Source organism: Podarcis filfolensis (genome assembly GCF_964270895.1).
Source record: "Podarcis filfolensis genome assembly, chromosome: 2".
Taxonomy (NCBI): Eukaryota; Metazoa; Chordata; class Lepidosauria; order Squamata; family Lacertidae; genus Podarcis; species Podarcis filfolensis.
Window position 1 is genome coordinate 15997132 of NC_139605.1, and position 70291 is coordinate 16067422.

Here is a 70291-nt window from a genome sequence, read left to right on the forward strand (position 1 = left end):
TGTGGTTGTAAGTTTGGGCCCCCGGTGGGGAACTGGGTGGGTGAAGGCATAGGCAAAAGCCAGGCTGCTGCGACAGGAAGACACGGGAGTGGGAAAGGGATCAAGTGAAGGAATTGTGGTTTATCTCTTAATTTGTATAAATGTAACCTTTGTATATATAACTTTAGTATTGCTGTTTTAAGTTGTCCGTTACTTTGTGGTAGCTCCACACTCTATAGCACACACACGTTCAAAGCCCATAACCACCCCCCAAAAATAATGGGAACTGTAGTTTAAGGGTACCAGGAATTGGAACTCTTCGAGGGGAAAATGGCAGTTCCTGGGATTCTCTGTGCATCAAATCTGCTTCTTGTGGATCTGCCCCTGACTCCAGGCGTGGAGGAAAACCTTTGGCCTGCCAGGTGTTGTTGAACTACAACTCCCAACAGCCCCATCAAGCAAGCAAGCACGGGCCAAGCCGTGGGTGGTGGGAACTGTAGTTCAGCGACGTCTGCGGGCCAAAATTTTCCCCGCGCCTGCTTTACTTTATGTACACCCCTTGGAGATAATTTCTCATGCAGTAAGCGGTGTAGAAATAGCCACGTATTTAGCTTCCACGCGGCCCCCCCTCTCCGAGTTTCCTTTTATCGTGCTCACCCACTTCTGGCTTTCTCCCCGCCTACTTTCGGTTTCGGGTGGCGGCTGTTTATTTTTGCACGCCTGAGCAAGAAAGAGGCAGGCGGTGCCAGCCGGGGCCGTTGCAAAAAAGCGCTGCTTCTCCCTTCTTCCTCCATGGCCTCCGCCGCCGCCGCCCGCGCCCTGCGGGAAGAGCTCTTCTGCCCGATTTGCCTGGATTACTTCGGCGACCCGGTGATCCTGAGCTGCGAGCACAACTTCTGCCGCGCCTGCATCACCACCTACTGGAGCGGCCTGGGCGGCGGCTGCTTCCCCTGCCCGCAGTGCAGGAAGAGGTCCCGCTCCGGGAAGCTCCGGCCCAACGCGCAGCTGGGCAAAGTGGCCGAGAGGGCCAAGGAGCTGGCCTCGCTCGCCGGCTCCTCTCCGGGCGCGCCTTCCCCGCCGCCGCCCGGCAGCAGCAGCCCAGGATCGGGGCCGGTGTGCCGGCAGCACCAGGAGCCGCTGAAGTTGTTCTGCCGGGCGGACGAGGCTCTCATCTGCGTGGTTTGCGACAGATCCAAGGAGCACCGATCTCACGCGGTGGTCCCCGCGGACGAGGCAGCCGAGGAGTACAAGGTAAAGGCAGCGAGAGGAGCGGCGCCTTCCCACGAAGTTCCCGTCGGAAGGAATGACGCCCCCTCCCCCGCAGTCAAGTTCATTGCCTTCAGTAGGGCTACTCGTGAGTAAGGCGAACTTTGCACGCAACCCAGAATAGTGGGAAGGATCGTAGCTTGGGGTGCGTTTGCTCCAGTGATTTCTGTTCAGGAGATACTTGCATTAAAAACAAAACATTATTTTGCTTTTGAAGGGGGGGGCGAGGTGAGAGATTTGGGGGTGCATTTTGCACGCAAAGGATTTCTTAGGAATGGCAGCATCCCTCCTTATTGCTTTATGTATTGAAACAATAAAAGAAACACACACAACACATATGCAGTGTAGCTAAAGTTACATCATATACAGTGGTACCTCGGGTTACATACGCTTCAGGTTACAGACGCTTCAGGTTACCGATTCAGCTAACCCAGAAATATTACCTCGGGTTAAGAACTTTGTTTCAGGATGAGAACAGAAATTGCACGGCAGCAGCAGGAGGCCCCATTAGCTAAAGTGGTGCTTCAGGTTAAGAACAGTTTCAGGTTAAGAACGGACCTCTGGAACGAATTAAGTTCTTAACCCGAGGTACCACTGTACTTCACACATATCAGCTTTACGTAGATATATATACCATTACATGTAATTTATAGTGTCCATATAAAGATTTATTAATTGTATGAAAAACCATGAATCCACAAAACGCCAACAGTCCAAGATCGTATTCATAAATATCCTTCCCTGTTTCTAGAGCAGCTTTTGGGGAATCTTCAGCCCTGTGAATGACCTGAACTACAACTCCCATCGCGCCTGCTCATTGGCCATGCTGGTTGGGACTGATGGGAGTTGGCACCCGACAATAAATGGAAGGCCACAAGTTCCCTGTCTGTGCTGTTATGTGCACTTGAATGTAAATATGCAGAACTATAGTTCACTGCCTACTTCCTTTCCATCGCCCAACACACTGCCTATTCTTATCCTACGCCAGAACAGAATGCATGCTAAAAGCAAGCTAAAATCTAGCCATTCATCTGTCTGGCGGGAGGAAGAGCAGAGTCCAGCTCTCATCTCGCCCCTCTAAACACCAAAGTTTTCTAGCTTTTTTAAAAAAAGATCTCTGCATGCACTGTAGCGAAATCAGACTCATTGAGGATCTGTTTGCACACCAAACAGGGGAACACGGGCTGCAAAAACTACTGTACAGTGGTACCTTGGGTTAAGTACTTAATTCGTTCCGGAGGTCCGTTCTTAACCTGAAACGGTTCTTAACCTGAAGCATCACTTTAGCTAATGGGGCCTCCCGCTGCTGCCGCGCCGCCGCTGTGCAATTTCTGTTCTCATTCTGAAGCAAAATTCTTAACCTGAAGCACTATTTCTGGGTTAGCGGAGTCTGTAACCTGAAGCGTATGTAACCTGAGGTACCACTGTACTTCTGCAAGCAGTAAGAGCTTGGTGTGCAGCAGATGTTAATGGTTTCCTGTCCGCTTCAGCTCCACGCAAGCATGCATTTGAAACCCTGTGCAGGAAAGAAGTTTCTCAGCGGTGGTTTTGTAGTAGGGAAATGGCTGGTGGGGAAAAGAGTTAAAGCATTTATTTTCCCCTCCACCTGCTTCTTCCACTCTCAGCCTCTGCCCCTCCAGTGGATCAGTGGATTTTTCAAGTTAAAACAGGCTGTTGGCTACTGTTTCTGTTTGCATATGTTTGCACTTTGTTTGCAAACATTCTGTTTGCACTTTGGTTCTTAGACACTGTTGCCTATGAACTGCAGTGGCAGGACATTTTGAGATGGAAGGCTTTTAAGCGTTCACATTTCTGGAGCCTTGCCATTGTCTGAAATGGTTTTTCAGGATCCTCCTACCAGGCGCTTGCAGGAACCTAGAACTAGAACCTTGCAGGAAAGAGTGCACACCTTGTAAGGAGGCTTGAGGTCCTACACCTCTCAGGAGTATTTGGGCATCCTAGAACTGCCTATGATCTGCTTGCAGAACGATGCAGAAACCCAGAACTGCCCACTCCCTAAGCCTTGAACATCCATCTGCTCATTGCTTTTGGCAGGCCCAGTTTCAGCACCACCTGGCCTTGTTGAAAAGCGAGAGGGACAGCAGGGAGGTCCTTGCAGTGAACCAAGGGAAGAGGCTGGAGATGCTGCTGGTAAGTTTGCCTCCTTAGGCAAAGCTGTCTTCTTCTTCTTCTTCTTACCACGACCATCTGGCTGGGTTTCCCCAGCCACTCTGGGTGGCTCTCAACAGAATATTAAAAACACAATAAAACATCAAACATTGAAAACTTCCCTAAACAGGGCTGCCTTCAGATGTCTTCTAAAAGTCAGATAGTTGTTTATTTCCTTGACATCTGATGGGAGGGCGTTCCACAGGGAGGGCGCCACTACCGAGAAGGCCCTCTGCCTGGTTCCCTGTAACTTGGCTTCTCGCAGTGAGGGAACCGCCAGAAGGGCCTCGGAGCTGAACCTCAGTGTCCGGGGTGAACGATGGGAGTGGAGATGCTCCTTCAGGTATATTTGGGGCTTGAGTGACATCACTTAGAAAAGAGGCACATTTTGTGTCAGAATGTGTGTGTCCATCCGGCAAACGCTGTCAGACCAGCTGGGGCAACAAATAGCAACAGCAGCTCTTGAAACAATGGTGCCGCAGATCAACATGTGTAAATCTGGGTGGCACACGTATGTATATAGTTAGCAATTAAGAGGCAAATGCCAGTCTAGGCTACACAGACAGAGAGCAGTTGTGCTGCTGAATCGATAGCACACAGTGCCCCAATCTGTACCTTGTAGGGGAGAGTTTCCCAAACTTGGGTCTCTGGCTGCTTTTGGACTACAATTCCCATCATCCCTGACCACTGGTCCTGTTATCTAGGGATGATGGGAGTTGTAGTCCCAAAACATCTGGAGGGCCGAGTTTGCCTATGCCTGCCTTAAAGGTAAAGGGAGCCCCGACCACTAGGTCCAGTCATGACCGACTCTGGGGTTGCGATGCTCATCTCGCTTTATTGGCCGAGGGAGCCGGCGTACAGCTTCCGGGTCATGTGGCTAGCATGACTAAGCTGCTTCTGGTGAACCAGAGCAGCGCACGGAAACACTGTTTACCTTCCCGCCAGAGCAGTACCTATTTATCTACTTGCACTTTGACGTGCTTTCGAACTGCTAGGTTGGCAGGAGCAGGGACCAAGCAACGGGAGTTCACCCCATCGCGGGGATTCGAACCGCCGACCTTCTGATCGGCAGTCCTAGGCTCTGTGGTTTAACCCACAGCGCCACCCGCGTCCCAATATGCCTGCCTTAGATGTAAGCAAAACCCCAAGCATAAGACCCAAACTAGACATGGTGGCAAATGCCTGGGGTAAGGTCGTTAGCTGACACCATGCATTCAAAGTACGTTATTCTCCCTCTCCCCCCGCCCCCCAGGATCCTGGGAATTGTAGTTTGTTAAAGGCTTGTTGGTAATCGTAGCTTTGTTATGGACGGTACCTGTGTGTTTTGTGGCTTTGTATTGTAAACCGCCTTGTGATCCCTGGATGAAGGGCAGTATAGAAATCAACAAATAAACAAAGCAATAGCTTTGTGAGGGGTAAATCACAGCGCTCAGGGTTCTTTGTGGGGAGACCATGTGTTTTAAATGTGTGTATGCAGCCAAAACGTTGCAGGCCTCCCTGCTACCTCAAATGGCGGACTGTGAAGTGCAGCCAAGATGGGGGGACTCGCTAAACTTCTCAGGGCCTGTTTGCAGAACTCCCACAGGCATCTTGTTGGCCACTTGGGGAGCAGGCTGCTGGATGAGACGGTACATCTAGGTTATTAGGACATGCAATCACATAGTATTAATGGATGTTACTGGGCAAATCATAGAGTTGAGGCTGTGCTGGGAAGCTTGCAGTAGGCCAAAGGGAGGCAATATGGTTCCCCACTTCACCCCCAATAGGAACATAGGAAGCTACAGGGTTTCAACTTGGGTTATCTCCTAGCCTTACCTGGAAATGGCGGGGATTGAACCTGGAATCTTTTGTATGCAAGCTGGATGCTGAGCGCCAGCCTTCCCCAAATGTTGTTGGACTCTGACCTCCCATCAGGTCAAGCCCAAGGAGGGGCAACTGCATGCAAACCTAAGAGAGAGCCTTGCGTCCTCACAGCGGCTGAGCAGTTGCTTGTGGGAAGCCCAGCAAGTAGGATTCAATCAAAAGGGCGCCCTCCCCTCCTGTATTTTCCAGCGACTGGTATCCAGGAGCATTGCTGAACTTACTTGACTCCGATACTCTGGTTTTGCTGCAGCAAGCAAGGAGAAAAGGTGCTTTTCGATGTTACCTGTCCTTACCCTTTTGGAATGGCACCGTTTCCCGTTCCTTCCTCCGCAGGGTCGTGCGGAAGCCGAGAGGCAGAGAACTGCCCACGTGTTCCAGCAGTTAAGGAAGACCCTGCAGGACAGGGAGAGCCATGTCCTACAGGGGCTTTCGGAAGTGGCCAGCGAGCTGGAGAGAAGGCAGCGGGAGAATGAGAGCAAGATCCTGCAGGGGGCGCCGCTTCTGCGAGGACTGATAGTTGAGCTGGAGCAAATTTGTCAGCGGCCAGATACTGAGCTCCTCAAGGTAAAAGCAGTGGTGTGGTGGTTCAGTGTCGTTTGTGTGGAGAGTGGGGTTGAAGACACATTGCTATTTTTGCAGCAGTGTTCCTGTCTCCACCGTCTTGGAGCTGCCCAGTCAGCATGAAAGGGAGAGTTTTTAAGCCACTGCATACTCCAAAGCCAAGCGCTTTGGGAACATTGAAAACAGAAGGTGCTTCTGTTTCGAGAGAATAGTGTGCGAGATCTGTTAACGTACAATGAAACCTCCCGGAAAACACAACTATAAGTTATTTTTATTTTTACTTTTTTTAAAAAAAAATATTTTGTTTTACATATTTAAATTTATAATCATACCGCAACACACCCAAAATTACAAGATTCTCTCAAATCTCTGGACTTCCCACCTACCCCTCCGTGGGTTCTGTTGTTAATCCTTTTCTACTGCATTTTTTCAATAGTCCATATTTTATATAAGTCCATTTTCTCCATAGTACTTGCAAATTACGAGTGTTATATTCATCTGTTTACAGTGGTATCCAAGATAAATTATAAATTTCCCCTATCCTTTCTTAAAGTTCTGGTCTTTTTGGTTCCTGAGCTTTCCCGTCAGTTTAGCCATTTTGGCATAGTTCAACAACTTGATTTGCCATTTTTCTCTGGTAGGGACTTTATCTTCTTTCAATCTCTGGGCTAACAACATCCGTGCAGCTGTCTTCGCATACATAAAAAGTCTTTTCTGCGCCCTTGGAATTCCAGCACCCACAATTCCTAATAGAAAAGCCTCTGGTTAGTTTTTTTATAAAAAAGTTATTTTAAACCTTTTTTTCAGTTCAATGTATATCATTTCCCAGAATACTTTTATTACCTTACATGTCCACCACATATGATACGAGGTGCCTTCTTTTTCTTTACATTTCTAACAGACATTTGTACCTTTCTTATACATTTTTGCTAACTTACTAGGAGCACAGTATAAGACTTGCTTCGGTGCAGCAGCCTCTAAACTCCCTGCAAACAGATTGGAAAGAATGCTTGGTAAACAGGTCGTCTGGAAGCACTCAAAAGCAATAGACTACAAATATACAAATTTAATAAGCCGTCCCGCCACAAAATTAGACTTCAGCGAGAGCCCAGTTCATACATTACTCCCCACCCTACCACATAGTTCTTGGAGGAATTTTGAGTTGTGAATTATGATACTGTGAAAGGGCACCCCTTAAAATTCTGCTTTCTCTCTGTTTCTTTCCCTCCTTTAGGATGCTGGGAGCCTCTTGAAGAGGTAAGCAACTGTGGTTGTAAGTGTGATTTATTCTGTCAACAACTAGCCTGAGAAGCTTGTAAGCTTGTATCTACCTTCAGTCATGCTCAAAGCAGACCCGTTGAAATTAATAGATGCTGTTAATTTAAAGATAAAGGGACCCCTGACCATTAGGTCCAGTCGTGGCCGACTCTGGGGTTGGGGCACTCATCTCGCTTTATTGGCCAAGGGAGCTGGCGTACAGCTTCTGGGTCATGTGGCCAGCTTGACTAAGCCGCTTCTGGCGAACCAGAGCAGCGCACAGAAATGCCGTTTACCTTCCCGCCGGAGCCGTACCTATTTATCTACTTGCACTTTGATGTGCTTTCGAACTGCTAGGTTGGCAGGAGCAGGGACCGAGCAACAGGAGCTCACCCCGTCGCAGGGATTCAAACCGCCGACCTTCTGATCGGCAAGTCCTAGGCTCCGTGGTTTAACCCACAGCGCCACCCACATCGTCGCTTCAGTTTCAGTGCATCTGCTCTGTAGTTGAATACAGCCCAGAGTTTCTGCCAAACAGGATTATGTGCCTAGAAGCCACCTGATTTTTCTCTCTCTTTCGCGGTAGGTGCAAAAACTGGAACTTTCCAAAATGGTCGCCAGTGTCCACCATGGAATTGGAAGAGAGAATTTCCCATCTCTCTCGGAAGAAGACTGCCCTGTGGGAGCATATGAACGAGATGAGAGGTTAGTACTTTGCACTAACTTCTTTGCGCAACAAAACGCAGGTGCACTGTGGAACTCACTGCTACAAGAGGCAGTGAAGGCCACCAACTTGGCTGGTTTATTAAAAAAACCTAGTCATTCATGGAACATCAGTGGCTATCAATTGGAACTAGCCACAATGGCTTTGTCCTACCTTTGGCTCTTCCTATGTTAATATAGTAGCATTGATGATGTTAGTTATATCCTAGACATGGTACTTCCAAGAAGGGATGGGAAGAAGGTCTCCTCCTCCCTCCCCCTTTTTTTTTACAATGGACATTGAATAAGTTCAGGTGGAGTTGGGTTTTTAGTGTAGAGTGGTCAGGAGAACGGGTATAGAGACAAAAGCATGCCAGGGATTACTATACCACTTCCATTATACAAAAATCCACTTATCCAAACATGAGGAATTAGTACCCTAAGCCTCGCTATACACACCACAGATTCAGATATCCAAACAGTTGAATCTGCATGTAGCACAGTAAACAAATAACCGGCCTTGAGCAAGCCTTAATTTTTTGTTTTGCTGGTTTGCGGCAGCAACCATGAAACCGTGGTAGAAAGGGGAGGAGGTAGATTGGACAAGTAAGATCATTTCCCCCTTCCTTGTTTGCCTTTTGCAAGGTTTCAGAGGGTTTTCCCTGTTTGTTTTGTTTTTCGTTTCGGGGTCAAAACTCCATGGCCGGGAACACATTAGAAATTTCCACGTAGGAATCCAGGGAAATTGTTGTCTCGTTAAGAAAATGTTTGCTTTTACAAGCAATTTCCTGAGAATGCAGTGTGTTTGGATAGCGAGACTTGCATTTATATGCCGTGCTTTTTTTTCTAGAAAAAGAGGTGCAGGAACTCTCACCTTTTGGGGATGAAATAAATAAAAAAATAGAAAAAATTGTCCAGTAGCACCTTAGTGACCAACTAAGTTCGTTCTGGGTATAAGCTTTCATGTGCATGCACACTTCTTCAGATACACTGAAAGAAGTCACCAGACCCTTATATATAGTGGGAGGGTGGGGTGGGGTGGACAACCCTAAGTTGTTGAGCTTTTAGAGGCACCACAGCCACTTTTAGGGGTGCCTCCGATTGAGTTCCAGCTGAAAAACAGCCCTGTTTAGATGTAAAAAAATAAATGCCTCCAGTAACCTCCTTCCAATGGAATCCAAACATAGTAAGCTCTGCACTGCTGAAATGTCTCATTGCTCAGGGAATTGGAGCGAGCGCAATAATACTAAGCTGGGCAGCCAGTTTCTCTTTTTATTAATAATCTAGAGTGGAAGATCTTATCTGTGCATGCGCTTCATATGTGATGTAGATAGAGGCACACATTCCTCTGTGTTATTACAGAGATCATCACCTTGGATCCCGATTCAGCTCATCCCAACCTGGCGATTTCAGCTGACCGGAGGACCGTGAGCCGCAGGGATGGCTTCCCATCTTACCTCGACACTTCCAGAAGATTCCACCCCTCCTTCTGTGTTCTGGGCTCTGAGGGCTTCCTGAGCGGCCGCCACAACTGGCTGGTAGATGTGAAAGGCCGCTGCGGTTGGGCCCTTGGTGTAGCTCAGGAATCTGTGGAAAGGAAGAGGCCTGTGGTACTTCAACCAGAACGTGGGATTTGGGCTGTGGAGTTGGGGCCCTACCAGCTCCTTCCTGCAACGCCAGCAAATGTGGCAGAGCCAGAGACTCTGACCCGTAGGATTCTCGTTAGCTTGGACTATGAGGCAGGGCGGGTGATGTTCTCTGACCCTTGTAGCTCAGAAACACTCTTCACCTTGAGGGGCTCCTTCACAGAGAAGCTTTACCCTTTCTTTTGGCTGTGGTCCCCTGAGGCCTCTCTCACACTGTGTCCCTGAGGCAAAGTTGAGGGGTGGAAAGGAACGGGAGATGCTGTTGCTTGATCACAGTCTTCTGCCCTGGAGTGATGTGGGGAAAAAGAAAGAACAACTTGCACTGGTTCACCCACAAAACTATTTTTGTTAACTCCCAATACACAAGGTCATTCAAACTGATTCCGGGTCTGTGAGTCCTGTTGGAGCCAAATAGAACTCAGAATCTGCCATAGTCTGTATCGGGTTGGCAAAGGATGATGGGAGTTGAAGTCCAACAGCGGGTGGTGGGCCACACCATCCCTTGATCTATAGGCAATCGTGCATTACTAAACCCGTGTTTGCTGATGAGTGCCCTGGATAGAGTGCTGCATGTCGGCTGGGGAGGTTTGGGTTCAATTCAGCACATGGTTGCAAAGTGTACCGCGTCCCCTCAAAAAGTATCACTTTGTCTCTGCCGAATCTACCTCACAGGGTTGAATAAATAGAGAATAAACATGCACATTGCCTTGAGCTCTTGAGGTCAGGCATGATGGGAGTTGTACTCCAATAACTCTGGGAGGGCACTTGCTTCAGAAGACAGATGGGATCAAAATGTAGTCATAAATGAGAAGGCCCAGCGTGAGAGGGAGGTGCCTCCATCCTGTACTTCCTAGTTTTCTCCTGCAAATATTCTGTAATGGTGTTTCCCCCCCTCAGCTGTGCAAAAAGTAATTAAATATAGTGGAGATGAGGGTTAAACATTCCTTATCAAAGTCAATTTGATAAAGGAAGACTTTGGGGTCAAATGTTTTGGCATATAAAGGAAACCACAAGTCTGGGGGTGTTGTTTGCTTCATAACGTCTAGCTCCATGCCTGGGCTAATATAACTTGAGTCTGGTGCCTTATTACATACTGCCCAGTCTCAAATCTTTCATTTTTGGGCAAGGTGATTGAGTGGTTGCTGAACAACTCCAGGCACACCTGGAAGAAGCGGACCATTTGGATCCCTTCCAGTCGGGATTCAGGCCTCGTCATGGGACTGAAACTGCCTTGGTCGCTTGATTATCTCCGGTGAGCTAGGGACAAAGGTGAGAGCTGTTTCCTAGTTCTGCTGGATCTCTCAGCGGCATTTGATACCATCGACCATAACATCCTTCTGGACCATCTAGAGGAGCTGGGGGCACTGTTATACAGTGGTTCCGCTCCTTCCTCCTGGGCCGTGTTCAGAAAGTGGGGGGGGGGATGAGTGTTCAGACCCCTGGGCTCTCACTCAGGGTTCTGTCTTCTCCCCCATGCTTTTCAACATCTACATGCAGCCGCTGGGAGAGATCATCAGTGGGTTTGGTTTGAAGATGGCAATCGTATTACATCAGTCAAAACAAAAAAAAATTTTTCCTTCCAGTAGCACCTTAAAGACCAACTAAGTTAGTTCTTGGTATGAGCTTTCGTGTGCATGCACACTTCTTCAGATACACAGCATTAAGTTCGTAATTAAGTTCATAAGTGTGCATGCACACGAAAGCTCATACCAAGAACTAACTTAGTTGGTCTTTAAGGTGCTACTGGAAGGAAAAAAATTTTTTTGTTTTGACTATGGCAGACCAACACGGCTACCTATCTGTATTACATCAGGTTAAATATACCCAACTTGCTCAACCGTTCCTCTTAAGGCTTGATTTCTGGACCCTTTATTATCTTGGTCGTCCTCCTCTGCATTCATTTCTACCCCTCCAAGAGCTACAATGCCCAATGTTTGTCTTTTAGTTAATTTATGTATCACCCTTTGTCAGAGGACCACAGGGTCATTCACAATGTAAAAACAATCCAGTTTCCTGTGAAGAAGGATTGTTTTAACCACTCTGGGAATTGTAGCTGTTGGGGTGGAATAGGAGTCTCCCCACAACTATGAAACTGCAGCTCCCATAATTATTCACATAACTATTCACATCCGAAGGCAGTCCTGTCTAGGGAAGCTTTTTAATGTGTAATATTTTATGTTTTTTACATACAGCGGTACCTCGGGTTACAAACACTTCGGGTTACGGACTCTGCTAACTCAGAAGTAGTACTTTGGGTTAAGAACTTTACCTCAGGATGAGAACAGAAATTGCGCGGCGGCGGCAGCGGGAGGCCCCATTAGCTTAAGTGGTACCTCAGGTTAAGAATGGTTTCAGGTTAAGAACGGACCTCCAGAACGAATTAAGTTCGTAACCAGAGGTACCACTTTATGTTGAAAGCCACACAGAGTGGCTGGCGCCACCCAGTCAGATGGTTGGGGTACAAATAATAAAGGTATTGTTATTATTATTGGTACCATTGTCCTTTAAATGTGAGGTGTGAATGTGGCCTAAATTCCTGAGTGCTGTGAGTTCTTCATTAAGCCTTCGTGGGCAGCACGTGGTTGGCCTGACTGAATTACTGACAGCCCTGCCTCCTGTAGAGGTGGTTTGGGGCCTGCTTAAAGGGACAGTCACAATAAAAACTATTCTCTTCAGAGTCAGTAATCAGGAGGATGCAGCATTGTCCTGAAGAGAGATTCTGAATCCCATAAGGTCAAAGGCACTGTTTCTTCATTGTTGCCTTATACGCACCCAACCCAGTCTCAATTCTTTTATTTGCCATCTTGCGTAGGCCTCCCACTGCAAGGGGATGTGTTGACTTACGAATCAAACGCAGCGACGGCAATGACTCATGCGCAGCTTCGGTGAGCAGCAAATGGTCCCAGATAGGCTGTTAGTGGCACAGGAGATGGGTTTCCATGCTCACTGATTGTCCATTATGGGCCAGGTAATGGCTTTTCAGAGATTGCACCTAAAGAAGCGTGCTTTGGAGGTTGCTTGGTGCAGTTCAGGACACGGCGCCTGTGACTCTAATAACTGTAGTCAAGAGAAGGAATGGATCCCGCAACAAAACGTTGCAGCAGCGTGGCAGGCTCCCCTGTTAAGGATTCCAGTCGCACTGTGCCTCTGAATATCAGTTGGTGGGGGAAGGACAGCAAGGGAAATGCCACTGTGCTCCAATCCTGTCCACCAACCTACAGAGTACCCTGGACAGTTCAGTCAAAGGCAACTATGGGGCTTCGGCGCTCTTCTCGCTTTCAGGCCAAGGGAGCTGGCGTTTGTCCACAGCTTTCCGGGACGTGGCCAGCATGACTAAACTGCTTCTGGTGCAACAGGACACCGTGATGGAAGCCAGAGCACACGGAAACACCATTTACCTTCCTGCCACAGCAGTACCTATTTATCTACTTGCACTGGCGTGCTTTCGAACTGCTAGGTTGGCAGGAGCTGGGACAGAGCAACGGGAGCTCACCCCGTCAAGGGGATTTGAACTGCCGAACTTCCTATCTGCAAGCCCAAGAGGCTCAGTGGTTTAGAGTCTACAGCGCCACCCACTTCATAGATAGCTGGTTGGCCACTTTGCAAGACTACTTGACTAGACAAGCCTTTGGGTTGATCCAGCAGGGATCTTCTTGCTTTCTTAGTCCCCATTACCAATATTCTTTCACCCCAGGAGTCGGTCAGTATCTCATAGCCACTGAACACATTCCTTCATTGGGTTGCATACAATTCTCCCACCAAAGAGGCCGTCTGTATTTTTCAAACCATGTGATTACCCCAACTTTGCTCATATTCCACGTGGGTTGGTGCCTTTTGGCAACGACACTCAGAGCCCAGAAATAAGAAAAAGGGAGTTTCTGACAAATGTAGCTTCTTCTATCTTAGTGCTCCCATGGGAGAAGTCGCTACTCCAGATCTGCCTTTGATGTATTAAAAGATGTCTTTGAAGAGCATTTGGTAATTTTACAAGCTGTATCAAAAATAATGTGAGATCTGGTACCACTATCTTGAAAGTTGCAATAGGTTGATTTAGAACTTCATTATGAGATCTGTCTCTGCTTTACCCTCTTCATTTCTCTGCATCTTCTGGGAGACCAAGGGAGAGTGGAGCTGGTTGAAGCAGGAGGGGGAGACACTCTTCTTCTTCAGCAGCCCGATCTCTGCCTCTTGTCCCCCGCTCTGCTTCTGCCTCTGATTCTAGACTGCTGTCTGCCAAAGCCTCTTCCTGCTCACTAAACCCTGTTGCCTCTTCAGCTTCTGACATCACCTCCTCCCAGTCTGCTCCCTCTTCTGCCTCTGACCACTCATGGTCATCCCATCACCAGTTCCCTGGCTCTGAGCCTTCTTCCTCTGGGGGTTCCCTTGGGGGTTCCCTAGCTGGTGCGTCCCACCACTCCTGCATTAAGGTTACCAGATTGTTTTCAACGAATCCTGGGACACTTTTCAACTTCAATGGACATTTGGTAACCTTATCCTACATCCAACCAGTCCACCATGACAGTTACTTGTCTGGAGGTGGGAAGGATCCTGGTAGTAGGTGATTCAATTACGTAGTTGGATGTGTGAAGGACATACAGAGCACAGAATATACAAATGTAAGATATTTTTTTTTAAAAAAAAAACCCCAGTATATCTGAGTTGTTCATGGGTGCTTCAAAGCATGGCGATACCTATGGATTTAAGGAAGTCCCTTCAGCTCTCATGGTCTCTTATTCCTTTGCCCCTAGAGTATTCAGATAACGCTCCAGTTTTCTCTCCCATTTCCTAGAAAGGTTTTCTAGTGAGAGGAGATGCAATAAAAAGAAAAACTGGAGAAATCTGGTTTGGAAATGCTCTGACCCAACTGGAAGAAAGGATTTAGCCCCAGATGAAAGGCTGTTTTATTACGCTTTACTGTCTATAATTTTCTCGCTGCCCAACGCCACCGGATGAGCTCCCTTATCACTAGGCAGAAGCACCTCCATTTTAATGGAAACACTCCTTGGTGTCACTGGATACCAGGCGACCTCCTTCCCATAAAACCATCCCGTTTGTCTTGTTCCCATAAAACCATGCGATCGCTGGCACTCCTGCCTCGGGCAGCCGGTGAAGTCGCTAAGGAGCAGCTACAATGGAGCCGGTTCTCTCTGCCCCCTGGAAGATTATCTTCCCAGCAATCCTGTGCCTTGCAGAAACCGGTAAGACCTTCTGGATTTGCAGCCAAATCTGGTGCATATTTACTTGGAAGCAACTCCTGCTGTGGTCAATAGATCTTGCTCCCATGTAAGTGTGCTTAGGATTTCAGCCTGTGTGGGGGGGGGGGCAGAGGCCAGAATTTTTGACACACAAGCTGCAGACAGTGTAGTGTAGTGATTACAGTGATGGACCAGGACTTGAAAATCCAACCCCCTACTAAGTCTGGAAGCTCTCTGGGTGACCTTGGGCCAGTCACCAACTCTCAGGCTAACCAACTGCATGGGGTTGTTATGAGGCTAATACGGAAGGGAGAGTGATCTATGCCACCTTGGAGCAAATGTGGAGTGTCAATGCAATAATAAGCAAATGAAAGCCGTCCCTCCCACTGGGCAATGTGGAGCAGGCTGTCTCATGCAGCAGATTTGGGGGGCCTTCTCCTGTTGAGTTGGATGGCTCAGTTGGTTAGAGCATGGTGCTGATAATGCCAAGCTTGCAGGTTCAATCCCCATAAGGGACCCAAACTTGGGTCTCCAGCTGTTTTTGGACTAGAGCTCCCACCGTCCGAAGCTAGCAGGACGATTGGTCAGGGATGATGGGAATTGTAGCCCAGACCAGCTGGAAACTCAAGTTTGGGAAACATTGAGCTAGTTGAACCTCGGGGTCCCTTCCAACAAGGTTGTCTTATATCGTCAGACCACCGCTTCGTTTGTCTAGCTCAGTATTGTTTACAAAGAGTGGCAGCAGCTCTTCCCAAGGCTAGCCGTACCTGGAGATATTGGGGATTGAACCAGCATGTGCTCTACCACTGAGCCATGCCACCCCCTCCCTTCAGTATCCAGCTGGGAGCCAGTATGGTGTGGTTAAGAGTGGTGGACTCGTAATCTGGTGAACCGGGTTCGCTTCCCCGCTCCTCCACCTGCAGCTGCTGGGTGACCTTGGGCCAGTCACACTTCTTTGAAGTTTCTCAGCCCCACTCACCTCACAGAGTGTTTGTTGTGGGGGAGGAAGGGAAAGGAGAATGTTAGCCGCTTTGAGACTCCTTAGGGTAGTGATAAAGTGGGATATCAAATTCAGACTCCTCCTCTTCTTCTTGCATGAAAGAACTATGAAGGTGGTAGAGAGAATTCCGGTGCAGGAATTTATATATTTCTTATTTTCAGCACCCACAGGTCCCATTATCACCGAAGGAACCACTGCAGAAATGAAGATATCACTCAGCATAAGTGGCGATACCGTCACTACGGTACACTGCGCTTTGCCATTTGCAACAGCTGTGGATGTTGCCTTAATGGCAGCCCACATCTCTCAAGGATGTACAGTCATATTGACTCTAAATGTCACAGCTCATGGGGAAAACACAGTTGTTACTGCTGGAGGAAGTACCACCACCACCGCCAGAGGAATTACTAGAGCCACCACTGGAGAAGTCGGCAACAGTGCAGTCGGCGGTGAACTTGAAGGCCCCATTTTGGGATGTGCTGCCCACACAACCACCCCTGACGTCTCCTCTATGGCTTTGGAAGGTTCCTCTGAAAGCACCTCTCCCAGCGTCAACAGCGCTGCTTCTACAACCCCCCCATCTGCTCCCTATGCAACTTCTCTGGGTCCTGAGAGTGTTGCTACAGCAACCCAAACTGGAGCTGGGTTGGATGTTCCAGGAAGTGACATCAGCTTCTTGGGGGAAGGCTCCCCTGGCCAGGAAGATTTTGCCTCGACAGAAAACCCTGAGGATCTGACCTTCCCTTCGATAGAGAATTTTACTGGCACCGTTGCTGTGAAAACTAACACCCCACAGCAGGAAGAGACCACCATCCCACCTGTAAATGCCTCTCCCACTCTTAGAAAGCCCACGGTCCATGCAGAAGGTAATAAGCAACCAATCTATAGCCCCGCTGAGTTGGCTTCTTCAGGGTAGAACTGCATGTTACTTTAGGGCACTGGGCATAGTTAAATGGCACAATACAGTGGTACCTCGGGTTAAGTACTTAATTCATTTCGGAGGTCCGTTCTTAACCTGAAACTGTTCTTAACCTGAAGCACCACTTTAGATAATGGGCCTTCTGCCGCCGCGCCACCAGAGCACGATTTCTGTTCTCATCCTGAAGCAAAGTTCTTAACCCAAGGTACTATTTCTGGGTTAGCGGAGTCTGTAACCTGAAGCGTATGTAACCTGAAGCGTATGTAACAAGGTACCACTGTATCTGCTTTCAGTTCAGTGGTCAATTCAATTCATCATGCTTTCGATTCAGGGCTGGGAGAAACCCCTGCCTGAACTTCCTTCTGGTCAGTGCAGGCATTGCTGGGCTAAGGTGGGCCATTGATCTGATCCAGTATAAGGTAGTTCCTAGGTTCCTGCTTCTGCAAAGTAGTTATTTGCTTTGGTAAACCCAGAGCAGACTCTCCAAGTGTCCCTATTTTCCAGGGACAGTCCTGGATTTACAGAAACCGTCTCAGTTTCTGATTTGACCTCAGAATGACCCACTTTTCCTTAGGATGTCCCTATTTTCATCGGAGAAATGTTGGAGGGTACGGAGTTACTTGACCCCTGAGTCAAGGAGATAGTAGGCAGCCCTGTATAGGGAAGTTTTTTAAAAATGTTTTATTATGAGTTTATGTATGTTGCAAGCTGCCCAGAGTAGCTGGGGCAACCCACCCAGACAGATGGGTGGGTATTATTATTATTATTATTATTATTATTATTATTATTATTATTTTATTTTAAATAGGGCATCGCTTTATTCATCAGAGGAATATTGGAGGGTATGCAAATAGGGGACACTTCGTGGGGGAAAACTGGTGGGTGGAAGGAAGGGGTGCCTAACCCTTCTTCTGTCTGCTGATTCTCCCAGACCTAAGGACATTCCTCCCCACCCCACACTTTGGAATGCAAACATGGGGTTTGGAACCCCACGTTAGCCTTGTAGTGGCTGGGGCTGGTTGGAATCAGTAGGATGCTAGGCAGGGAGACTACCAGCAGGTGGAGCCAGAGTCAACGACAGGCATAACCAACAAATTCTAGCCTTCTCTGCCACCGTCCTCCCCGCTGAGTTCTACAAGGGCAACAGTGAGACGGAGGAGAGGAGGTAGGGAAACTGACAGGCAGTAAAGCAGCCCCTTTGAACATGTAATGTGTAAGAAGGCAGGCAGGTTGGGGGAAATGAGGTTGGTGACTTCATTCAGTCTTAATGGAGGGCCGTGGGTTTGAGCCTCGTGTTGGGCAAAAGATTCCTGCATTGCAAGGGGTCTAGCCCTACAATTCTATGATCCTACAACCGAGCTGGGATGCGGGTGGTGCTGTGGGTTAAACCACAGAGCCTAGGACTTGCCGATCAGAAGGTCGGCAGTTCGAATCCCCGCGATGGGGTGAGCTCTCGTTGCTCAGTCCCTGCTCCTGCCAACCTAGCATTTGAAAGCATGTCAAAGTGCAAGTAGATAAATAGGTACCGCTCCAGCGGGAAGGTAAACAGTGTTTCCATGCGCTGCTCTGGTTCACCAGAAACGGCTTAGTCATGCTGGCCACATGACCCGGAAGCTGTACGCCGGCTCCCTCGGCCAATAAAGCGAGATGAGCATCGCAACCCCAGAGTCGGTCACGACTGGACCTAGTGGTCAGGGGTCCCTTTACCTTTTTACAACCGAGCTATGACCCAGTAATGGTGGAGGGGATGACAAGGAAGCAGGAGTAGCAGCAGCAGCTGGGTTCTCGAAACAGGATTTATAAGACGGTTCAACATTCTCACTTATTGTTTCTGGGCCTTTCCAGAAATCCCTACTTTCAAGCAAAATTCTGAGCTGGAGAACCCCCAACCCCCCAAGCTGCCATGTGTTTGGAATGTGGATCACCCATAAGAGGTTGTTGATGAGTAAATTGAGTAAATTGTCATCAGTTTAGTTCATATATCTTAATCCTGTCATTTTGTAGAGAACACCACATGCGCTCCCAACTGTGGTGCTTTCCCAGGATGGGCCACCGTCCTCCTATGCCTGACGATGTCATTCTTCATTTTCATGCTGGTTGGCTTCCTGTTTTTGGTAAGTTATTATTATTATTATTATTAAGAATTGGTCAGCTCTGGGTCCAACGCCTGTGAAACCTCACCAGAGCAGAGAAATAGCGTTTACAGCTGCCTGGAAGTCAGGAGGACCCTGAAGGTCTCTGAAAAAGGCAGGGCACTTGGGTGCAGTAGAGTAGAAAGCTAGTCTGGAACTTTGTTCCCGGTGCCTGTTTCCCCTTGTTACAAAATGCTTTTTCCTCCTCCACAAGTATGCCCAGGCCCATTCATTTGGCACAGGACACAACTGTCCCAAACGTGAGCCCTGGAGGAAACACTAAGCCATCACGCTGATGGGAGTGATCCTACTTAAGAGAGGGGATGCTTAAGAAATTTATTTAATTGGTTGTTGAACTCAACACTGGGAGCATTACAAGTGGGCTGCACTGTGATCCATTTGAAAGTGTGACTCCCTGCTAAGTCCATGAACGTAAATTGTCCTGTTATGTATATGAGATCAATTTCATTTTGTGAGATATCTTGGGAGGACTTTGTTCAGAAAGACAGCATAGGAGCTATTTAAATCAGAGTGGAGAACCCTTTTCAGCCAAAATGCCACATTCAAGGCCTTGTATGCTACTTGTGGGAGGAGCCAGATGCAAAAGTGGGTGGAGCAATGGATTTTACCTTTCTCCTATGCATGGCTAGAATGTAGTATTCATACCGTTGGACCATCCCGATTTAAGTGGGACATCAGAAGCCACCTCGGCTTCTGATTGGATCCTGCAATGTCCTGTTTTTGGTCTGGCGCTCCGCCGCAAGTCAGCTGGCTCCCACAAGAGCTTGGGACCAAAAAACAAAAAAAAAACAAGCTTCCCAGTTTGGATCACCCAGATGTTGGAGGGTATGTGTATTCAGCACAAAGCCAGAGGTTTCTGAGCAGTGAGGGGTGTAGCCTGGGGAGAGACCTGAGGGCCAGATAGAGAGACACAGACAGCTGCATTTGGCCCCTGTGCCTGAGGTTCCCCACCCCTACTTTAAATAAATAAATAAAATATAATAAGTTTGCAAATCTTTCCTCTCCTCTGAGGAGCTCAAGGAAGCCTACATGGTTCTTCTCCTCCCCTTGTTTTTTCCTCACCACAACCTGTGTAGAAGATGAAAAGAGGGTGATTGGCCCCATGAGTTTAATAGGTGAGCAGGGATTTGAATCTAGATCTCCCCGGTTCTAGTTAGTCCAACCACCACATCACATAGAATCATGGCATCTTAGAGTCCAGATATTTCCATTTGTATCCTGCTGCCTAGAGACCACAGCACACAAACTGCTGCTTCGCAGCCCTCACCCTTCTTCTTCTTTAATAATAATAATAATAATAATAATAATAATAATAATAATAACAACTTATTATTTATACCCCGCCCATCTGGCTGGGTTTCCCCAGCCACTCTGGTTGGCTTTCAACAGAATATTAAAATACAATAGTCTATTAAACATTAAAAGCTTCCCTAAACAGTGTTGCCTTCAGAAGTCTTCAAAAAGTCTAGTAGTTGTTTTTTTCTTTGACATCTGGTGGGAGGGCATTCCACAGGATGGGTGCCACTACCGAGAAGGCCCTCTGCCTGGTTCCCCACACTGCGGGTGTCTGGCCGGGCGCGGAGCGCTCTGCTTCAGGGCGCCCTGCGTGCCAGGCGGCAGGCTGCTATCCGCAGCGCGGGGAGGCCTGCAGGAACTCCCGCAGGGCTCCCCACACTGCGGGTGTCTGGCCGGGCGCGGAGTGCTCTGCTTCAGGGCGCCCTGCGTGCCAAGCAGCAGGCTGCTATCCGCAGCGTGGGGAGGCCTGCAGGAACTCCCGCAGGGCTCTCCGTGCTGCGGATGTCTGCCTGGCGCGAGGGGCGCTCTGCTTGAGGGCGCCTTGCGCGCCGGGCGGCAGGCTGCTTTCCGCAGCCTAGGGAGCCCTGCGGGAACTCCCACGGGCTCCCCAGGCTTGCTGATAGCTTCCTGAAGCCTGGAGAGCGAGAGGGGAGCCTGTATTCGCCCCATAGGACGCACACAGATTTCACCTTCATTTTGGGAGGGGGAAAAGTGCGTCCTATAGGGCGAAAAATACGGTAGGTTTCTGGGTGGGAGTTGATCACGGTGAGGGTTTGCCAAGCGTGCCTTCCTTTTAGCGCATTTCTCCCTTGCATCCTGAGTTTGAGCGTCTTCAAAACCCATAATAAGAATAAAAAAATCCTTCCAGTAGCACCTTAGAGACCAACTAAGTTTGTTATTGGTATGAGCTTTCTTGTGCATGCACACGAAAGCTCATACCCATAACAAACATAGTTGGTCTCTAAGATGCTACTGGAAGGAATTTTTTTTTTATTTTGTTTCGACTACGGCAGACCAACACTGCTACCTACCTGTATTCAAAACCCATGACACCTTTGGTGGAAGCTGTTCTCTAATTGGAGCACTTGCAGGCCAGTGTTAACCATTTGTTAGTGTTTACACTACATTTTAAAGATTTGCCTTGAGAGATTCTTTGAACCTCTTTTGTTGACCACCAGCAATACGCTTACCATTTTTCAATTTGGATAGAGTGGTTGCTTTGGAAGATGATAATCAGGCATCCCCACAACACCCACCCTGGCCCTGACCTAACAGTTATAGCCATGGGCAAGAAGGCTAGAGGAAAAGACCTGGAATGTGAAGATGCTCTTATGTTTAAGGACAAAGAGGGAACTTAGACTGGATCCAGATGTGCAGCAGAGTCAGAGTTGGAAGGGTGTTCAAAGGTCATTGAGTCTTTCGATGAAAGAAACCTAGTAATGACTACAGTAGAATGTGATAAATGTTGAGGTAACCGGACGCACTGCGTCATTTCAGACTGGAGGTGATGGCAGATGATCTTTCCAAATGCTCCTTTGTGTTAAAGAAACAAAACAAAACCCATCCATAGAAAACCAGCTGAGCAGGCTAAGGGCTGGTCTGGAACCTTTCTCCCTGGTGTTTTTAATTTTCTGTTTGCACAGCGTTTTGCTTTGTTGTTTTAATCGGAGAGCACACGCCGTCTGCCCTGCAACCCTCAGGAATGACTCGCTCTGCTTTATTCCTAACCTCATTGTTCAAATCAGGCCTTGAATTAGTAGCACAGTTCAGTAATTGTAGGCTCTGAACTTAATGCTCTTCCAGGAGGGTGGCTGTTCTGGTGGTAAACTGTATTACTTCAAATGGACTTATGGGCGCCCTCTCTCTTAAGACGGATACATTCCAACATTTCCCAATGAAAATAGGGACGTCCTAAAGAAAAGTGGGGGACGCGGGTGGCGCTGTGGGTTAAACCACAGAGCCTAGGACTTGCCGATCAGAAGGTTGGCGGTTCGAATCCCCGCGACGGGGTGAGCTCCCGTTGCTCGGTCGCTGCTCCTGCCAACCTAACAGTTCGAAAGCACGTCAAAGTGCAAGTAGATAAATAGGTACCGCTCTGGCAGGAAGGTAAACGGCGTTTCCGTGCGCTGCTCTGGTTCACCAGAAGCGGCTTCGTCATGCTGGCCACATGACCTGGAAGCTGTACGCTGGCTCCCTCGGCCAATAAAGCGAGATGAGCGCCGCAACCCCAGAGTCGGCCACGACTGGACCTAATGGTCAGGGGTCCTTTTACCTTTACCTTTAAAGAAAAGTGAGATATTCTGGGATCAAATCAGAAACCAGGACAGCATTACTTCAGAATGTGCATTACTTCTTCACTTACTTCACTTCACTTCACTTCACTTACTTTACTTCACTTCACTTCACTTCACTTACTTCAGAAGGGGTGAAATCCTGCTCATTCTGCTGAATAGGATGGCCCTAGAAATCTGCCCTCCAAGCTTTACCCTAATGGCACCACTGGCCTTAACTACAGTGAGCTAAGTCAGAGATTTAGGAAGCTGTGGCCCTCCAGTTGTTGTTGTTGTTGTTGTTGTTGTTGTTGTTGTTGTTGTTGTTGTTCCACCAGCCCCAGACTTGTGTGGCCAATGCTCAGGGATGATGGTAGGGTTGTAGTCTGAAAGCCTGCCTCCTTCCTGACAGACCCTCACATGTGTTGAGATTATCAGTGGGGACCTTTGTGGCAGTTCCACCTCCCTCAGAAGTTTGGGGTGGGGGCCTTCTCTGTGGTAGCTCCTCAGTTGTGAAATTCACTCCCCACAGAAGTGTGCCTGGGCTCCTCACAATATGGCTTTCGGCGAATGCTGAAGACACACCTTTTTACCTTGGCCTTTGACACCTGAGATGTGTGTTTTCAGCGCCCTCTCTGTTCCTTCAGCTATAATTTGTTTTAACTGTTTTTAATTCTGAATTTTTAATTGTTTTTACCTGCCCTGGGACTTGGGCAAGCAATAAATTTAATAACTCATAATAATAATAGGCCAACAACATCTGGGAGGGCCACTTGCACCCCATCCTTAAGCTAAGTGATGGTAAAAAAGGTAAGGAAATATTGAGGTGAAGTGGCAGCTGAACAGTCAGGAGACCGTAGAGTCGCAATGACCTGGACTTCGACCTTGGGTGCGCCTCACTGAATATTTTGGAAGCACAGAGTGCCATTACCTATGAATCACAGCACCTCCTTATCAAGTCATACAACATACATACATATATATATATTCCTTCTTTTCCTCCTAGTTTCCATACTGGACAAAGGTTGCACACCCCACCGCTGTGCCGTGCAGCTCAGCCCATCGAATGTCAACTTAGCAGTTTCCCAGAAAGAGAGAAAGAGAGAGGGAGACTTCGCTGAAATGTCAAAATGAGTCGGCTGTGTAGCTGCTTTTCTAGATGACGGGGTTTTTCTTTCTTTCTGTTTTGCGGCTTCGATATGTTTGCTTTTGAAATAAAAATCCCAGACAGTGGACAGTTTTCACCCACTTGAATTTTGACTAGCATATGTAATCAGCAGCCTTCTCTTGACAGTCCCAGAACCTGTTTCCAGGGACAGGACCCAGTCTTGGAAACATGTGAATTTATAGGGAAAGGAGAGGGTTTCTGTAATTGGTCACTGGGCCTGAGTTTCTCCAATCCTTTCATATGTGGTGGTCGACAAAAGAATGGAAAAATTCCCATTAACTTCCTGATTGGCTCCCTTCTCTATGGCCAATGTTCAATAAAAAGTCAAAAAGAGAGCCTTTATTGTTGTTCTACGTACAGTGGTACCTTGGGTTACATATGCTTCAGGTTACAGACTCCGCTAACCCAGAAATAGTACCTCAGGTTAAGAACTTTGCTTCAGGATGAGAAAGAAATCGTGCTCCGGCAGCGCGGCGACAGCAGGAGGCCCCATTAGCTTCAGGTTAAGAACAGTTTCAGGTTAAGAACAGACCTCCGGAACGAATTAAATTCTTAACCCAAGGTACCACTGTACTGTTTACCTAGTTGATCCTTGGTCACACACATTGATATTTAGGGTTATTTCTTTCATTCCTGTTCATGGTGAATGATCATGTTCTTTTTAAGGGGCAGTAGCAGCAGATGAATTGTTTTCTCCTTACAGAGCTTGAAGTGTTGTTGTTGGGGGTTTTTTGGGGGGGAAACGTACCTGTTGAACTCCTGTATGTTATGAAGTTGTTAAAGTTACAGGAGCTTTGCCAGAAAAGGGGAGGCAATTCTCATGATTCATATTTTGTTTATGTTACTGAAGACTGGATGAATTAGTACCAATGAGCTGTAGTTCCTGGAGCTTGGGGGAGGAAATTTTGTATTTCTTGATTCTTTCTGTTAAATGCCTTTTGTGGGATTGGTTTGTATTAATGAAGATGTTGTGACTTGCTAACCACTTGTTCTTGTTGTTCATGTTTGTTCATGTGCCAGCTTTTTTTTTTTTAACCTAACATCTGCATGGGCTTTCTCCCATGTAAATGTAAGCAGGATTGCATCTGAAATTACCGTATTTTTCTGTGTATAAGATGAATTTTTTTCTTAGTTTTTATACATGGGGGTCGTCTCATGTAGTGGTACCTCGGATTACAGATGCTTCAGGTTACATACGCTTCAGGTTACAGACTCCGTTAATCCAGAAATAGTACCTTGGATTAAGAACTTTGCTTCAGGGTGAGAACACAAATCGTGCAGCGGCGGCGCAGCGGCAGCAGCAGGAGGCCCCATTAACTAAAGTTCAGGTTAAGAACAGTTTCAGGTTAAGAACAGACCTCCAGAACAAATTAAGTTCTTAACCCGAGGTACAACTGTAAATGGTTTTCGGCAGGGCGATCAACAACTTTTCTTAATAAATTCTTAATAATTTTGGGTTCGAAAAAATAGGGGTCATCTTATACATGGGGGCGTCTTATACACAGGAAAATACGGTACTTCCATGGTGTGGAGTCCAAAGTACAGATGGATCCTGACCTCCTAGTTGAAGTTGGGTACTCTAGACAGTGGCTACATTCACATGACACTTTATTCCATTTTCATTGAGTTTCCCTGTTGATTTCCACATTATACTTGAGCTTTCACATGATGTAAAGGCCACTTCCTGAACTATATAGGAATATATACATATGCATTGTGACTTGTCATTATTTTTATTGACTACAGTTTAGTAATTCTTTATTGTAATTGTTAAGTGTAGACTGCTTAATTGTTTTTTGCTGATATTTAATTCTGCTGTTTGCTGTTATATTCTAAAGGATTATTGAATATTGCTCTATTTGATATAAGTTTTTTTATTTTATTTTAAAGTTATCATGACTTCTTTTTGTATCGGATCAGATTGTGGTTACGTGTGTGATCTTTGCTGCCTATTTTGTCGTTCCTTCAGCCTGCGAACTGCCTTGTGCATTGTAATATGCAAATTAAAAGTGAAATGAAAAAATAGAGACTTGCACTATTTTTTTTGGCAACATCTGTTTAATTATAAATATACAAGTTGAGCAGAACGGCGGCAGGCAGGTGGGCAGTGATACATCTTAGGACAGCATCAGTTCTCTCCCTACAGCAGCTGCTCACCTTTTCAAAGCTTCCACTGGCAAAACCAGCCAACCAGATTTTCCTCTCTTTTCCTGGCTATTTTGAGAGGGCAAACTGTTTCTATCCTGCCACAGAGACAGAGAAATCGCTAAGTTCAGCCATACCCATGGTGGCTGGTAATTGTGATCACATACTCACCAGCTCCAATACTTTGGCCACATCATGAGAAGAGACGACTCCCTGGAAGACCCTGATGTTGGGAAAGATGGTGGGCACAAGGAGAAGGGGTTTCCCAGTAGTGATGTATGGAAGTGAAAGCTGGACCATAAAGAAGGCTGATCGCCAAAGAATTGATGCTTTTGAATTATGGTGCTGGAGGAGACTCTTGAAAGTCCCATGGACTGCAAGAAGATCAAATCTATCCATTCTGAAGGAAATCAGCCCCGAGTGCTCTCTGGAAGGACAGATCCTGAAGCTGAGGCTCCAATACTTTGGCCACCTCATGAGAAGAGAAGACTCCCTGGAAAAGACCCTGATGCTGGGAAAGATTGAGGGCACAAGGAGAAGGGGATGACAGAGGATGAGATGGTTGGACAGTGTTCTTGAGGCTACCAGCATGAGTTTGACCAAACTGCGGGAGGCAGTGGAAGACAGGAGTGCCTGGCGTGCTCTGGTCCATGGGGTCACGAAGAGTCAGACACGACTAAACCACTAAACAACAACAACTCACCAGCACAGGTCTGAGGGCTGGAGAAGCTACAAAGCCATTCAAGGCCAGCAGGCAATTGATCATGTGAAACAAAACCTCAGAAAAATGGTCACGGTATTGGCCTAAATATAAGTCTCACTTTTCCCCAAATTCCGGCCGTGAAAAGTTAAAGTGCGGCTTATATTTGCGACCTTGCAGAATGCAGCCAGGAGCGCGGGGCAAACAGCGCCAGGAGCACGGCAAAGCGGCCACCCGCCTTGCGCGTAGTCCTCCATCCTCTCCCCCAAGGCCGGGAAGGGGGAGAGCGAGGAAGGGGAAAGGCTACTGGCAATGCAGCACAACTCCCCCCCCCCCCCCGCCCCCAGTGTGCAGCCAGAAGCAGTGAGGAATGGAGCGGCTTATATTCAGGTGTTTTTCTTTTTATCTCTCCCCCCCCACTCCCATTTTAAAGGTGCGGCTTATATTTGGGTGCGGCTTATATTCGGGCTAATATGGTACTTCTTTGCTAGAGGACAGAAAAGCAATATGACTTCCACATTTGGAATTGGGCATTGAGAATCTGAAGTCATTTCACTTAGGTGCTCATCCGGACTTCCTTTCACAACGCGTTTTACAGGTCCTTGTCTGAGCAGTTTCCAATACAGCGGCGAGATTGCTCTATACTGGTTTATAGATGATAGAATGGTTGGATCTTAAGGAATGAATATCTTATGTAGCTGCAGGACAGAGAACCAGAAGCTCTTTATTTTTCTTCTTCTTCTTTAGTTTTTCCCTTTTTTCTCACCATATCTTTATTTAGGCTTCTCCTTTCCTTGTCTTTTCTTCCTTCTGACTTTGTTCTTTTATAGAGTTTTATCTCAATATATTATAAAAACATGCTTTGCAATGGGTATGTATTTTTGTATATCTTGGAATATGTATCAATAAATAAATTATTATTTTTTTAATTATTTATTTTGATTAGACATTCATACAGACATTCATACACATACGCATACAATCATAATAACAACAAAAAAGAAAAAAGGATAAGAAGGAAAACAAAAGAAAAGTTAAGGTAAGAAAGAAGTACATGAAATAGGTGGATAATAATACACCTTTGTGACTTCCCTCCACCAGTGCTCATCATTTTTTCATTCAAGTTCTTATTTACATTGCAAATCATGTATCATTACATTATTTCTTTTAGCATACTATATTATATTATATTATATTATATTATATTATATTATATTATATTATATTATTATTATTATATTATCAAGACAACTTTATGAGCTTAGTCTAAACATATCAGTATGTTATCTTTAGAGCTGTGTTTGCTCTATATAAATTAAAAGAAAGAAAGAAAGCGGTGGGATTAAAAAAACACACGCTTGGGACAGACCTGGAAAGCGCAGATCTGTGTCTGAAAGAGTGGTGCCAAAGGAAGTCTGGATGAGCTGTTAAGACGTGTTATATTTTCTGCTCCTTCTGCTGGGCAATGGTTAAGGGTTTTGTTTTGTTTTTTAAAGCATCGATATAACAGCGCTGAACTATAAGCGTACCAAACATGCGGGCAGCTTGGGGGAGCAGAAGGTAAAACAGCTACGAATCCAACAAAATGCACCTGCCAGCATACTTCCCTAGAAAAGGCCGTTTGAACACCTCACAGGTGTGCGTTTCTCTTAGCCTGTAGTTTGGCAACCGCACTAAATGCCGTCTGTCTTTGGAGTGGGGTAACTGGCAAATGGCAACATGGATACATTGCTGATCACGGATGCCTCAGATACCGCTGGGTTGCTGCTGCTTCGCAAGAGGAGGAAAGACAAGTTGGTAGGGAGTTTGGCGCGGTGCAAACATATTGTTAGGTGTGCTGGGCTGGCTCTGCCGGTGCATCTGCACTGTACTGTACTGACCTCCCTGGCACCAGGAAGCAATCGCGACTCGGCTGCCTGGAGTCAGATGAGCACCACTGTACCATGCTCTACTGTAGGGTTACCAGACCATCCCCGGTTCCCGGGGACAGTCCCTGGATTTGCAAATCTGTCCCCGGACAAATTCCACCCCCGGAATGTCCCCAGATTTGCAAATCTGTCCCCGGGAAATGTGGCAGTGGCAGCCTCAGCAGCCCAGAGCCAGCCTGGTAGCGCAGTTGGCTCTGGCTGGCTTCAGGAGCTGCTCGCTGCCACCGCCACTGTCGAAGGGGAACCAGGGATGTCTGGCGGTACAGATGTCCTTCCCTCTTTGTTTTGACAGGTCAAGGGAGGCTCGGGAGTCATGGGCAGGCGGCGCACCATTGCCCAGTTTTAAAAAAACTGTGCATTTATGTTTCACAGGGTGCGAAAGAAGGGCTTTGCACCTTTATACAATATGCATGCTTGGGCCCAGGGTCTTTTGCCTCACTATCCCCACTACTGACTTCCTGTTCCTTCTCAGCTTAAAAAAAAGTGTCCCCGGATTCATTGGGAAAAAATCTGGTAACCATACTCTACTGTTCACTATTTTAGCAGGCTCGCGGCAACAGGAATATACACTACATGGGACAGCCAATATTCGGCAGCAACCTCACTGGAAAGAGTTAGTTTTGTATGCCCTTTCAATTAGATATGAAGCTCCTCCTAACTTTATTTGCAGGTTTGCAAGGTTTGGTCTGTCTGTTTCTGGAACAACATCGGACAGAAAGTGAAAAGCAGTGGGAATGAATTCATTTTCCATGCTGGAACCTTGATGCAGTCCATAACCATAAGGGATTCTATCGTTAACACCACGGTGGTCAGATTACTACAGTAAGGAAGTTGACACAATCGGTCTCCTTAACCTGGTGACATCAGGTTTTTCGTCGTGGGTTCGAGCCCCACGCTAGGCAAAAAATTCCTGCATTGCTGGGGATGGACTAGATGACATGAGGTCCCTTTGAACTCTGATTCTACGATTCTATAAAACCAGTGGGAAGTTATAGCCAGACAGCCCTCCTATTTTGAAACCTGATGGCTTTGCGCTACTGTTATAAAAGCAACACTGATTAATAAATGAATCCACTTGCGCAGAACTAGATAGTGCCATTTGTGATCAAAACCTTCTCTAGGATCCATTGATTTTCCTTAAGAGGGCTGCCTTTACATGCATGGCTCCCCCCTATCCCCCGTTTCCCTCTCCAATATCTGCCACAACCACCCATTCTCGGGCTGCCTATCAGCACCAGAACCTCAAAATTTTGATAATACTCTTATTTCAAAATGGGTTCAGGGGAACATGTTCAATTACAATGTTGAGTAGGTGACCAGGATGAAGAACGTTGTATAGTAGATGACCTAGGAGAGAGAGAGAGAGAGAGAATGAATGAATGAATCACTGATATATGTTCAGGGCAATAATAACATGCAAACCAAAGAAAAGGACCCTCAAGTCCTGGCTCAAAAAAACCACCCTCTTTCTGATTTTGGGGAAAATGCACTAAAACATCTGGCATGCATAGCTCTCCTCTTTGAATCCCTCATTGTCCCTCCCTTTAAAAATCTTTAATATAGAAAACCTCCATATATTGTCTCTTTAAAATCCTTCTACTTGCTTTTTAAAGTTCATGCAGTTTTCTCTAGAAGTGTCAGTTTTCTTTCTCCCCCCCCCACCCCAGCTAATTAGGGTTTTGTTTTTCTTAAAGTGGGGGAAAAATCACCACTGTTTTGGTCCTTTTCTAAAGCGAAAAATATCCATAAATTTAAATTTGTCGTGCTTTTTCATCTTGGAAGTAGGCAGAATCCATTATTCCCAGGCTTAGAAAACATGTAAGACTTTTTAAAATAACAAGACAATTGCCACCGCCACCCTCACCCTGCCCATTTCCTCTAATCTAAAATATTATTATTAAAATTAAACAAACAAACAAACAAACAAACAAACACCCTCTTTCTGTTTTAACACCTACACACCCAATAAGGGTATATCTGACAATGTCCATGGGTGTGTGTGTGAAGTGCCTGTCTTCCTTACCATGCAAAATCCAACAGCCAATACCAGGATGACCAGCATGCCGATGAGCAGCGTGGGCCAATATGGCAGAAGGGTCACTGCAGGAGGCAAGGAGAGAAAGAATTAGCTGCTTTAATCTCATCTGGCTTGCTGCTGCTTCACTTGGAGCTTATGCTTGCCCTTTGTGGTCAGTGGAAATTGTTTTCAGTGCCTTGGTACAATCTTGGATCGCATGAGTCAATGAGATTCTGGTCATGTGCAGAGTGCTTTTCAGTCACCCTGTGGTCTTGGTGGACCACAAACTTAACATGAGTCAACAGTGTGATGCAGCAGCAAAAAAAGAGCTTATGCTATTCTAGGCTGCATCAACAGAAGTCTGGTGTAGAGATCAAGGAAGTCATAGTACCACTCTATTCTGCCTTGGTCAGACCACACCTGAACTACTGTGTCCAGTTCTGGGCACCACAATTTAAGAAGGATGTTGACAAGCTGGAACGTGTGCTGAGGAGGGCAACAGAGATGATCAAGGGTCTGGAAACTAAGCCTTACGGGGAACGCTTGAAGGAGCTGAGTATGTTTAGCCTGGAAAAAAGGAGACTGAGAGGAGATAGGATAGCCATCTTCAAATATCTCAAGGGCTGTCACATGGAAGATGGAGCTGTTACGATATAGAAGCAATGCAGCTGCAAACTGCTAGCTTGAAAAGTAAACATGATGGGAATGTTGGGACTGCCCGTGGGAAACAGAGGGACAGTCAATTCACAGTGCGAAGCACCGGAATTAGCTCAGAGTGTAATATGAGCTCTTCCGTTTGTTCCTGTCCAGGAAGTGCAGGAAGTGTTTGTCACTACACTGCTGGAGATTGAAGAGAGCAGTCATGTTTTTTGTAACGCTGCAAAGACAGAAATAAAGGCATGTAAATACGTTTCTGTCTATGTCTTTCCCCTGCCAGGGGGGCAGGAAAGAGGGGGTGTGTTCTTCTCACGTTTGAGAAGAATCGCAGATCGAGACCTAGCCTGCGTTTGCTGGGGAATGCAGCCAGGGAGGTCAACAGGGAATCAAGCCGGGTGCCTGGGATTGTTGCCAGTTTCTCCTGATATGGGCTTGAATTCCCGACAGGAGCAAGCTTGTTTTCTCCTGTTCTGGAGGATAGGACTGGAACCAATGGCTTCAAGTTACAAGAAAGGAGATTTTGACTAAACTTTCGAAAAAACTTTCTGATAGTAAGAGCTGTTAGGCAGTGGAACAGACTCCCACGAGAGGTGGTGACTTCTCCTTCCTTGGAGGTTTTTAAGCAGAGTTTGGCTGGCCATCTGTCATGGATGCTTTAGTTGAGATTCCTGAATTGCAGGGAGTTGGACTAGATGACCCTTGGGATCCCTTCCAAGATTCTATGATTCTATGCAGAAGTCAGTCATAGGGGTGGGTTGGGTAAGTCATTTCTACCAGGGCTGTCGCACTATGCTGGAAGTTCCCATTGCTGGACAGTTGCTAGCCTAACCCTTTGCCTAGGGTTAGATGGAATCCAGCAACGTAAAGGTAAAGGTAAAGGGACCCCTGACTGTTAGGTCCAGTCGTGGCCGACTCTGGGGTTGTGGCGCTCATCTCGCTTTATTGGCCGAGGGAGCCGGCGTACAGCTTCTGGGTCATGTGGCCAGCATGACTAAGCCGCTTCTGGTGAACCAGAGGAGCGCACGGAAACGCTGTTTACCTTCCCACCAGAGCGGTACCTATTTATCTACTTGCACTTTGACGTGCTTTCAAACTGCTAGGTTGGCAGGAGCAGGGACCGAGCAACGGGAGCTCACCCCATCGTGGGGATTCGAACCGCCGACCTTCTGATTGACAAGCCCTGTGGATTAGACCACACTGGCTTACCTGGCTTGATAATGCTGGATTTTCCTTGGGAAAAGGGGGTGACCACTCTGGGGGCAACCACAGGAGCCTTTTTGCAGGAAGGGGCAGCAATGGGAGCGTTCTCTGTAGGTGCAGCAGAAGGGCTCCCTTTAGAGTCCATGGCAGCATCTTCAGAGACAGCGGGTGGAATCTCACCAAGAGCGGTGGAAGGGAATGCTCCAGAGGTGGCAGTGGTGGGGGCCTTCCCATGGACCGCGGGCAATATTTTCCTGTGAATAACTGTGGTGCTTTCACATATGGCCGTGGGGGTCTCCCTTTGGGTGGCTTCAGTGGCATTTCCAGGTTTGGCAACTCCTCTTGGGGTGTCAGTAAGAGACACTTCCAGGGCAGCCAAGTTGTGTCCATGAGTTTCTGCAGCGGTGTCAACACTTTCTCCAGACGTGGCAGCATCAGGCACCTCTCCCAAACTAATAGCTAGAGTCACACCTGGATCCATGGATCTAGTGGTGGGATCCGTGGTCTTTCCAGTTATAGCAATATTAGTCTCTCCGATGTTGGCATTGAGGACCAACCCTGGGGCAGCTGAGGGGTCCCCAGAGACAGTCACACTGTTCTGTTCTGTGGACATAGGGCTCTCCGAACTCTTGTCCATGGTCTTTCCAGATATGACTGTGATTGTTTCTGCTGGAGGGATGGTGGAAGACCCTTCTGGGACCGTTGTAATGCCTGAAGGTGTGCTAGTATCAGATTCTCTCAGTTTGAGAGTGGGTCTTTTTCTGTAATTGCTATCCTGGGCCCCTTCGATGGTAGCAGACTCTCTAGTGTGGGTGTCATTGGACTTGTCAATGAGATCATCTAGAGTAGCACTGTTGCTTCCAGAGACAGGAATGCTGACTTCAGCCATTGAGTTTTCAGGTGCATTTCTGATATTTTCAGGGGTGTTTGGGCGTCCTGAAGCACTGGTAGCATTGTCTTGAAATACTAAAGCCTCTCTAGGAGAGGTGGTAGCTCTGGAACTGGGTATCTTACCATAGTCATCAATGGTGGTGACTTTCCCAGAAGGAAGTGTCTCATCAGGTCTATCACTGTCACAAGGTGTGGAGTCAATAATCCCAGGGAAAGAGGCACTGCTGATGGTAGTGGTATACGCTGCTTCTGAACTGGAGTGTTTTTCCAATACACTGTTAGCGCCAGATGTGGAGGACTTTCCAGTGTTGAATGTGGCTGCCCTAGTACTGGTATCTTCAGAAACACTAGTACTGGTATCTTCAGAAACACTGGTGTCACCAGGGACAAGACTCTCCTCAGGAGGAGGAGGAGCTTTAGAAGTATGAGCCTCAGCTGTTCCAAGAGTGGTCCCAATAGTTGAGCTCTCTTTCCCAGTGCCTCCAGAGGAGGGGACAGATATTACCCTGGGGAAAATATGGGCATCGTCTCTTGGGTTGGTGGAAGTCCTGGCGATGGAATCTGCTGAAGAGATGGTACTCAAGCTTAGGTCTGTAGATTTCCCTAGAGATGTAGTCTCACTATGGGAAAGGATGGTTCCACTGCCTAGGGTGATGGCAGCAGCAGTAGGGAACAATATGGGATCTTCTGTAAGTGTAGTTTCAAGAGTGGTGTTGGTGTCTTCTCTACAAGTAAGGTTCATTTCAGAGACTGGACACACCTCAGTGAAAGGTGTCTCTTCAAGGGAACTGCTTGCCCCCGAGGTGTCTTTCTGTGTCTCAGTGTCTTCAAGAATAGCTGCCATACTGATCTGCCCGGAAGTAACTGGCCCTTCAGAGGTGGCGAAGCTTTCAGAGAAAGAACTATTACCTCCAGTGGTAGAGGTAGAGTTTCCACTAGAGGCTTTGTTGGCAACATTTGCACTACTATCAGGAATTTTATCAGTTGCCATTTCACCTGTATGAATGACAAATTTGGAGAAATCTCTGCCAAAGGGGGCCAAATTAGTCATAGGCATAGATACAGTGTCAGATGTTGGTGTCTTCCCATAGTGGCTTCTAGGGTTAGGGCTAGAAGCTTCATACTTGGTGTTGGTGTTTTCAAGAATAGGTCTGGAGACCTTTGTAAATGCACCTCTTTTTTCTGGGCTGCCTCTGATAGTGCTGGCGACCTTTCCAGAAGCAGTCTCAGTGGTGGGGTGAATGTCTCCAATTGCAGTGGCTGTTGGAGCAATGGTGTCAGAAGTGTTGTATCCAGGGGCAGCATCTTCATTGGCAATGATATCCTCAGAGAGTGTGGCAGTGGTGATTGTGTCTTGGCTACCAGAGAGGCCTGTGGTACTATCTCCAGAAGAAAGGACAATGACATCTGATGTGGTAGGGTTACGCTCAGGGACAGGGGTAGCAATAGCCCCTCTATATTCATTGGCATTTGCCCATCCAGGAACTGTGGTAGCTTCAGGGGCAACAGTGATGATGCTCAGGTCTTCAGAAGTGGTAATGCTAGGAGTGGCTTTAGGGGTAGAAGTGTCTTCAGTGGCAACAGGCAGGTCAGTTCCATCAACCAATTGGGTGGGAAGGATGGAATTGTCCAAGGCAATGCATGTCTCAGGTATCTTAGAAGTATCTCCTGGTATGGAAATAGTGTCCAGGCTTGAACTGAATACTGCTCCTGGGTGGCCAGTGGTGTCACCATAAAGGGTGCTGTCCGGAGTGCTGAATGCCTCTGTAGGAGGGAAGCTGTGTGGATGAGCACTGGCTTCTCTTAGAGGTGTGGTCACATTGATTGCATTACCCAAGGAAGGTGTCTTCCCTGTGGGAACTATTTCTTCAAGGGTCAAATTGGTTCTGTCCCCTGGATTAGAAGCATCATCATCTGCATCTCTAGGGCTGACTGTTATATTGGCAGCATTTTCAGGATTATTGATGATGGTGACATTACCGGTGACTGTGCCTTGTGGGACAGTAGTTATGGTGGCATCTCCAGTGACAGTTTGTGTGGTGGTGGTGACATTTTCTCCTGTAGCAAAGGAGCATATCTCCGGGACAACAGTGGGAGCCTCAGTGGTTGTGGTCTGATCCTGGATCCTGGCACTTACAATGGTGGCTGGGACATCCCTAGAAGTTGGAATTCCATCACAGCTAGTAGTGATCTTGAACACAGAAGTAGCATTATCAGGAGTAGAAACAGTATCACTCAAGGTATTGCTGGCACTAGTGCTTACATTTGTTGTAACTATAGTCCTGCAATCAGAAAGGTGACTGCTGAGATCATCTTTTGGAATAATCTTAGCTAGATCAGAGGTTTCTTCAAGAATGTCAGTGTCTGTGGAAGACCTTGTCCCCCGAGTAAGGACATCACAATGGATTCTGATGTCTCTGAGAGAAGTAGTAGCAGCAGTATCCTCTGAGGTAACTATTTCTCCCAGTTTTGGGGTATCCTGAAGGATGTTAGTAGAAATAGTGGTAATATCTTCAGGGAAAGCCTGGGTGGCCATGACAGTATCTCTAAGGGAAGTAACTGTGGATGTGGCTCCCATGGTAGTGGTGGTGATAGCATCTCCCCCAAGGATGGTGTTTTGAGAAACATCTTCTGAGACATTGGTAGCAGTAGGTTCCTTGAATTTGGTGGAAGGAATGAAGTTGGTGCCTGCAGACGTTGCCGTGGTGTTGTTGTCTTCATTAGCAAATACAGAAAAAACACTGGTAGCAGCGGTGTATCTGGCATCTTCAAAAGCAGTAGTGACTTCAGATATTTTAAAAGTCCTGCTAGTTACACTGGGGCCTGGTCTCCCTTTCTTTGTTCCTACCAACATGGGAGTATCAATCCATATCTTGTTGTCTCCAGAGGAGCCAGCAGCATTTTCTGTTAGGTTCCTCTCACTTTGTGTGGTGGCTTCAGCAATGACACGTCCACTGCTGGTTGTTTTCCTACAGGATGCCTGCTCAAGGGCGAGGAGCATCTCATTGTGCACAGAGTTAACTGTCCCTGCAAGGTGTGCACCCTCTGGAATTTTGGTGGTGCAACTGAAGGCAGGGGTGCTATCTTCTGAACTTGTGTTAGCCTCTTGAATACTAGTTCCAGCTGAGAATGATAAACTAGGGGTAGGCATATGCCCCCTGATTGTGGTAGTCTCACTGTACACAGAATCAACTCTGTCTCCATAGCACATCTCCTCTGGAGTGTCAATGGAGGTGTCTCTGCTCTTAGTTGTGTTGATTAGCAAAGAGCCAGGTGTGTCCTTGGTGGCAGTGTCTTCTGCAGCATCATTTTCTATTTCTGTTGAAAGCAAAGAAATGTTCGTAGCAGACCCGGGGTTTGGTGTGGCAACCTCAGGAACAGCCATGGTGGCATCTGAAGGGGCTTTGCTGTTACCAGCAATAGTACTGGCATTCAGATTTCTGTCCTGTGCTGCACTGTGGGTAGAAGTGGAGACATCTCCAGAAACAACGTCAATAGTATTTTTTCCAGTGGAGGGAGTAGCATCTGCAGAGGTGATAGAGGTGTCCTCAGAAGCAGTAGAGGTGGTCACAGTGGCACTGACATTCTCTAAATGAATTGTAGCTGCCTCTCTAGATGCCATAGAAGTCCTTGGGACAGTGACTTCTTCAGGAGTTGCAACACCGGTGCTCTGAAGAGCAGGAGCACACCGGTCACCCAGTGTGGTGGTTGTGTCTCTAGTAGTAGCCTCTCTGGCAGGTTCACTCCTAGAAATATTTGTAGGAATAATAACACCAGTGCTGGCAGTTTTCTCACGGGGAGTGATGATGTTACCAGGAGCTATAGTGGTTTTGTCAGCTATAGTTTCTGAGGGTTTCCCAAGTTCTGTTTCAGTGGTGTCCTGAGAGAAAGTGGTGATTGTAACAGATCCAGGAACATACAATGTGGTATCTTGGGATGCAGCAAAGGTTTCACTGGAGACAGTGGTGATAACACCATCATGAAGAAAACAGTTTTCATCTGTGCACATGGTGGCGGTGTCATTCCCAGGGGTGGCATTGTCACCAAGACAGTCACTACTGGCCTTGTTCGTGTTTTTGTCAGAGGTGGTGCTAACTGCATCTCCAGAGACAATGATGGATCCCTGGTTCATGGTGACCATGTTCCCAACCATGTTTGTGTGTGTGTTTCCTGGAGTTGCTGTCATTTTAGTACCAGCAGGAATGGGAGTGCTTTCAACGAAAGGAGCAATTGCAGTGGTATCTCTACATGTCTTTTTAAGAGAGGTGTCGAGGTTCTCTCTGGAACTGATGTTGGCACCCTTCAAAGAGGAAGTTAAGAGTTCGGTTTGGTTGGCATTTTCTGGAGCAGCTGCAACGCTGTCTTCCCTGATTGTGTTATCTCCACAATCTCTGATATCAATATATCCAGCAGCATTAGCATTCTCATGGGCATGAATTGAGCTAGGTTTAACGGTTGAATTTTCAGACTCGGTGCTAGCTTCCTCTCTAGGAATTGGTGTCTTCCTTACATCTCCAGAAGACGGCACAGTGGCAATTTCTTCAGAAGGGTTGGCTATGGTGATGGTCTCTACTACAATAGTGGCTGGTATGTTTCCGTGGATTGTGGCCATGTTTTTAAACATACCAGTTGTAGTGTCTATGATGCCAACAACATTGGTCACGTTTCCAGGGAGAATGAAAAAAGGCTCATTAATGGTGGCAGTGTCTAAACAAGTGGTTGTGATGCTCCCAAGGGACGTGTCATTCTCACTAGGAATGGTGACAGAGTTTCCAGAGCCTGTTGTGACAGTCCCTAAAGGGACAGGGGTGGATATATTGCCAGAAGTGTTAAGACTGCCATCTGTGGAGGCTTTGTGGGTTTCTCTGGATGTTGTAGCAGTACTAGAGGAAACGTTGGCTTCTCTAGACACAGGTCCTGTTTTGTTTCCATTGGTAGGACTACCTCCAGGACCAGCAGTTGTGTTGTTGCCATCAAGAGCGAGGCTGATGTTTGTAGAGACAACAGCTGAAGGTGGTTGGGAGGTAGCTGAAAACGCTGTAGTGACAACTGAATTCTCCGCACTGAAAAGGTTGGTAGTGCCGCCCCCTGAGAAGACAGTGGCGTTTTCAGGGCTAGAGCAGGACGTTTCTTTAAAAGTGGCGGCTGAAATCTCTCCAGGGTCAGAAACAGGGTTAGCACCACTGGTTAACTCATCACAGAAACTGGTGACGTCTCCCACTTTAGTGGTACAGTCCTCAGGGCTTGAGGTTACTTGAGTGCTATTGGTATCCATAGTGGCACCAAAGACAGTGGCAGCAATTGCAGTGTCTCCAGTATTGAAGACCTCTCCAAAGAATGAGCTATCAATAGCCTTTTCTCCAGAAGTGATGCTATTGCTATCTCCAGGACCAGGAACTGACTTCCTGTTGCAAATATTTCCTAGCGCAATTGTCGGAGAGCAGCTGATTCCAGGAGTGACAGCGACAGCAGTGTCCCTGTTGCTTTCATCCATAGCCATATTTCTGGGAGCTTTGTAGAAATTGTCACCCGTGGTGGAGATCTTTCCAAGAACTGTGCTGGTCTCCTCAGTTGCAGATGCCTTATTTTCAGCACAGCTTGCCTTGATAACACATCCTTTGCTCAAGGCATCTTCAGAAGCTGTGGAATTAGCATTTCCTGGGGCACCTTTGGACTTGAAAGAGGACTCCCGGCGTGAGACTTCTCCAGGTGTATCTCTAGAAGATGACTTGCTACGAGCTGCTTTCGCGATGCTGATGTGGCTTTTTCCCGAAGTGTCTCTCCCCCTACAGCCGACAGTAGCAGTATCATTCTCAAGGGCTGGGCTGATGTGCTTTTGATGTCTGGTGTTTGGGCTAGGGCGAGATGTGGTGAAGCTTTTGGATGTTATGGCAAATGTGCCTTCAGAGGTAACAATGTCTTCATCAATGGGAGCTGTGTTCTGAAGCGTAGGTGTGTTTCTGGGGGTTGTAGTTGTGTTGGTCACAGAATGCATGTCCGCACTGTTGGTCTGCTGGTCATCAACTGTGTTGCAATTTTGGTTGCTGCCTACCCAAATGTTGGCAATTCCTCCTTTTTCTACTGGCTCCATTTTCTAATCTTCAACCATGTTCAGCAATAATGAAACCTGTGATGGTGCAGCAAATGATAACAACAATACAAGAAAAGCAAACTCAACACCGCACATTATTATTCTATTGTCAGAACAGCAGCTTCCTATGGCCTTTTTCTTTTCTTTTTTTCGTATATATAGTGGTACCTCGGGTTAAGAACTTAATTCATTCTGGAGGTCCGTTCTTAACCTGAAACTGTTCTTAACCTGAGGTACCACTTTAGCTAATGGGGCCTCCCGCTGCTGCCGCTGCACCACCGCTGTGCGATTTCTGTTCTCATCCTGAAGCAAAGTTCTTAACCCGAGGTACTATTTCTGGGTTAGCGGAGTCTGTAACCTGAAGCGTCTGTAACCCGAGGTACCACTGTAATTTTTAATTAAATTTTCATTTTACCATTTAAAATACTCATTTTACATCCTCAAGATATCAATGACTTCTCTTCTTCTCTTTCCATGGTTCATTTTACATATCATAAATCATAAATCCCTGCATATTTTACAAAAACTATACCATTCAGTTTTCCATTATTGCATCCATCAAAACTTGTTTACACTGTTGAATTTATCTTAATGCTGCCAGCATTTTCAGCTGTACACAATTATTTCCCATAAATTCAATAAAAAAATTCCAATCTTCTTTAAACGTATGTTCTTCTTGTTCGCTTATTCTATATGTTAAAGTCTGTGAGCTGCGCATATTCTGTCAAAAAGCTGCCATTCTTCTTTAGTTGGGACCTCGCTCATTTTCCATTTTTGGCCTAACAAAACAAAGCCTTTTTCTTTTGATCAGTTGTTAACCTTCAGTTGGTCCCATAAAGTAATTCCATTTACCCTCTAATTTCACACCAGTGGTGTTCAAGATAAACCACACTGAAAACTGTAACACCCCTCACTGCATCTGTCTTTTAGAAGCCTGGATGTGATGGGTTTCCCCTGAGACTGATTTTGTAGAAACGCCACAGCAGCTGGAAGCCTGTATACAAACAGTCCAGTACAACACATCGTTCCTGGGGGGGTGTTGGGTTGTGCGCACTTTGGGTGGTACAACCCAGTGCACAGAGCAATCTCTGATATTGCACTATTTGTCTATAGACTTCCTGTTGCTGTGGAGTTTCAACAAAAGCATGTGTTGTTGTTGTTTTTTTTTATAATATTTTTATTTTTCCATATAAACACAATACAACAAACATAAACATACAAAAACAAAAACAAAACAAAAAACATGTATCATTTCATATCCTAATTTCATATCTTCCCCGACTTCCTCATGCCTCCCCTTTCTGTATTCCAAATTCTTATCGATTGTTCAGCAAATCTTCCCTTATTTTAATTTAAATTTAGACTATTCTTCTTTATTCTCCTTGTCTTAACCATTACTAATAGTAACCATTTACTTTCCAGTCCAACATCATTCTAACTTTCATTAACTTTGTAATATTTCTTTAAATAGTCCTTGAATTTTTTCCATTCTTCTTGCGCTGCTTCTCTTCCCTGGTTTCGGATTCTGCTCGTCATTTCTGCCAAGCCCATATAGTCTATCACCTTCATCTGCCATTCTTCCAGTGTGGGTAGTTCTTGCGTCTTCCAGTACTTCGCAATGAGTATTCTAGCTGCTGTTGTAGCATACATAAAGAAAGTTATATCCGTCTTTAACACCCCTTGGCCGACAATACCCAAGAGAAAGGCCTCTGGTTTCTTGGGGAAAGTATATTTAAATACCTTTTTAAGTTCATTATAGATCATTTCCCAGAATGCCTTAATCTTCGGGCAAGTCCACCAAAGATGAAAAAATGTACCTTCAGTTTCTTTACATTTCCAACATTTATTGTCAGGCAAATGGTAAATCTTTGCAAGCTTGACTGGGGTTATGTACCACCTATATATCATTTTCATAATGTTTTCTCTTAAGGCATTACATGCCGTAAATTTCATCCCGGTGGTCCACAACTTTTCCCAATCAGCAAACAAAATATTATGACCAATGTCCTGAGCCCATTTAATCATGACCGATTTAACCGTTTCATCTTGTGTATTCCATTTCAGCAGCAAATTGTACATTTTGGACAAATTCTTAGTACTGGGTTCTAACAGTTCTGTCTCCAATTTTGATTTTTCCACCTGGAAGCCAATTTTACTGTCCAGTTTAAACGCTTCATTTATTTGATGATAGTGCAACCAGTCTCTCACCTTCCCTTTTAATTTCTCAAAACTCTGCAATTTCAATTTGTCCCCTTCCTTTTCCAAAATTTCCAGTATCTTGGCCACTTGGACTCCATATTTAACTTTTTAACTGCCTTAGCTTCCATTAGCGACAGCCACCTTGGAGTTTTATTTTCCAGCAAGTCTTTATATCTGACCCAGACATTTAATAGTGCTTTTCTGACAATATGATTTTTGAAACTTTTATGTGCTTTAACCTTGTCATACCACAAATATGCATGCCACCCAAAAATGTTATTAAAACCCTCCAAATCCAAAATGTCTGTGTTTTCAAGAAGTAGCCATTCTTTCAGCCAGCAGAAAGCTGCCGCTTCATAGTAAAGTTTAAAGTCTGGCAGGGCAAACCCCCCTCTTTCCTTTGAATCCGTTAATATCTTAAATTTAATTCTGGGCTTTTTGCCCTGCCAGACAAATTTAGATATGTCTTTTTGCCACCTCTTGAAACAATCCATTTTATCAATTATTTGCAATGCTTGGAACAAAAACAACATTCTTGGCAATACATTCATTTTTATAGCTGCAATACGGCCTAACAAGGAAAGCTTTAAGTTGGACCAAATCTCCAAATCTTTTTTCACTTCTCTCCAAGTTTTTTCATAATTATCTTTAAACAAATTCACATTTTTAGCTGTCATATTTATACCCAAATATTTCACTTTTTTAACCACAGTTAACCCTGTCTCGTTCTGAAACCTTTCCTTTTCTATCTGTGTCAAATTTTTCTCCAAAACCTTTGTCTTAGACTTATTCAATTTAAATCCTGCCATTTGACCAAACTTTTGAATTATTTCCAAAACTCTTTTCGTGCTAGCTTCTGGCTCTTGTAATGTAAGTACTAAGTCATCTGCAAATGCTCTCAGTTTATATTGTTTAGCTCCGACCTGAATCCCTTTAACCAACTGGTCCCTCCTAATCATATTAAGCAAAACCTCCAGGACCGATATAAAAAGTAGTGGGGAGATAGGGCACCCCTGACGTGTCCCTTTTTCAATCTTGAACTCTTCTGTAACCACATTATTTACAATTAGTTTGGCTTTCTGTTCAGAGTATATTGCACCTATACCATTCTCAAACCCTTGGCCTACCCCCATCCCCCGGAGGTTCTTCAACATAAAACTCCAAGAAATGTTGTCAAAGGCTTTCTCGGCATCCACAAATATCAAAACAGCTTTAGTGTTTATGTTCACTTCCAGCTTTTCCAAAATGTCAATTATATTCCTTACATTGTTCGACAAATGCCTTTTTGGGAGAAAGCCCGCTTGGTCCCCGTGAATCTCCTCCATCAAAACTCTTTTCAGTCTCTTTGCTAAAATGTCAGCAAAGATTTTGTAATCCACATTCAATAACGAGATGGGTCGGTAGTTTTTAAGTTGAGTCTTTTCAGTCTCTGTCTTTGGTATAAGTGTAATGTAGGCCTCTCTCCACGTATCGGGTGCCCTTTTCCCCTCCATAATCTCATTGCAGACTTCCTTCAGAGGTTGTATCAACCCTTCCTTCAAAACTTTGTAATATTTGGAAGTCAGTCCATCCGGTCCGGGGGATTTGCCCAGCGTCATGCCTTGAATGGCATCTTCTATTTCTTGTGCTGATATCTCCTGGTTCAATATTGTCTTACTTTCTTGCGAAACCTTTTTCAGCCCATTTTCCTCGAGGAACTGTTGTATGTCCATTTCTTTCTGCGGCCCTTGTGTGTAAAGTTGTCTAAAGTAGTTCTGAAAACAATTCCTAATTTCCGCTGGGTTGCTTATGTTTTTTCCTTCCACTTCTATATTTGTTACCGTGTTGAGTTTTTGTCTCTTCTTTATTTGCCAAGCCAGTAACTTGCCACATTTATCAGCAGATTCAAAGGTCTTTTGTCTCATTTGTTTAATTTTCCACTCTAATTCTTGATTCATCAGTTCCATATATTGTGTTTGATGGAATTTGATTTCTCTTAAAATCTCTTGGGATTTTGGCTTCGATCTTAATTGTTTTTCCCCTTCTTTTATCTTTTCCAAAATTCTCTCCTTTTTCTCATTTTGCTTTCTCTTCTTTAAAGTATTTTGCTGAATCAAAAACCCTCTCATCACGGCTTTGCTTGCGTCCCATACTATTCTTTTTTCTACTTCAGACCTTAAGTTGATTTCAAAATAGTCTTTCAAGGTTTTTTGGGCCTTCTTGCAGATCTCCTCATCTCTGAATAAGGTGTCATTCATTCTCCATCTGAAGGAACCAGTTGTTGTTTGCCTCATCACCATCTTTACAGCATTATGGTCGGAGAAAGTTTTTGGGCAGATTTCTACTTTTTTTATGTTCGGAGCCATACTGCTAGTCACCCAGATTTGGTCAATCCTTGTCCATGTCATTTTGGCTTCAGAAAAGAAGGTTCCCTCTCTTTCTAATGGGTGTTTTGTTCTCCAAATATCAATCAAGTCCATGTTGTCAGTCATTTCAAAAAAAGTCTTTGGTAGTCTTCCATCTTTTGTTATTACCTGTCTTTGTGCCTTGTCCATATTTGTTGAAACTACTCCATTCATATCTCCCATCAAAATTAAGTTGTAATCCATATGGTCCATCAAGATTTCATGCAACTTCTTAAAAAATTCAGCTTTCCCTTCGTTTGGTGCATAGATTCCCACTATCAAATACTTCTCTCCTTGAGATTGAATTTCAATTGCCAAATATCTTCCTTGATCATCTTTAAAGATTTGTTTCGGTTGCAATTTTTCTTTTGCATAGATCACCACTCCTCTCTTTTTTACTCTGTCTGAAGATATAAATTCCTGTCCCAGTCTTTTATTTATTAGTAATTTTCTGTGTGCTCTTGTCACGTGGGTCTCTTGTAGGCAAATCAAGTCCAATTGGTCTTTCTTTAAGGCATGAAATATACTTTTTCTCTTCCTGGGAATGTTTAAGCCGTTACAATTCCAGGTTAGAAGTTGCAGAGCCATGATGGGATTATTTACTCCTTCCTCCTACAGCTCCCTGTTTTTGTTCCTCGTCCGTCGGTGGTGCCGTGTTCGTGTCCAGTGATGGATGCCCCTGTCCTGGAAATGTCTCTTTCTGTAGGTCTTCTTCGTGCTCTCCCAAGAACTTGTCTTTATCACTTACAGTCTTTATTCTTCTCTTCTTTCCCTTATATTTAAAAGACAAGCCTTGGGGAAATTCCCACCTGAATGGTATGTAGTTCTTCTTCAGCAGTGTCACCAGGTCCTTATAATGTCCTCTTGCGTCCAAGATACTCTTAGGGATGTCTTTAAAAATCTCAATAAAAAAGTCTTCAATTCGAAGGGCTGTTTGGTAGTGCAGGTTCAGTATTTTATCTCGCTCCTCCTTTGATCTTAAAGTAATAAGACAATCTCTGGGTCGATTCTTCTTCTGTCTTATTCCCAATCTAAATGCACTTTCTATCTTAAAGTCCTCTTTCTTCAACTCCTGCTTCCAAAAATCAGAAAATTCTTTTGTCAAATAATCCACCAAGTTGTCTCCTTCCTTTTCCGGCACAAGTCTGATCCTTAGGTTCCTCTCCTTGCGTTGCATATCCTGCATAGAGAGTGCCAGTTCATATTCGTCCAATTTCTTGTAAACTGGTGGAAATTTTTCCTCCGCAGCAGTTGCAATTTCCTTAGCTTCCTCAGCTATCTTTCGTGTTATAGATGAATCTTCCAATAATTTCCCAATTGCTTCTGCATTTGAGTTCACTTTATTCCCTAGGTCAGTTATACTTTTAGTATTTAGGTCAATTTTCCCAGAGATTTCTTCAATTTTTTTATTTGTTTCAGCAACTTGTACTTTAGTTTCAGCAACTTGCAATTTAGTCTCCGCACCTTGCTTTTTTAGTTCCTCCAAAGAGTCATTTATCTTCTCCAATACCTTGGCAAATGATTCTTCTGTAGACATTGCTTTCACTTTTGGCTTTGCAGCCACTATAGTTCCAGAGGCTCCTGTTACAGAAGCCCTTCTTTGCATGAAAGGGTCAATTTTGTATTGTCTGCCAGATCTCAAGGTTGTTTCTTGTAAATCCCCTTTCTCTTTACCATCTGCCATAACAAAGTCTTTTAGTCAAGGTCATTCCCAGACTTTGGAGCTCACAAACAAAAGTTCTCAAATTTTAAACTCCACTTGTTGCTGAAACAATTTGTAGGTCCTCTAGAGGGCGTAGAGTCAGTTCTATGCTTCTCAAAATAATCCCACACTCTTCAAAAAAAAAGGAATAAAAGTTTCCTAGTCCCTTTCAATTTTTCTTTTCTCTTTCAAGGGGATCCCAATCAATAGTGTCCTGTAAGTAACTTTGTAATACCACAGAAACAGTGTTTCAAATTGGAAGTAACCAAAGTCAATTTAAGATACTTTTTAGCTTCTTATAGCAACAGTCCTTAGCCGGTTCCTTTTCTCCGGCAGTCCGATCCCAGGTTAAAAAGCAGCGGTACTTAATCCAATTCTTTTAAATTGGCAGGGAAACACTTTTAAAATCTTCTTCCCCCCCCTCCTGCCTTCGGGGGGGGAGTTCTTTGCTTTGGTGGTGGATTTCTTAAATCCCGCAAGTTTCCTTTCAAGCAGTTACAGCTAGAGTGCCTTTCGCTTTGATCTTGCTACAGAACGGAAAGCAGACTTCCTTTTTAGTGCTTATCCGTCTCGGTGCCCAATTTCTTTATTTTAGAGTCCAATTTATACTTTAGCAGTCAATCCTACTCACGGATAGTTGTTCTTTTAATCCAATTTCACGGGAAGAAGTCAGCGCTCTCCGCTAATGGCGACGCGGCTTCGCTTCGCAGGCTGGGTGAAGACGACTCTCAGCACCGCTCCAAGACCCCTCCGCTGCTCCGGAGCCTTTAAAAAGGCTATTTCGCAGCGTCGGGGGGGCGCAAAGGTGCCCGCCGAGTCTCCAGTTCACAGGCAACGCGCCTGTGATTTTTAAGGGTCCCCGCTTCGCCGTAGCTGACAGGACCCGAACCCGCGAAGCAGATCTCTCCCGGAGCTCCGGTTGAGATCCGCCATTAAGCGCCGGCGCTAACCGGAAGTCAACAAAAGCATGTGTTGTTGTTGTTGTTGTTTTATTATATTGCACTTTTCAAAATATTTTTTTTTTCAAATAAATGAATTATTAATTATTATTATTTTTTGATATTTTGTTTATTTATACTTTTCAAGTTTATACATCTCACTAGTTTTAGACATTTCACTAATTTTAACACTCATTTTGACATTTCAAAACTTGACTTCCACCCCCTTCTTTTTGGGGTTCCTTAAATTTATTTTTTAATAGCTTCTGCATATCCAAATTAATTTGCTCATTTATCCGTCCTCTTTAAATGTATATTCTTATAAAACTGCAGGGTGTTACAATAATCCTGCCAATGATTTTATCAACAAAAGCAGTCTTGGGGAACACACACACACACACACACACACACACACACACCCTGATCAGTGAGAGCTGTTACAGTTTAACACAAGAGCATAAGGAAAACTCTGCTGGGTCAGAATAAGGGCCTGCCTAGTCTAATAACTTGTTCCCCACAGTGGCTAACCAGATAGGAAATCCAGAAGAGGAAGAGGAAGAGGAGGAGGAGGAGAAGGAGGAGGAGGGGAGGAGGAGGAGTTTGGATTTGATATCCCGCTTTATCACTACCCTAAGGAGTCTCAAAGCGGCTAACATTCTCCTTTCCCTTCCTCCCCCACAACAAACACTCTGTGAGGTGAGTGATGCTGAGAGACTTCAGAGAAGTGTGACTGGCCCAAGGTCACCCAGCAGCTGCATGTGGAGGAGCGGGGAAGCGAACCCGGTTCACCAGATTACAAGTCCACTGCTCTTAACCACTACACCACACTGGCTGTAAGCAAGACATGGGGGCAATTGATGCCTATCTATGGTCCGTCTCCATGGTGATGCTCTCTGCCTGAATGCCAGTTGCAGGAAACTTCAGGAGGGGAACCTGGTGCTCAGTTCCTCCTTGTGGGTTTCCCTCAGGCATCTGTGAAAACTGAATGCTGGACTAGATAGGATCCAGCAGGGCTCTTGTTATGTTCAGTCACTGGTATTGATGAACAGTGCTGGATTTATGTATAAGCTAAACAAGCTGTAGCTTAGGGCCCCACTCTCTTGGGGGCCCCAAAAAACATAAAGGGGGAAAAACTGGATGTACATTTCCAAAATAAGTTAGAGTTTAAGAATTATTTCACTATACTGTAATATACTTCTTCCTAATTGTATTTCACTATTAATATACTTCTTAATTGTACTTCAGTTCAACAATTACTTTAATAAAACACATATTTTGTTACGTGCAAATGGCTTTAGATACCTATTGGGTCCATAGATTACCATATAGCATAAAGTGGTAGAGCGAAAAATACGGTACAGTGGTACCTCAGGTTAAGAACTTAATTCATTCCGGAGGTCCGTTCTTAACCTGAAACTGTTCTTAACCTGAGGTACCACTTTAGCTAATGGGGCCTCCCGCTGCTGCCGTGTGATTTCTGTTCTCATCCTGAAGCAAAGTTCTTAACCCAAGGTACTATTTCTGGGTTAGAGGAGTCTGTAACCTGAAGCATCTGTAACCTGAAGTGTCTGTAATCTGAAGCGTCTGTAACCCAAGGTACCACTGTATATTCAACACACAAAAACAGTGACAATTCATTGTTGACAAAGGACAGCTGGGCATATAAAGGGCCCCATTACCTTCAGTAGCTTAGGGCCTCATCAAACCTAAATCCGGCCCTATCAGTGAATGAAATCTTTATTGCTGTAAGCCATCACAATTGGTCACAATGCGTAGAATACAAATACCAATTGATTTAAAACTGAACAACATCAGCAAAGCAAACATACAAAAATGCAAAAATCACGCAGTGAGGGAACCGACCGAAGGCCCTCAGCACTGAACCTCAGTGTCTGGGCAGAACGATGGGGGTGGAGACGCTCCTTCAGGTATACTGGAGCCAGGTATAAGCCATCACGATGGCTAGTAGCCACTGATTTCTTTACCACCCTGAATTCCTCCGATATTTTTTTATAAAGCAGCATAAGCTCCTGTCTATTGCCACAGCTTGGAGTAGCAAATTCCCATAGTATAACTATGAACAGAGACGTCTTTCCCATAGGGATTAGTGGTGCGTTGCGCCAGGGCGCCAGCCTCTCAGGGGCGTCCCAGCAAGTGGGGGAGCTGCGCGGCTTTGCCGGCCACTTCCCCCTTCCCTGCACGCCCCCCTAGCTGCGCCCCGCCAACCATATGGCTGTCCCACAGCAGCATGGGGGAGAGTTGCGGGTGGGGGCATGGCTGGCAGTGTGCAGCTTCGCCCTCCAACTATCCATGGTAATTTGGGGGGTGCTGGGCGGATATTTGCACCCTGGTGCTGCATCTGCTAAAGGCGGCCCTGACTGCGAACTTTAAGGGCAGGGGGAGAACAAGACGATTCCTATCCTTTCAGCTTCCTTGGGACTCAATTGCACTGGGAAATGAGAATCTATTTGAAATATTTATGCACTTATACATATATATAAGGTGCCGTAGTCATAACGAAGGAGAGCGAAAAGGTAATGAGGCATAGGGAAAAGTAAGCAAATTGGATATTATTTATAGACATGCGAATCTGGAAAATCGTATTTTACTGGTGAGCATTTGAGAACTACATGGTGAACAGATAGATGCTGGATTTTAAAGTATAATGACAGCAGGACAGCGGGTCAGTATGTGTGATAAAATGGGGGGGAGCCTATTGCAATGAGAAATGTAATAGAGAAAAGAAATCAAAGGTGTTTGAACATCCAGGTGAAATTGTGTCACAATGGAAAGATTTATAAAACAAAAACAAAATAAAATTCATGCATGGATAGGGATAAGATGGCAATGATTATTTCCCCCCAGCCAGGGATTATAAGCAGCTTAATACAGAACTGGTCAAAGAGCAGCCATATAATAGTCAAAACTCATCGCTGTACAAGACACAGGGTAGATGGATGGAGAGATAGAAAGACACACATACCTTCCATTTTCCTGGTGGCATTCAGTCTGAAAGCAGGAGCAGAAATAGGGCAGTCTCTGCAGTGTGTCCCCTAGATATCTGTAAGATACAGCCTTATTTGTCTTTAAATAGAAGCTACTCATTAAGGAGATGATAAACCAATTATCAAGCACCCTGAATTTTGTCTCAATGACATTCCTCTCACCCACCAAGCATGGCAAATGGCAAAGGATTGTTGTTTTACAACAAAGGCAACACCACTAAACTTTTTAGATCCAGAGTTCTTAAGCTTTATTCTAACAACCTTACATAAATCATGAAAATGACTGCTTGAGCCAGTGTTTCCCAAACTTGGGTCACCAGCTGTTTTCGGACTACAACTCCCATCACCTCTAGCTAGCAAGGCCAGTGGTCAGGGATGATGGGAATTGTAGTCCGCAAACAGCTGGAGAACTAAGTTTGGGAAACACTGGCTTTAAGCTTTTACAGGCAGTAGTTTATTCTCACATTCTAAGTTCTGCAATGAAGTGAGCTTAAGAGCCTATGAAGAGCCTTGCTGGGTCTGGCTGAAGCTTCATCTGGTGTGTCATCTTGATCTCCTGGTGACCAACCAGATGACTATGAGATTTCCCCAAGGAGGACTTGAGGACAACAACAATCTCTCCCCACTTCTAATTTTAAGCAACTGGTATTCAGAGGCATCTAGTGGCATTTGCATGGACAGGCGGAGTCCCCCAACCCTGGGCAGCCCCCATGTGGAATAACGACTCAAGACAAAGACAACGTGCTATGGGATTAAAACTGGCCACAACTTTATTATGTTTCAGATGTGAGTAGACCTTGGCTCAGGCATTGGGCGTTTATCCCTCCCGGTCCCCTGCCGGGGATCTGGGGAACATCAGGGTTATCCAGTGTTGGGGGGGGGATGGGCTGGCTCTGGAGAACATATGTGTGGCGATCACACAGGGCCCCCGGACGTTTGACGGTCTATTGACCCTGTGCCACCACTGTGGTTGCTTTCTTCGCTGCCACCACCCCGCTTTTCACGGGGACACACGGAGTCCAGACAGTAGTTAACATAAACAACTAATCAAGTTTATTTTTAAGTGCAGGAATAAGCATATGGTTTCTGTTTATTTTTCTCTTGTCAGTTTCTTAAATCTTAGTTCCTACAACTTCAAACTGAATTATTCCCAACTATCTATCTAACTCCCTAACAATTACTCTCACTCTCTCACAATATAACTCAACCAACCCACTGCCTATTCCACCCTCTTCCTTCTCCAACATCCAAGCCTCAACTCCCAACTGACAAACCTCAACCGTCAACCCCCAGACCTCAACTGACTTTTCAAAAACTCCCACTCTATCTTTTACTCCCCCCTTGCATTCTCACTGGCCAATCACATCACACCAATTTTAACCCTTTCCTTGACCCATCCTAGGAGGCAAACACCACAATATGTTCAAGCAGTGAGAGCCCGCCCCCGTTACACCGCCTTCGCAGGGGAGAGCAATGATAATCTCTAGGCGTACGGCCAAAGCCTCCCCTCAATCAACCCCTTTAATGGGGAACCCTGGTATCGCCGCCGCAAAGAGGAGGGGGCGTGGGTCACTGCTGCACGCCCCCCCTTAGGGAAGATAGACTAAAGGATTCCACCCAAGGCCTGATACTGCCAAAGTTGTGACGTTTTGCTACAGGAAAGGCAAACCTGCCAATGCAGGAGAATTCCTTTCCGGCCCTTCAACAGCAACCTTGACGTAGCAGCGCCCGTGTACCTGTGGAGAAAAGGTTAACCTGCAAAAGAAGTCTTAACTGAGAGTGGGTAGGGTGGGAGAAGCTCTGGAGCCAACTGACGATTCTCAGGTACAATCCTCCCCCTATTGTGTGGGCAGGTGGTTCCTCCCCCTACCTGGCCTCATCACCTTGGCAACACCTCCCCAGGTGCGACTGGGCAACTGGCTGAGGTAGGCGGAGACCTCCAGGTATCCCACCTGGGGAAGGCGAAGCCAAGCCTGTGCTAATGGTGTTGCATAGAGTCCAGGGGGCTGCGCGTGACCACGCAAAGAGCGCCTCCAGTTTAATGTGGGGAGCAGTCATTGTCTCCTTTTCAAGGAATCCACATGGAACTGCACTAAACTGTTGCAGGATAATGGACCAGTCTAACCAACATACTTTGAAAGGACGCAGACCATCAGGAAACACCCTAAGGATGCAAAATATATATCAGCATATCTAGGGGAGTGACACACAGCCACCCCACGTGGCCTTGACTGCTCCATTATTGTAATCCCAACCTAATAAAAATAATATTATTAATAATAATTTATTACTTATACCCCACCCATCTGGCCAGGACTCCCCAGCCACTCTGGGCAGCTTCCAACAGGATATTAAAAACACAATAAAACATCTCCTAGCAGTTCGAAAACACGCCAGTGCAAGTAGATAAATAGGTACCGCTGCAGCGGGAAGGTAAACGGCATTTCGTTGTGTTCTGGCTTCCATCATGGTGTCCCGTTGCGCCCGAAGTGGTTTAGTCCTGCTGGCCACATGACCCGGAAAGCTGTCTGTGGACAAACGCCAGCTCCCTTGGCCTGAAAGTGAGATGAGCGCCACAACCCCATAGTTGCCTTTGGCTGGACACAACCGTCCAGGAGTCCTTTACCTTTTACCTTTATTCTAATGTTTTGTTCCATTTCATTTTCTTTTACTTTATTTCTGTGCCGCTTTTCACTCACACAAGTTCACAAAGCGGCTTACAAATGATAAATAACAATAACACAACAGAACGTCACAATCACAACATAAACCATATTAAAAAATTAACAAATTGCCAATCAAACAATTGTTCTCTTTCAAGCTGCTTTTGATTAGCAAATCCAGTGCTCTGTATTGGTTTCAACGGCTGCTGTGTCAATGTTTAAGTACAGACCGTGATTTGCAATGAATTTTATGGGATTTTATTTTTGTTTTAGTGTGATGCGAGCTCCCTCAGGAGGGTTAGCTCTGAAAGGCAGTGTTCCGATATTGATATGAAATAAATGGAAAGGGACGCTCCAACTTCTCACTTCAAAATTTCTGGCTCCCTTGGCTTTAACAACCCACTTTTCCTTCAGAGAAAGGACAAACTCTGTATCTGGAGCAACTTGGCACAAAGCAGGAACATTGTGTCAGTTTATTTAACCTGCACACTTTATTTTGAGCCTTTTCTCAGTGTGAGAATTTTTCCGTTCCAATTTAATTTGTCCCAGAAGTGGGGCTGGGAGCTCCTGGAATAATTTCCCTGCAGGGAGGGGGGAGAAACAGAGGGATCTTCCTGGCGGCCAGCTTATGCAGCGATTGCCCTGATTCGCTGATGCAGAGGTTAGAATATATCCCGGTTGTTATTGATTAATAACCCTCGTACCTACAGGACCGCCTCTCCTGGTATGCCCCACTGAGAAACTTACGGTCTTCAAATAAAAACATCTTGAAGGTCCCAGGCCACAGAGAAGTTAGGCTGGCCTCAACTAGAGCCAGGGCTTTTTCGGCTGTGGCTCCGATCTGGTGGAACACTCTGACACAATTGACCAGGGCCCTGCGGGACTTGACATCTTTCCGCAGGGATGCAAGACAGAGCTGTTCCACCAGGCCTTTGGCCAGGGCACAGCCTGACTCCCTCCCTCGGCAATCTTCGCGGAGCTCTGGCCCAATGGTTGCCAGTGGCTTGAATTAATTAATTTTATAATGAATGATTTTAGAGTGTTGTTTATGCTGTACTTTTGTACTGTTTTATTGTTGTTAGCCGCCCTGAGCCCGGCTTCGGCTGGGGAGGGCGGGATATAAATAAAATTTATTATTATTATTATTATTATTATTATTATTATTATTATTAATCATTCTGATTTGCTTGTTGCAGGCTTACACATCTTGCCATTAGCCATTCATTCACCCCACATTCATATGCATTTGCTTTCTGATTCGCAAAATCTCTGATTCTTCATTGCACTAAAGACCGAGTCCTTTAATTGTGCAACCTTGACCGAGTGGTGCAAATAAGGGGCGCATCCCATTCCGTCTGCCAGACGCTCAGGAGTGCTGACTGAACTCCAAAACACATTGCTCTGGAGGTGGGGAGCCCAGGATCTGTTGGATCCTGAGCTGGTCTTACTGCTGTCCCGTAACAGCACTGTGCTTGGCTGTTGCACCAGCTCCAGGCTGGCACTGTCCCATTTACTTGGTCAAGAATTACTTGGCCAAGAAACAGCTGCAGAGGCGATATGCTGAACAACTACTTTGTTGTTGGCATCTGTCAGTCTCAGTAGACAAGGGAAGAGTACACGTTTGGGGTTAAAGTCCAATTACCGGAGAATTACAGCACCTACTGAGGCTGCAGAGACTGATATTGGTGGGACATGTTTTGTGGGGCAGAGGAAAGTGTCTGGTTTTCGTTTTCTAAAATATTTTTGTGTATACTATTCCATTACAATTTTTCGCATTTCAGTCAACATAACCATGCATTCATAATCATCAACTTCTCTTTCCCCCACTTCCATGGTTCCATTTATTTATCCATTGTTGTTGTTTAGTCGTTTAGTCGTGTCCGACTCTTCGTGACCCCATGGACCAGAGCACGCCAGGCACTCCTGTCTTCCACTGCCTCCCGCAGTTTGGTCAAACTCATGCTTTGAGAAGACTGTCCAACCATCTCGTCCTCTGTCGTCCCCTTCTCCTTGTGCCCTCCATCTTTCCCAACATTAGGGACTTTTCCAGGGAGTCTTCTCTTCTCATGAGGTGGCCAAAGTATTGGAGCCTCAGCTTCAGGATCTGTTCTTCCAGTGAGCACTCAGGGCTGATTTCCTTCAGAATGGATAGCCTTGATCTTCTTGCAGTCCATGGGACTCTCAAGAGTCTCCTCCAGCACCATAATTACAACTGCATATTCTAATTACTCCATACATTTTATTTTTCTCCTTAATCACTATATCTTCAATACTTGAAACTGCTAGGATTTACTCCCACCCCACTAATGTTTATTTAACATAATTCTTATTTAACATAATTCTTCAGATATTCCTGATTTCTCGCTAGAGGTGCACCGTGGTGTTCCTTCTCTCTGAGTTCCTCCCAGCAATCATTTCTCTTCCTCTTGTCACTGCTGTGGATATATGACCTGACTGTCTGTCTCCAATTATTTATTGAATAAAGCAACAGCTGCCTAGCTTGTGTTGGCATGTCTTGCTCATGCTGCAGCAAACTAACCTCACAGGCTCCAGCTATGCGGCCAATATTCTCTGGCTAGAGGTCACATCTACAACAGGTACAATGATCTTACTGCCTCCACACCTTCTGCCCCGCAATCATACATGGTAGTAGGCCAGATTCTGCACTGCATCTCCAGGTTGTGGTGGTAGGGATGGGGACTTTGTATTACTGCCATAATCTGCTGCAGCAAACCCAAAAAGGAGTCAAATTCATTTTGGCACAAGCCAGGGGCAGCTGCGGACTACAACTTTCATCATCCCTTACCACTGACAAAAGTGAGCACCAAGGGCACTTGTAGTCCAATAACATCTGAAGAGGACCACATTTTGCTCTTCTTCACATGAGCTTTCGTGGTCCAGTGTGCTCTCCATCAGATGGATCTCTGCAAATGTGTTCATCTTTAAGATGCCACAAGACTTTTCACTGTAGTATTTTAAAGTTTTTATTTTAGGAGACAGGGGTGGAATCTACACACATATTGAAAACGCTGTGAAAAGTCCTTTTTAAAAAAACGTTTTGAAAAATACACTGAATTTTGCATAGCTCAGTTTTGCTATCTAGTGTCACATTTACATATTGCACTTTACAACACATTTAAAACATTTTATTTGCAGGTGTATAGCTGAGTCCAGGGTGAGCAAATAGGAGAAAGACAAGGAGAAGGAGGAAAGGAAAACACACACACACACATGGAGAGAGAGAGAGATCTGTATATAGTTTTCGTTAAAAGTGGGTCACATGCTAAAGGCTGGGAGATAAAGGTGAACCTGAGGTCTGGCAAGGCCAAAATAGAGTATCCTAGCTCCACATCCCCTTAGGTAACCACTGCAAACACTTATTCATTCACGCCTAATGAGTTTGTTTCTGAATAGCCATTGGCACCTTGTAAAACACCAATGTCGAGTTTCAGTTTGAAGGAGGAACCACCGAGTCTAATGTCTTAATTAGCAGTTTAAATAATTATGGCATTTGTTGAGGCAGGTGTTGCCTGCCTGCCTTGGCTTGAACACTCTCTAATTGAAGCAGAGCTGAGACAGGTATGTGTGCCTCTTGGAGAACTTTATAGCACAGGGGCAGTGCAATGCTATTGCTCATAAGGATTTGTTCCAGCTGACGTGTATTATATATAGCCTTAACTATCCTTGTAATCTGTGTATTTGGTTTAAACTGTAAGCCAGAGCCCAGGCTGAAGCAGGGTGAGTTAGTTATGCTGGCGTAGCTCTCCAGAACTGGCCCTCCAGATGTTTGGGACTGCAATTCATGAAGCCATTTTGACTCTCAAATATCCCTCTGCAGTAAGGGGGTAACTTCTGATTACTTTGCAATTCCACCACATGATGGTAAACACTTTTAGTTCCCGAATCCAGTTCATAGGCTCACCCTATTCATACGCAAATGCACCCTTAAGACAGGAGTTGCAAGCAAAGTCAGTGGGAAGGCTTTCCCCTTACTGCAGAGGGACTACAATTCCCATCATCCCTGACCACTGGTACTGTTAGCTAGGGATGGTGGGAATTGTAGTCCCAAACATCTGGAGGTCTGGAGTTTGCCTATGCCTGTCCTAACTCATGCATCCCAGGGGATTTTGAGTTAAGATTGCATCTTATGACACACAAAGGGAAGAATCCGAGAACAAAGATTAATATTACTACTATTGCTACTACTTGTTTGTTTCCTACATTTCATCAGAACAATGATAACTAGTTGTAGGGAGTTCAGATTTCATTCTGCCTTGGTCATACCACCTCTGGAATACTGTGTCCATTTTAAGAAGGATGTTGACAAGCTGGAACATGTGCAGAGGAGGGCAACTAGGATGATGATGAAGAAGAAGAGTTTGGGTTTGATATCCCGCTTTATCACTACCCTAAGGAGTCTCAAAGTGGCTAACAATCTCCTTTCCCTTCCTCCCCCACAACACTCTGTGAGGTGAGTGGGGCTGAGAGACTTCAGAGTGACTAGCCCAAGGTCACCCAGCAGCTGCATGTGGAGGAGTGGGGAATCGAACCCGGTTCACCAGATCTTAACCACTACACCACACTGGCTCAAGGGTGTGGAAGCTAAGCCTTATGAGGAACTGTTGAAGGAGCTGGGTATGTTTAGCCTGGAAAAGAGGAGGCTGAGAGGAGATAGGATAGTCACCTTCAAATATCTCAAGGGTTGTCCCATGGAAGAGGCAACAAGCTTGTTTTCTCCTGCTCTGGAGGGTAAGACTCGAACCAATGGCTTCAAGTTACAAGAAAATAGATCCCGACTAAACATCAGGGAGAACTTTCTGACAGCGCTGTTAGGCTGTGGAACAGACTCCCATGAGAGGTGGTGGACTCTCCTTCCTTGGAGGTTTTTAAGCAGAGGCTGGATGGCCACCTGCCATGGATGCTTTAGCTGAGATTCCTGAATTGCAGGGGGCTGGACAAGATGACCCTCAGGGTCCCTTCCAACTTTACAATTCTGTGATTGTAATGTGCCCTGCATCAGTCTTTCAGCCTCTTTGTTTCCATCAACCTTCCCACTGACCAATGAGCAGTTCTGATGTCACAATCTCTGCATTTGCATATGGGAAGGAGGGGCAGCTCGCAGATGCGTATTATGAAGTGCTGCATATTATGACTCTTCAGGGGTAGCATTGCTACATCACAAGAGGGGGGATATTTCCCTCACCCAGCCAGCCAATCAAATAGCCAGCCCTTCACTTGAATACAAGCCACCCAAGGTGAGGACAGCACAGAGGTCTTTCTCCCTAAAAACTGAGCGTGAGAACAGGAGAATTGGAGGCAAATGGCTGCTGTACAGGGTGAGAAGAAGGCGGCCCAGCCTCAGAAGAAGCAGAAGTTGGCGTCTAAGAAGATCCATCCCAAACAGAAGAAGCTGCAGCTCAAGCAAGAGAAGCAGAAGCAGAAGAAAGTGGGAGCGAGGCTGGCGCACAAAGGGAAGGGCCCAGGACCTTCCTCTAAGATGGCCCAGCAGCTTCAGCAAAAAAAGGCACCTTTGGCAACGAAGGGCGAAGGGAAAGCAGCCCCCTCTGACAGGAACGCTGGCAGCCATGTGCTCAACCAAGACAAGGGTGTCAAGCTGGGGAGAAACATCTGCGCCTTCAGCTGCAAGGACCTTCTGTACGAAGTGAACGAGCTCATGCGCAAGGAGCTGACGAGGCGCATGTTTGCCAACAAGCGCCGTGTCTCTCATTAACGAAACAGTGGCTCCCTTACTCCCCTGGCTGGCCCAAGTCATCTCTGCAGGGGAGGAGGAAGAGAAGAGGCCAGCTTAAAAAGCAAAAGCAAAAAAAAAGCAAAACAAAAACAAAAACAGCAGCTTTCTTGTGAAAAAAGACCTGGCTTTCTCAACTAAGGCAGCACCAAAGAGCCCTAATTCTCTCTAAAGTAATGACTGTATGCCTCACCTGTGTTCCACATCGCCACGGTGACCTTCCCAACTGTATGAGAAGAACCAAATATTTGCTGAGAATGAGCCTTGAGGAGGAAACTCGGCTAACACAAAAAGCCTCTCCTTTCGTTAAAAAGAAAGAGATCCGCTTGCTTTGAAGACCGTTGGATTTCCCACATTGCATATGCAAGATTTTTTTTTCTTTCAGGGAAAGAAAAAGCAGCTAGCTAATAGCATAATAATAAAACGGGATTTTAAAATTATTTTTCTGTGCATCTGTTATTTGCCCTGGGAGGAAAGCTGCTACACTGGGGGTGGGAAGCAGCTGCTTCCCATCCCCAGTTTGGGGCAGGATTGTGTTCATGAGGACCACAGCAAGAGGGTCAGGGTTATGTTCCCTGCCCCATGATGTGGTCCTCATCTGGACTGGGAAGCCCCTCTGGCTGTTGTTTAAAACATATGCTAAGGGAAAATTTAATCAAGATGTTTTATAGATGGTACTTAACACCTGCCAGGGATGCAGGGGGCGCTGTGGTCTAAACCATAGAGCCTAGGGCTTGCTGACCAGAAGGTTGGCGGTTCGAATCCCCACGACGGACTGAGCTCCCATTGCTCAGTCCCTGCTCTTGCCAACCTAGCAGTTTGAAAGCACGTCAAAGTGCAAGTAGATAATAGGTACGGCTCCAGCTGGAAGGTAAATGGCGTTTCCGTGTGCTGCTCTGGTTCGCCAGAAACGGCTTAGTCCTGCTGGCCACATGACCCGGAAGCTGTACACAGGCTCCCTCAGCCAGTAAAGTGAGATGAGCACCACAACCCCAGAGTCATCCGCAACTGGACCTAATGGTCAGGGGTCCCTTTACCTTTAACACCTGCCAAAATAGCTGAAATGTATAAAACAAAAGCAAACCTATGTTGGAGGTGCGGTAAAGCAGAAGGGACACTTATACATATCTGGTGGACCTGTGAAAAAATCAAAAGCTTCTGGGATATAGTATATGATGAACTTAAAAAAGACCCCCAACTCCCATTGGCCCCAGCCAGCACAACCAATGGTCAGGCACTCACGGGCTCAAAAGCCCTTCATTGAGAGAGTCCACCAATTGGATTCCACCCTGTTTTAAAATTTATCTCTACACTGTTTATAGACTGCCCTATAATAATAATAAAGTCCCAAGAGCTTTCTATGGACTACTGGCAGAATTTCCCTACCTCCAAGTACTATCAAAAACAAGGGAGAGGGGGCTGGAACACTGGACTCCTGAAATCAGTGGGATGAAGAGAGCCGCAGAGATGAAGGTTTAAGGGATGAAGACCAAGAGGGAAATGCCAACAGAGAGAGAAGGGGTTGATTTAGGACACGGGCTAGGCATTCCAAAACATTGGGCCAGATGAGCTGGTTGGTTTGGAATACTTGGGTTTGTACCTTAATAATTTCAGAATATGAAATTATATGTTGCCCAAAAGGGAGCCCTGCTGCTGAAAGATTATTAACTGTCTGATTGTGGAATTGTTCCAGACTAAGACACTCACGGTTAAGGTATTTTTTGTTAATGATTCATGGTCTATGTTGTGTTTTATCAGCCCAAAAATACTAGGAAAGGCTTTAGAAGGTGGCTGGGCCATTTTTGTTGCACCTCCTTTGGCTCGACACAAGCCCACTGAATGCTTGATATTTCCTATGGAAGTACAGGTAAACTGTAATTAGAACGTGGAGGTTTGATGTGAGTAATAATCTGCAAACAGGCAAGATTGTCCTTCCCTTTTCTGTCAGTCAGGTAAGAAGGTTTGCGTGGACGGGAGGGGTTTCACAGTCTCAGTGTGGTTACAAGAGCTCAACTGAGGTTAGAGCTGCCGCAATAGGTGGAAGTAACTCACTTGGGGATGCTATGTGCAAAATTCCAAAACAGTGTTCCCTTAAAAAAAAAAAATGCACTGCTCCTGACTCAGAAATATAGCAGGCGAAATTCTTTATTTATTTCATAAAATTTCTTCACCACTTGTTTGTAAAAATACAAAACAAAACAAAACCTCAAAGTGGCTCACAGAAAATTAAAACAAGAAAACCTACCCCCCCCCAAAAAAATAGGTTAAAACAAACACAAAGTTAAAATATTAAAAAGGGTTAAAATTCACATCAATCATCCCAGCAAGCTTTACTGTTTTTTTTAAAGACAGCAACTCTATTTCGAACGAGGCTGAAGAATAAGTTCCTTTGATTTATAATCCAAGACATGTGGTTGTTGTTGTTGTTGTTTAGTTGTTTAGTCGTGTCCGACTCTTCGTGATCCCATGGACCAGAGCACGCCAGGCACTCCTGTCTTCCACTGCCTCCCGCAGTTTGGTCAAACTCATGCTGGTAGCTTCAAGAACACTGTCCAACCACCTCATCCTCTGTCGTCCCCTTCTCCTTGTGCCCTCCATCTTTCCCAACATCAGGGTCTTTTCCAGGGAGTCTTCTCTTCTCATGAGGTGGCTAAGTATTGGAGCCTCAACTTCAGGATCTGTTCTTCCAGTGAGCACTCAGGGCTGATTTCCTTCAGAATGGATAGCCTTGATCTTCTTGCAGTCCATGGGACTCTCAAGAGTCTCCTCCAGCACCATAATTCAAAAGCATCAATTCTTTGGCGATCAGCCTTCTTGATGGTCCAGCTCTCACTTCCATACATCACTACTGGGAAAACCAGGATTAAGGGGGTTTTCTCAGGATGGTGAAGCATGTGTCTCACTGGTATAATGCTGATCACAGTCACCCTTCTTCTTGGGGGGCACAAAAATGGGGGATCAAAGAGGCTCAGTTGGGGGGAAGTGAAAAATGTCTCCATTTTCACCTGGGGATATGTTGGAGGGCTGAATCATCATCACCATCATCATCATCATCATAGCAACTCTAGTTGCAAGCTTTCAACAACAATAAAATAACGAAAGGCCCAAGCCAGTCAAGCATTGGTATAGTACCCACGCATGAAGATTTCCACAGAGATGAAGCAAAGCCTGTTTTTCTCTCCCCATATCACACGAATGCAGAGGCGGTCCTTCAGGAGAGGCAAAGCCCATGTTCACCTCCCATATCTCCAACCTGCCCTCCATCTCTGTGTCATGCCAGGTGGGGCACCTTCCATGCCAAGATGTGGTGCCTACATTGGACTGCGTTTTTAGTTTGCATTGATTTCTTAAAAAGCTATACACTGAGGCTCAGCTGAGGCCTCGCTGGAGATGGAGTTCCCTGCCCAGGTTGTTCTCGTCATTCTCAGAGGAACAGGTAACAAGGTAGTGGTGAGTTATTATAAAGACAGTGACTATATACAGAAAAATAATAACAGGACACCTCAGGAACATGATTTGTCATCTGCAGAAACACCCATGGCTGAGTTCAGCTTGGGCTCCCTTCCAGCACATCAATTAATCACATGGATACAAACATTAATTTTTTTGTCTTGGTATAATTAAAAGCATGGGGTTTATGCTGTTCAGCGATTGCATGATCCTAGGCAACATTTCTTTAAAAAAATCTGTCCCATCCCTACTTCTCCACTGCCTTGAAGAAATTCTTATCTGACACAAACAAATAACTGGGTTTATGATCACACTCCACACCCTTTTATGTTTTTTTGTATTTTTAAAAAATTTGTTACATTTGGTGACACAAAAGATACACACACACATCTTATCTTCCTGAACGCGAAATATGACAACTGTCATGTTTTGGAACATTTCTGCCTATGTAGAGGTGTTGCCGAATTAGGGGAGAGCTCTCGCTGTTGCGATAGCATATATAAAGGAGTTAGCAAGAGTTATGGGAGAGAAGCCAGGAATACACTACAGCATCTAAGATTTACTTCTGCGCACCGTTGTACTCCCATGGAAGAGAAAAGGATGAATCCCAAGGACGTGAAAAGGATCCTCTTTACATCTGTGGTCCTGCTTCTGTGTACAGCAGCAGGTGAGGTTCTTCACGTGTCATTTGGTGCGGCCATTTTGAAATGGGATCTTGTCGGTATTTGAGGGACCATCTTGTTGTTCCATTCTGATTTAGTTTGACAAAGCAGGGTTCCGTTTTCTTTTTTAAAAAGGTCCACGAAGGGACTACATGTTCTGAAGGAAACTTGTGAGCTTAGGAGCTACGTTGATTGTCTGGTATTGCTAAATTGGCGGTGGGTAAGGGAGGCAGCGGCATTTGCAGGAGAGAAGAAAAGAAGAAGAAACTCAAAGTGCTTGAAATGAGGTTTACTCCAGATTCTGGGATAAATCTTATTTCAAGCACCCTTGTTGCCTACAGAACAGTTCCCAAAGCAGTGGTCTTTTCAATAGATTGCATCTCCCAACTCTCTTTGTGACTCAGGGTTGCTGTGAGGAGAAGAAGCTGCCTCATGGCACCACAGTAGATTTTGCTTGGGTGTGGGCAAATTAATCACCAATTTATGTCCACTCTGAATGAAGCATGTTAACAATTTACTGCCACCACTGAAATTTCAAAAAGTTCTGGAAAACAAGCGAGGTCCCAACTAAAGAAGAATGGCAACTTAAGTTGACAGAATATGCACAACTGACAGAGTTAACATATGGAATAAGAGAACAAAAAGAACATATGTTTAAAGAAGATTGGAAAAAGTTTGTTGAAGATATGGGAAATAATTGTATACAGCTGAAACGGCTGGCAGCATTAAGATAAATTCAACAGTGTAAACAAGTTTTGATGAATGCAATAATGGAATATAGAATGGTATAGTTTTTGTAAAATATGCAGGGATTTATGATATGTAAAATGAACCATGGAAAGAGAAGAAGGGAAGTCATTGATATCTTAAGGATGTATAATGAGTATTTTAAATGGTAAAACAGAGAATTTAATAAAAATTATATATAATGAATTTTCAAAAAGTTCTAAATGAAAAATTGTGGAGACAACAACAAAAGTTTTGTCAAGTTTAAATGTGCTCATTTTTCCTCATCAGCAGTGCAATTTCATTGTTAGTGTAATGTTCTTGGACTGGAGAGATGCAAGATCAAATCACCCCTCATTCTAACCTATGTGATTGATTAAGCAAAGACAAGAGGTTGTATTCAGTGAAATCCTATGGAGAAAGTCTGTCAGTACAAGCCCTTCTACTTGCACCACGGACGGTTCTCCCCTCTCCTCACCCCTGCCCACACCCTAAATCTGTTGCAGAGGCTTTGTCAACACTCTGGAGCAGATTTACAGAGGGTGATGGACACTTGCAGGAAGAATAAAGGGGGGGGGGACTTCTGTTGTGCAATTGGAAATCCTTGTGCTGATGGAAACCCTTTCAGGTGTGCAAAAGCAACAAGTTGGTAGACTTGTCAGTTCGCCCATAATCTGTTAAACTTGGACCCACCGTCTGTGCTGCTGATGCTAAACTACACTTAAATCAGTGTGGAGTAAAAAAAAAAAAAAAAAAGGTAAAGCGCCCCTGAACGGTTAAGTCCAGTCAAAGGCGACTATGGGGTTGCAGCGCTCATCTCGCTTTCAGGCTGAGGGAGCTGGCATTTGTCCACAGACAGCTTTCTGAGTCATGTGGCCAGCATGACTAAACTGCTTCTGGCACAATGGAACACCGTGACGGAAGTCAGAGCGCATGGAAATGCCATTTACCTTCCCGCCACAGTGGTACCTACTTATCTACTTGCACTGGTGTGCTTTCGAACTGCTAAGTTGGCAGGAGCTGGGACAGAGCATAAAGAAATTATTTTAGAATGTTGTATCATTTTACTGCTGGGGAGGGCGGGATATAAATAAAATTTTATTATTATTATTCATCTCAGGGATTTGAACTGCCAACCTTCTGATCAGCAAGTCCAAGAGGCTAAGTGGTTTAGACCACAGCTCCAGCAGAGTTTCCAGCAGAATATCAGAGCTTTCCTGTTCTCCAGTAGTCAGCCTGAAATATACTCAGAGTCGCAAAGTGATTTCATGCTCTTTATTCAGCTCATAGTGGTGAGGAGGAATGAATGAATGTCCCCTCAAAGTATCTGCTTTATATACATTATTTACACAATGGGCTGCACATGATTGGCTAATTCCGGAATTCTACTGTAAGCCAATCAGGTTGTGGATTCACTTCTATCTGGAGCTGGATTGGGTGGTTCCTGCCAACCAATCATACTGCTGCCTTGTTCTAGGACCAATCAGACTGCTGCATTCTGAATCCTATTGTTCTAGGACTAATCAGACTGCTGCCTTTTGGATCCTATTGTTCTAGGACCAATCAGACAGCTGCAGTTTGGATCCTATTCAACTCAGTACATAACACAGCCTTTTCCAGAGTCCCTGATTAAGAAAACTCCTTTCCCACGCAGTTCAGTTTAGAGTGTAAAGTGTCTATTGTCTCACGGCACAAGACAAGCATAAGCGTAAGCTTTAAGAGATTCTGGTGCATTGTGAACTAATCTACTATAATAGAAGTCTTTCTGGTCTTAGAAGCAAAGCTTGTAAAGATACAAGTATACAGAGAGCCACCAGCATTTTACAGTGCTAGCTAGCTCTCCATGCTATATTGAACCATACGGCACACAACCTTCAGCTTCTCTGCTGATACTTTGCACTAAGCAAAAAAAAACAACCACACCCTTCTCAGCGAATACCTCACACTCCAGCCAATGCTGCTGAATGCACATTCCTTAGAGAAAGGGAAGGCGAGTGAAACATGCTCCAGGTATTTAGCCTTGGACTGTTTCTAAGCCACCCATTGCAGCTGGCACGCTAACTCTAAACAGAATCCAGACGTTGGGGGCAGGCTACTCAAGACATGGCCCCAGTGCTTGGTGCAATTTTACCCATATTTTCCAAATTGCACCAACACAAGTGAAGGCTGAAATTGGAGAGGGGGGTGGATATGTGCGTGTTGGCCTTGTGCTCACTGCCTCCACATGCACCAGGCAGGAGCTCTCCCTACCTAACCTTCTGTCACTGAGCAGATAGAGCTGAAGGGTTGGTTTTTTGGGGGGCACATTGGCTTGCATGTGTTTAGAAGCCTCCCCATGACTGGGGATCCTGTATCCTCGTGGTTCTCCATTCCAAGTGCATTCAGCTGCACACTCTAGAAGCCCCCTCAGACCTTCCCTCTCAACTCTGAAAACTGGGACTGGAGCCAGAACATGGGGCAGACCCATCCCTGCCTCTCTGACCCCTGAGTTTCAGTCCTCACAGGGTATCTCTGAATGCTTGAAGAGGGCTATAACCCAAGCAAACTGAGTTATTTTGGATCACTCACTATTTCTAATCCTGTTGCACTGAAGAGGGGTTTGTTTTAGGGGTTGTTTTTAAAAGTCTGGAACGGACTAATCCATTTTTGCATTCCTTTCAATGGGAAAGCGCATCTTGGTTTTGGAACGCTTTGGTTTTGGAACAGACTTCCGGAACGGATTACGTTTGAGAACCAAGGTACCACTGTATCTGCAAACTAAAGTAAAAACATAACGCCTCCCCAATGCAAATGCTTGACTTTTCTATCTCCTCTGCCTGCTGTCATTTGCTTCCAGATTCTCAAAACCGTCACACAACCACAAATCCCAACAACAGCACTTCTCCTGAAATTGTTGAGCTTCCAACATCCACAGCCGCTCCTGCAGCTTCCACGACTCTTCAGCCCATCCGTAAAACTACACCCTACGCAACGAATGGCTTCCCCATCACCTCAGCAGCTGTGCTGAATGCCACAGAAAGTGTCTCCAATACTACTCATGCACTCCTTACGTACCCCTCAGCCAATACCACTGGTAAGTCGCCAGACTAGAGAGAGTCAGAAACATTGTAAAATCATGCAGGGCTTTGACAGGAGTGGTGCAAAGAACTCCCTCATTGCCCTTAAAGGGGTTGTTTTTCTTTCAAATGGTTAATATGGTAGTCGTGCCATGAAATCCGAAATGTAGCTATCTAATTTGAATGGTCCGATGGATTTATCCTGCCCACTCACTCCCTGCCTGCACTCACTCGCTGGATCATCACCTTGTCGTGGTGAGTGGGCTTGAATGTTCCTATGATCCTTGTGAGTGAAGCCGTCAGGAGTCTGCGCCACTGCCTCCATGATAATAGGCAAAATCTCAAGGATGAAATCAGAGTGAAAATGACCTTCTAAAATTCTTCATGCGATTTGCAGGCAGAGAAATGGAGAGGGGGCACAATGTGTAATCTTGGTGTGGGTGGGGAGCCAAGATCACTCATATATTTTTGTCCATGAGGATGCTTTCAATATGGTCAATTATTATGTTTAGCTTACACACCTGCTTACTGTTTCTTTTGTCACTGGAGAAGCATCTGATTTCTGTGAAAGTTCTTTTAAACTGTTTTTAATATTGTGTTTTATCTGACCTAACCTGCCTTGGGATTTTAGGCAGGGTAAATAATAATAATAATAATAATAATAATAATAATAATAATAATAATAATAACGTCACACTCACACTTTAAGAGCACTGAGTGGTTCTGCGGAAGCGTAAGATAAACATAGTTCCCCCCAATAAAATAAAATAAATCAATATTAATAACTAACTGCAGTTATACTTTTGCATTTGGCCACCTTGGTTTCCCATGGAAAGCAAAGATAGGATACAGATTTTAGAAACAAACGCAAGAGCAAATGATTAAATCTGAGGTGGAGAACCTTTGGCCTGTTATTGGACTACCACTCCCAGTGTCCCTGAACATTGGCCCAGCCAGCTGGGGCTGATGGGAGATGGAGTCTGGCAACATGGAGAAGGCCAAAGATTTCCCTATCCCCGGAATAAACGTCATGTTTCATTGCATCCCTTATTCTCCACAGATACTACACCATCAGAGCCTGCATGTTTGCAGGGCTGGGCCATCTTCCTCATCTGTTTAGGCACCATAGTGACCGTGTTCCTGATGACTGGTATCCCACTGATGGTAAGTGATACTACGCACACACTACTACCAATCTTTTTTTCTTTTCTTTTTGTATAATAATTTTTATTAATTTTTAATTACAATAATCCAAAAGAGCCACATTATCACAATACCAAATTACAATACAATTAAAAAAGCCAATTATTCAAATACCAAATTAAACAATTTTGGATGACTTCCCATGTGCTGGATTTCAAGGTGCAAAGCCCTTATTTCTTTCTGCTTCCATAATCTTGATTATTCCAGTTACAACAGTTCTGATCTTGATCCTTTATTTAACGGCCACTTGTTTCATAACTTTCATTCGTAACTGCATATTTAATGAATTTTATTTATGCAAGAGGAACGTCTGTCCTGTAAATTTCTGCGTGAGGTGTTTATTTCCCCTTTGTTTCTTCATTCTTCCTGTTTTAATCCAACATATACAGCTCTCTGCTTCCACCTTTTTCTGCTCTGAAGGGCTGTGTTTTTCACTGTGTCACCTGCCATCTTGTTTGTCAGAGTCAAACAAAAGGTCTGGTGTCCTGCCATAGCTCCGGGCAGATCTCCAGCTCATCTTTCTTGTCCAACACTCATCGAAACACACTACCAATCCTGACTCACTGTTGCAGGACAAGAGGAAGTGCTGCTAACACTGGGATGGGGAATCTGTGGCTTTGTAATGTTGTTTGGGTTCCAGCCCCCATCATCCCTAGCAAACATGGCCTCTGGCCGGGGATGATGGGAGTTGTGGTCCACAAACATTAAGAAGGACACAGCCTCCCCACCCATGTGCTACCATATCAGTGCTAATAGCTTCTCCCCATGATTTTGCTTTCCAGCTCTACTGCTTCTTTCAGGGCCGACGCATGCAGCAGCCCCAGCAGTGTTCCCGATATAACCGCAAAATCTACGTGGTTCCTGAGGAACAAACGCACCAGGTAGAATGAGAAGAAACAAACAAAGACAATCGGAAACCCAGGACCAAGATTTGTGGATTCTGTCCCCAGTTCTGCCACTGATATCTCTGCATTCCCAGGAGGACATTGTTTCGAATGTGTTATTTGCAATGTGGCAACAACAGAGATTGAGGCTCACTGTTATTTTAGTACAAAACTCGGTGTACTTAAAATGAGAAAGAGAATGAGCAGATTTGGTGTGCTTGTGAGAAACTGGTGCAGCACATTTTGGAGCTGCTTGGCACCTTAAGTTTAAGTTGGGACCCACCTGTTCCTAGCGGACATTGATACCCTGCTATAGTTCAGGAGAATCTGTTCTTCTGATAACTTACAACTCTTCTACTCTCCTGCCAGCAAAAACAAGCATTCAGATTACTCTAAAGGACAACCCTTCTGCATTTCCTCTGGGTTCTGATGGTAGATGCAGGAGTTACAACACTAGGAACAGGGAAGGGATTATTCATGTGCCCTCCCTGAAACCTTGCTATCCTTTGAAATGCACACTTCTCTGAATTTTGTAACACAGTTCTCCAACACACACACACACAATGTTAAAATGCATATATCAGTGTGAATGCAGGTGCATATGTTACTGAAAATAACTGGGGGAAATGCAACGTTTCAGGAGAAATTGCTTGCAAAAATGTGCAGAATTCGGCAGAACAAAAATGTTGCGTATTAAAAAGAATGTGCCCTACAATGTTGATTTATTTTTGTGAGGACTTTTAAAAATTCAAACAATGCAGAAATGTAGTGAACTGAAGCTGGGGGTGGGGGTGGGGCTTAGGGAAACCAGATTCACCAATTGGTCTCACCTTAACAAAACTCATTGGTGGGGGGAAGGAAATGCAGGAATCAAGGGAACTGTAGTAGGGGCTCTAATTTATTTCTGTAAATACCCTTTGCCAGATTACGTCCACACCTCTGCCACATGTGAAATGTTGTACTTAAACTGTTGCATCCTCTCCAGCACAATGGTGGGGTTGTTTTTATTAATAAAGCTGCACGGTATCTAATGCTATTGGTGTAATAATTTAAATGCTTTTTCTTGCATACAAGTTCTTACTGGATTTAGTGTGCTTTTTCAGCCTACAAATTATTCCAATCCACCTCTGCAATCTCTATCGCTAGATCAGATTCCCATTGCTGTTTCACAGAACTGCATCCTCCAGTTGTTGACTCGTTAACTTCTTTGATAGAGTATAGATGAAGAAAAAAAGAGGAACATTTGTTTGTATGTAAAATCACATTTTCAAAGAATGTTAAAGGTCTTGTGGAATGTGCTTTAACTTCAGAATTTGATATTAAACACCATTCGATGAACATAAAACCATTTTACTGGGCCCTGAGAAGCAACTGATGCAATAAAAATTCAGGTGCCTTCAGCCATGAGCTTAGCAGATAGCCTTGGGCTATCTCTCCTCCTCACAGGAACACTGTATGGCTAAAATGAAACCTAGGTTCTTGTTTTCTTGGAAGAAGCATGCACTGGGGGGGGGGGGAGATGTCTTTTTTAAAAAAGGTTCTTTATTACAAAACAGTTTACGTAGAATGTAAACAAAATGGAAAACAACACAAACAGACCATAGACCCTGACTAACAACACCTCATTTGACATTACATACCCTTTAACTTCCGATTCACCTCATTGTGCTTTTTACACCTTACTAGTCTATAAGCAATTTCAGTTAATTATCGGGGGGGGGATTACTTTATAGTTTCCTTGAAGTTCAAGATTCAATCCAAATCTGTCAGAAGATTTGTGTTATTACAATACTTTTTAAGATATTCTTTGAACATCTAATCTTTACTAAATTTCTGGTTAGAGTTTCCTCTTATTCTCCCAGTCATCATTGCGAGTTCTGAATATTCTATCATCTTTGCTTGCCAATCAGTTTTTGTGGGGATTACATCACCTTTCCCATTTTTTGCTATTAAAATCCTCACCACTGTGGTTGCGTACATAGAGAGAGTTCTGTTTTTTTTGTGTATCAATGCACATAATGCCTAACTAAAAGGCTTCAGGGGGTCTTTTTGAAACAAGAATTTAAATATCTTTTTGAGTTCATTGTGTATTATGTCCCAAAATTCTCTTATCCTCACATATTCCCACCACATGTGCATAAAGGTACCAACCCCTTTTTTGCATCTCCAACAAACATGGGAGCTTTTCTTGTACATCTTGTCCAGTTTGGGGGAAGTTGTCGCAAATGTGTCAGCAACTCTGTACTGTGCTGACTTTCAACAAGCTTGTGAGTCCCACGGGTGGCGCTGTGGGTTAAACCACAGAGGCTAGGACTTGCCGATCAGAAGGTCGGCGGTTTGAATCCCCACAACGGGGTGAGCTCCCGTTGCTCAGTCCCTGCTCCTGCCAACCTAGCAGTTCGAAAGCACGTCAAAGTGCAAGTAGATAAATAGGTACCGCTCCAGCGGGAAGGTAAATGGCGTTTCTGTGCGCTGCTCTGGTTTGCCAGAAGTGGCTTAGTCATGCTGGCCACATGACCCGGAAGCTGTACACCGGCTCCCACGGCCAATAAAGCGAGATGAGCGCAGTAACCCCAGAGTCATCCGTGACTGGACCT

General features: G+C 45.3%; 4 protein-coding genes across 4 annotated transcripts; 3 read left to right on the top strand and 1 right to left on the bottom strand.

Moving 5' to 3' along the window:
* Positions 1–598: 598 nt before the first annotated feature.
* LOC310756915 (E3 ubiquitin-protein ligase TRIM39-like) lies at positions 599–10143 on the top strand. Its single transcript, XM_083601851.1, has 6 exons — positions 599–1230; positions 3301–3396; positions 5611–5841; positions 7073–7095; positions 7682–7800; positions 9160–10143. Exons 1-6 carry the CDS (start codon positions 772–774, stop codon positions 9666–9668), a joined length of 1437 nt encoding a protein of 478 aa, XP_083457977.1. The 5' UTR covers positions 599–771; the 3' UTR covers positions 9669–10143.
* A 4038-nt stretch (positions 10144–14181) lies between these two features.
* LOC310757123 (uncharacterized protein) lies at positions 14182–24456 on the top strand. Its single transcript, XM_083602317.1, has 4 exons — positions 14182–14641; positions 15800–16504; positions 18562–18671; positions 23283–24456. The coding sequence occupies exons 1-4, from the start codon at positions 14575–14577 to the stop codon at positions 23352–23354; spliced, it is 954 nt and encodes a 317-aa protein (XP_083458443.1). The 5' UTR covers positions 14182–14574; the 3' UTR covers positions 23355–24456.
* A 4749-nt stretch (positions 24457–29205) lies between these two features.
* LOC310754045 (uncharacterized protein) lies at positions 29206–33328 on the bottom strand. The gene is made up of 3 exons (XM_083595488.1): positions 32098–33328; positions 30241–30317; positions 29206–29564 (listed from the first exon to the last, which is right to left on the bottom strand). The coding sequence occupies exons 1-3, from the start codon at positions 32978–32980 to the stop codon at positions 29514–29516; spliced, it is 1011 nt and encodes a 336-aa protein (XP_083451614.1). The 5' UTR covers positions 32981–33328; the 3' UTR covers positions 29206–29513.
* Positions 33329–61714: 28386 nt separating this feature from the next.
* LOC310757266 (uncharacterized protein) lies at positions 61715–68251 on the top strand. The gene is made up of 4 exons (XM_083602563.1): positions 61715–61830; positions 65388–65624; positions 66668–66771; positions 67593–68251. Exons 1-4 carry the CDS (start codon positions 61749–61751, stop codon positions 67698–67700), a joined length of 531 nt encoding a protein of 176 aa, XP_083458689.1. The 5' UTR covers positions 61715–61748; the 3' UTR covers positions 67701–68251.
* The last annotated feature ends 2040 nt before the right edge of the window (positions 68252–70291 follow it).

Coding starts and splice junctions, on each gene's coding strand:
- LOC310756915 (XM_083601851.1), top strand. CDS start 772: ATGGCCTCCGCCGCCGCCGCCCGCGCCCTGCGGGAAGAGCTCTTCTGC. Junction 7,096..7,681: donor GCTGGGAGCCTCTTGAAGAG/GTAAGCAACTGT, acceptor CTTTCGCGGTAG/GTGCAAAAACTGGAACTTTC. Junction 7,801..9,159: donor GCATATGAACGAGATGAGAG/GTTAGTACTTTG, acceptor GTGTTATTACAG/AGATCATCACCTTGGATCCC.
- LOC310757123 (XM_083602317.1), top strand. CDS start 14,575: ATGGAGCCGGTTCTCTCTGCCCCCTGGAAGATTATCTTCCCAGCAATC. Junction 14,642..15,799: donor CCTGTGCCTTGCAGAAACCG/GTAAGACCTTCT, acceptor TCTTATTTTCAG/CACCCACAGGTCCCATTATC. Junction 16,505..18,561: donor GCCCACGGTCCATGCAGAAG/GTAATAAGCAAC, acceptor GTCATTTTGTAG/AGAACACCACATGCGCTCCC.
- LOC310754045 (XM_083595488.1), bottom strand. CDS start 32,980: ATGGCTGAAGTCAGCATTCCTGTCTCTGGAAGCAACAGTGCTACTCTA. Junction 30,318..32,097: donor ATCCAGCATTATCAAGCCAG/GTAAGCCAGTGT, acceptor TGCCTCCTGCAG/TGACCCTTCTGCCATATTGG. Junction 29,565..30,240: donor TGGCTGTTGGATTTTGCATG/GTAAGGAAGACA, acceptor TCTCTCTCCTAG/GTCATCTACTATACAACGTT.
- LOC310757266 (XM_083602563.1), top strand. CDS start 61,749: ATGGAAGAGAAAAGGATGAATCCCAAGGACGTGAAAAGGATCCTCTTT. Junction 65,625..66,667: donor CCCCTCAGCCAATACCACTG/GTAAGTCGCCAG, acceptor TATTCTCCACAG/ATACTACACCATCAGAGCCT. Junction 66,772..67,592: donor TGACTGGTATCCCACTGATG/GTAAGTGATACT, acceptor TTTGCTTTCCAG/CTCTACTGCTTCTTTCAGGG.